We start from the raw sequence: 52053 nt of genomic DNA, 5'->3' as shown, positions 1-52053 counted from the left end.
TATCTGAAATAATAATGAGATAATTATAATAAATATCCTATCTTTTTTCGTTCATGTCCACTACTTTTTGACCCTAATATGTAACTCAAATTGTTTATTGTGTCTGTTCAAGGGAGGTGGTCACGGTGTTGTAGATTTATGCTATAGCGCTTAAAGTCACGATCCAAAAAAATTTTTCTATTGTTGTTTTTGTATTTGTACTGTTTATGTTGACTTAGCTTCCTCGCCCGTTCATATTTGAACTCACTAACATGAAGCATTAATATTTTACTTAGGTTAGTATTCATATTTCCCAAAAAAAAAGACCACTCTCACCCCATTAAGTTGCTACAAACAAAAATGTAAAATTCAAGCGAACATATTATTGCGGTGTTCATATCATGTTTCGAATGTATTATTGTCAGAGCGCTGTATTGCTTCCGTTATGTTATCGCCTTAGTTCAACGGCAGTGGACTTGTAGGGTGTCTCTGATTCTGATATAAGTAAGTTTCTTTTACCTCACATTTTCCGGACTATAACCCCAGTATGAAGTAATTAGTAAGTCAAGTTATTAATCGGTGTTTAAAATTATTTTACTTTCAATGAAAGCTACATTTGCGACACAGACGAATAGATCAATTAAATCTTATTTAAAATAGGCAAGTCCGCGTTTTTCTGTCTCAAGTAGATATTTAATTATTGAATACATGTACCTACGGAGTGAAAGGTAATGGGAATATCTTTTACTGAATTGATATCGTTGCTCGGTATACCAATGATCCAAATTTTGCTAACAAAGATCTTCTATTCTATGTTAACTTTAATATTAATTGAAAGAATATTATTTTGCATTGACGTTAGATTTAAAACATTTCTTTGCAACCATTACAACGACTATTGTTTTTGTTTTAAGCAAATCGGTCAAAATAATTCAAACAAAAGTTCGAAAATCATATTGAGCCTACACACGTGGCGACTTGTAATGAAGCGTTTCTCACGTGTGACGCGATTTATCGGTTGTCGTCGTACGGGAATAGGACTAAATTGCAAATGCCACTGAATGCACGGCTTACTGCAGCGATTCAGACGTTTAGCAAATATTCTCTTGTCGTTTCTTGCTTGATTCAATCTCGATGTTAAATTACAAGGGACCTGAAATTGGAAATAGCATCGTATTTACCAGAGGACTAGCAATTGGAAAATTATTTTACTTACTAACGTGAATAAAGTGACTCACTTTACACAGTGAAATGCATTGTTGGAAAATTAGGAAGACCTACTTTCCCATTCCTGTTTTTTTTGCCAATCTATGCTAGTAACGTTCAGGAGTTCTTCTAGATTCGACGAACGTGCTCACGGGGTTCAGCCTGACTCCTTTTTTTATATTGACCTTGTAGGCAGGTGAGCGTACGGCCCACCTGATGGTGAGTGGTTACTGTCGCCCATAGGCTTCAGAAATACCAGGGGCAGAGCCAAGCTACCATTAAAGCGCTTTTCCTAGCACTAGCCCTAGCAAGGGTAGTGGTTTTGCTGAATCTACCACCGGCTCGGCATCATTGAGAAGATCCGGCGAGAAACTCTGTGGGTTGTGTCTACGAGTTACGAGTTACGAGGCGCTCGCTCCTGGCCTTTTCATTTTTCATTATATTTTTTTTTTTAATTGTATTTTTTTGACTTGTTTTTTCTTTTCTTGTGAATATTTCTATTTATTTAAAAAAAAGAAATATTTGAGAAAAAACAAAAAAAAAAAGCCCGCTGAGTTTGTTTCGCCGGTTCTTCTCTGGACTGTGGCTTTTTTTGGAACCGGTGGTAGAGTTAACATTGTTATTTGTATTTTGACATTCAACAAGTGTGTCATACTGACATCTAAGTTGAAATAAATGATTTTGTATTTGAATTTGAATTTGAGTTAATTTTCACGGTGAACTGATCGACGGATTCGACGAGGACGGTGACTGGTGCTTGGAATTTCTAAGAGCACCGATAGTGGATCGGGAAAATCCGATGAATTCTGTCGACATGGCGTGTCCCCTTAAAAACAGAGTTGCACCATATCACACGCGGAACATATCACATGCATCCTTGTGATGACCATTTCGTTCAGAATTAGGGTGAATTAGGAAGCATTTCCGTTATTCTGGTTACTCTCGTATTAAACATGGACATGTATAACCATGTTCCTTCTTGGAAACCCTGAAGTGATGAAAAGATTTCAAAACTGTCATTAGTGGTATCGCTTCTTGTTAGCCCGCAGGGGTAAATACTACTGCCTACATATGCCGTGAAGCAGTAATGCCTGCCTACCGAATAGTAATGGTTTCAATGGCGGGGCAGCCGTTGTACTGAAAAACTTATACTTGGAGCTCATCCCGATGGTTGGGCTATTTTTGTTGAGGTAAGAGGGCTTTGGTAACCACTAAGACCAGCCGGGCATGCATCAAGAGGAATAAATAAAAAAAAACAGTAAGGGAGCTAGCAGTTACATGAGATAAGGTAGGGTTTTCTCTTTTGCCTTCCATGATGTGATTTCGGACGTTGATAGCCTGATGTTCACTATAGTATACGCGCTGATCAGTAGGATTTGTTAATTTACATTGGTACTTATAGTTCCATAGTCATATGTCCTTCAAATTAGGACACAAAGTGTCAGAAAGAGGCAAATACGTTAAAATACAATCCTAGAAAATAATCGATCTGTGTGTTTAGTGCGAGTTTTTTAACTTTTTTTATTATTTATTGCTTAGACATGTGGACGAGCTCACAGCCCACCTGGTGTTAAGTGGTTACTGGAGCCCATAGACATCTACAACGTAAATGCGCCAAACACCTTGAGATATAATTTCTAAGGTCTCAGTATAGTCACAACGGCTGCCCCACCCTGCAAACCGAAACGCATTACTGCTTCACGGCACGAATAAGCGCGGCGGTGGTACATACCCGTGCTCATATTTGTATGGAATGCCTTTGCCGTTAGGGGCGCTGTTCCAACTGCATATAAAATTGGGTTAACTTTTACGCTATCGAGAACGTTAAAAAACTCGCTGTAAGCATACTGTATTCGTATTGTGCAGGAATCGTGAGAGTATTTATCGAGTTCAGATTCAGCTTTACACTAACATGTCTCAAACGTATTTAATTAATAACCTTAGAATTATAATGCAATAGCACACGACAAACGGCTGACCTCTAACCGCTGCGTTAATTCCGCCATCTCTCAGGCCAAACAATATGATGTACAGCATAAATCGCTTTGTTGTCATACAATTAAAGGCTATGTACATGGATGTAATACATTTAATAGAATTGCTAAAGTAAGCTGGCCGAGAACAATATTCTTATTACTAATTTTGCAATGGCATTAGTGTATAAGCAAACTGGTTTGGACTACCTCAAGCTAAGCAGCTGGATGTTGCCGTTTTGAGATTTTAAGCCTCAGGTCCTTCCTATTTCAAAGCGCAACATATTATTTCTGTACAAATGAAATAGGTATGGCGGCGTTATAAGTAATGTGTGTAAAGAATGTGGCTATACCAAAACTAATCATCATTCTCCTGCCTTTTTCCCAGTCACCTGAGGTCTGCGCAACATGTTTTCTCCTTCCATACTCCTCTATCATATACCATTTCTTCGCTGACTCCCCTCTTACACATATCGTCTTTCACGCAATCCATCCATTTTTCTTAAGTCTAAAAAAAGAAAAAAGAAAAAAAAGTATACCTAGGTATACCAAAATTTCAGATGTATAATAGGAAACTAGCAACTGTTTATAAAGGCTCCGTTAATGGAGGATCCCCTAACGATCCTATAATAGTCTTATCAGATACTATTGTGACAGATATAGGTACTATTGTTTATTTTTTAACCTGTTATCCGACCTGTCATGGTGGATGATAGGTTGAGACACTACTTAAATATTTACTGTATTGCTGCTTAGCGTGACGGACGAGAACATGTAAATGCAACCTCCGATCTTACTTAACTATGTAATATAAACAAACAAATCACCATTAGCTCTCTTAGTATCGAGGAGCGGAATTGTACTGTACCAAAAAAATCACACCTGTTTTTTTAAGTGGGGTGTGGTTTATAGTTTTTTACTGGTGGTAGGACGTCCTGTGAGTCCGCACGGGTAGGTACCACCACCCCACTATTTCTGCCGTGAAGCAGTAATGCGTTTCCGTTGTACCGTTAAAACTGAGACCTTACAACTCATGTCTCTGGGTGGCGGCATTTATTTAGTAGATGTCTATGGGCTGCGGTTACCACTTAACACAAGGTGGACCGTGAGCTCGTCGACCCATCAAGGCTAAAGAAAAAGTATTTTAGTGGTCAGCGTTTTCACATGTCTTTTGTTCTGTCAACGCACGCTTTGCGAGATCGTTTGCTTCAAACGCTGTTTTTATGTTTCGGATAAATATATTGTTACGCCGGTAAGAGTAACGCCATCTATCGCCAAATAGTCGAACGAATATCGAAAGATCTAGTAACACCTAGAACGCGCGAGAAGTACAACGCAATCTATTGTCAGATAGCGGAACCACAATACTACAGATGAGTGGAATGTTCTCGATAATTCTAGGGATGTGGTATCGACTATAAAAGCGTTGCAGGGATGGAACGCAGTCAGTCAGTAATCTGGACTACTCGAAGCGAAACAGCGAACGGATTACATGAAGCGAAGCGGGAGTAGCGAATTGTGAATTTTAAAGTGTTTGTGAAGTGTTTTAAGTGTTGAATACAGTTTTTGGCTGTACTTTGGTGGATTTTTGATTTACCCGCACCCCAGCGCGCAAAAATATTATTATATATATTAGGTCGATGTTGTTATGTTATTGAGCATTGTAACAACACGAGACATGCTCGTAATAATTTAGTAGCCCGTCACCACGGCTTCGGGTTCTCGATTCGAAATGCGTAGATACTTTTTGTTTTAAATGAACGTGTTTGAAGCTGTTATAAATTGGGTCGATGTAGCCTGTAGCATTATTTGGGGCATCATCTCTTTTATAAAGGATTGACGTCGCAGCGAATATGAAACACGTCTTTACTATTTAACTACTTATTTATTATACTCTTTTTAATCTTATAATTACACCACACGCCCCACCAAAATAGAAAAAAAAGATTAGGTACAAAAAAAGTATCAGCGGCTCGGGCGCTACGTATTTAACTGGTTTTAGAGTTACATTGTCCAAAAAATATTTAATTGTCTTTTGAATTGCACAATGCACTCGTTGTTTAAAATTTACTTTCCTTATATGGAGCATTGCGAATGCGCTGGCAGGGTTGCCATATAAAGGACTGACGTCGCAGCGAATATGAAACACGTCTTTACTATTCAAATACTTATTTATTACTCTCTTTAATCTTATTACACCACAACTTTTTACCACTGCCATAACAACGTTTTTCTCACTACCTGGAAACGCTGTGTTCTTTGACAGTGTATTTTCAGAGATCATTCTTTAAACATACCATCGGGCTCTGTATTGAGCTCCTCTAAACGCTGAACTCGAAAAAAACTACAAAATATGGCTCGGGCAGCGATGACGAATTTGCTCATGGTGCGGCGCGTCTCAGATTGAGGAGTCCATCTCCAGTTGGGCTGAATCGAGCAACAGCCTCTAGTGGATACTTAGCTTAATGTGTGTACATAAGTATACGCATGATTTTTTTTGTTCGGTCCACCCACTTAGGCATGCAAAGGGATCGTGTTCCACAAGGACCACAAGACTACAGCTGTAAGCTATAATTTGCCAAAGAGTATGACTCTATGACGGAAAACCACGTAGATCTTCTGACATGACAAGAAACAATAATGACGTCTAATACTTGCAAAGGGAATTTCTTATACAATACCCGTTAGAAAGCACGCAATCTTCGTGGACAAAGGCTTAGAGTCAACCTAAATAAGCTTAGTACGACAATGGGTTGAACATAAGCGACGTAACTGTGTAATTACGTCCCAAAGACGTCAGATAAACCATGCGCACCTGAAAAACGGGGTTAAGTTTCGCGCCGAAAGATTTCTGAGGTTTTAACAAGCTACGTATCACATAAAGGGTCGTTTACGGCTTAACATATTCATGTATTCATCCCTAAGCCTGAGGGTATCCTAACAAAAACTTACAAATTGTTTTCCCTTCGAATAACGTTTGCCCTTTGCCCTTATGTTATGTACCGAATTTTTTCGTCGCTCTCCCCGCTTTAGTCGGTGACCGATGGCGTTCCTTATGCCACTTTTATTGAGTTTGTTTGGCAAAGGGCTTTTATTTAAGGTTATATGTTTTTTGTTTGTTTACGCTCTGAGAAGATTATGTTGCCTGAATGCAAGCTTTGCTAAGCTCATTATCGTTATACATTTGAATATGCAATTTCGAAAAGGGCACATCTCGCATATTTTGTCAAATACGTTTTTTTCATATACATGTAGTTTAGAGGCTTACCTTCACCCATTTTGTAATAATTTCAGTAACTTTCAATTGCTAATTAGCACTAATATATATCTCAAAAGTTAATATTTTAAATTTTACACTGTATCAGAAAATAATCAGTTTTTTTCATTTCCTGAACATTTTACATTTTCAGAGATGTGCCCTTTTCGAAATTGCATATTCATTTGATCAGTCTTTTTTTTTTTTTTCTTATGATTGAAGGATTACTGGTGGCCCGGAGGCCTTTCCTCCAGTTTCACCAGGACAGGTGGGCGAGAAAAGGCTTAGCCAGGAGGGGTGGGATTTGCTAACAGCTACCCGAGCGCCTCCGAAGGAGACCTAACAGCTCAAGAGTAGCTGCTTCGCCAATGAATCTACTACCGGATCGGAATCGCGACCCGCTGAGAAGATCCGGCGAGAAACTCAGCGAGCTGATTTATGGGTTAGGCTGCACGGCGAACTCTTTGTCGAGTTCGACGAGTACGGTTACCGGGGTCCCTAAGCCTGCTCCTAGTGTTAGAGCTGAAGGCGTCTAATGCAAAGCTTATTGGATCTGATGGATCCGTAAGGACATGATCAGTCGTAAACACAACTCTTGCTACTTATAACTATCTATTTATCTATCTTTCAGCCTGCAGAAGACTACGGCTTAGTCATAGGCCTCCCCAAGCCTTGCCACAATGACCAGTCCTGCACCGTGGTTCTTTATAAACAATTACAACATACAGACAAAAGACAACATAAAGACATAATTTTTAATACCATCATAAAGCACGAGCGTAGTTTTAGCGGGAAATTTATCTTGACATAGGATTTTAAAAAAAAAAAGGTTTTAACATTCAAATGCAAATTAGTGTTTCGGAATTACACCTAACACCAACTTGATATGAACGCATCCATTTATTTATCGCTGTAAAGTCCATTCGGTCACGTACCCCGAAATGGGATCACGTACTAAACGCATAATTACAATTGCGAGCGCGACCGATGCAAAAGGAAAAACGAAATTTAAAAAATAAACCGCCATTTTAATTCTTTCTTTTTTTTAAATTTTAGTCTGGCACGTGATCAGATTGTGTTTTGGGATGTTTCAGTTATATATATTTTTTTATATTGCGAGTATGTCGAATTACCCATAACAATTTACAGAAAACCATGTAAACTGATATTTTGAGTCTATTCGGTATCCATATTGTGAAGTCGTCATGCCCAAAGGTTATCACGCCCGCTGCATTCGTATCTAGCGATGCCACTGTGCCGATGTTCAAATCCCGCTGGCAAGTATATTTTTTTCTAATTAAATACGTTGTTAGCAAGTGTTCATGACAGACTTTCACGATGAAGGAATAACATCGTGTAATAAAAATGAAACCCGCAAAATTATAATTTACGTAATTACTGGTGGTGGGTCGTTTTGTGAGTCCGCGCGGGTAGATACCACTCCAACTTTTTCTGCTGTGAAGCAGTAATTTTGGTTTGAAGAGTGGGACAATCGTTGTACTATACTAAGACCTTAAAACTCATGTCTCAAGGTGGGTGGCGGCATTTACGTTGTCAATGTCTATAGGCTCAGGTAACTACTTAACACCAGGTGGGCCGTGAGATCGTTGCCCCATTTAAGCCAAAAAATATGTCTGTGGTTTTAGTTCTGACAGATCCGTTATCTAATTTGCCTAGCATGTCCAGTTAAAAAAATATGTCAGCATTTACAAAATAGCTTCAAAACGTGTCTATAGATTAGTTTCATTTCAGTTTTTTATTTTGTAAAGTCTATTTATAAAATAGTGTTTAAACTTCTTTTGTGTAAATCTATCGGAAATAGAGATTTATCTCTGAACAAGTCCTACTCTGTATACCCTTGAATGACAATAGTGTGCCAATCATAATAATCATAAATGAAATGTGCTTGCATTCACGCTTCCTACTACGTGCATTACAATTGAGCACACAATGAGATATTTATTCATTTTGAACGTTGTATTTAGTAAAATGAATGAGATGACGCTTGAGAGAGGACTACTTTATTGTTTGTTAATTGACTATGGTACACTACTATCCTAGTACATATTTTAATCACTAGATGACGTTAGTATGAATTAAATTATTATTTTGATAATAATAAACATATTTTAACATATTTATTTAATTTAGTTATTTAGTAATAATAAATGCTTAAAGTTTTAATTTTTTACTGGTGGTAGAGCCTCTTGTGAGTCCGCGCGGGTAGGTACCACCACCCTGCCTATTTCTGCCGTGAAGCAGTAATGCGTTTCGGTTTGAAGGGTGGGGCAGCCGTTGTAACTATACTGAGATCTTAGAACTTATATCTCAAGGTGGGTGGCGCATTTACGTTCTAGATGTCCATGGGCTCCAGTAGCCACATAACACCAGGTGGGCTGTGAGCTCGTCCACCCATCTAAGCAATAAAAAAAAAACGTGTAATGATTATTTTAACAGTTGAAATTTCTTTTAATTATTATTTTTAAAACACTCCGTTGTATTGTTCAGTACAACAGCGAGACTGCATTTAAAGTCTATTTTATTGTAATTGTATTATAATCCATGTAATCCATAATTTTAAATAGAAAAAAAAAGCAACACTTTTTTTTTCACTCAACGCCATATTTTTTTACATTCCGATTATTATCTCCGACCATATCGCATCTTTAGAATTGAAGTGGCTTAATTAAAAATCTTAAGAAAAAGAGTTGGTATATACTTTGAACGACTTATAAACATATATAATATATAAGTTTATTTTAATCTAGAAAAGGACAAAGTACACTTTCCGTCACTTTTAAATCAAGAACATACCTTAAACTTTAAGTAATGCCCTTTAAGGCTTAAAGTATTTCAATCGAAATAGAAAAATTACAATTCTTTAATTACATTTTTGGCGCTCACTAAAAAACAAGAAATTCGGATTAAGCCACTTCAATTCTAACGGTGCTGCGATATTATTTTCCAACAGCAAAAGCGCGGAAAAATTCCTATTAACAGATACAATACACTTATTTCCACAAATAGTTTTTTTTTTGTGTCGACGGGAATATGATCTCAGAGCCTAGCTGGTATAAAAATAATATCTAGGTCCATTAATAGCAATAACGTGACGTAAGTATACGTAACCATTGTCAGTTATGTCAATATATTGTAAACAGGACTACGGCACTTGTGAATACAATTCACTTTATGTGTGGATGGACTATATGTGTGGATGAGCTCATGGCCTTGTTTATTGTTACGTTAGATATAACAATGTGATTGCAGCAACTCATTTGGAGACGTGAATGCACACATTAATTTCTCGTCGGATCTTCTCAGCGGGTCGCGATTCCGATCTGGTAATGGATTCATTCGCGAAGCAACTGCTCTTGAGTGGTTAGGTCTCCTTCGGAGGCGCTTAGGGGTTAGCAAATCCCGGCCCTCCTGGCTGAGGTATTGTCCGATACTAGTGCATCAGAAAAATTAACCATTAAGCTAAAGACACTTGAAGTTAGCGTTCACACGAGATCTGCTGTAATGACAATTCGTATGGTCTCTTATCTCTATATATAAAAACGAATTGCTGTTCGTAAGTTTCGCTAAAACTCGAAAACGGCTAGACCGATTTGGCTAATTTTGGTCTTGAATTATTTGTGGAAGTCCAGAGAAGGTTTAAAAGGTAAATAAATATATATATTAAAATGCTCGGAATTAAATAAAAATAACAATTTTGTTTTCCCTTTGATGTGTCCCCCGTCCGACGGATTCCTTTTGTTTGTCGTGTATTTATCGATTGAGGCACTACGAGGTCTGCCGGGTCAGCTAGTTGCGAATAATTTTTTTACAGTCATCTTATAATAATAATAATAATAATAATGTTTTTATTTCAAGTAACCATGACTCATATAAATTGTTAATAAGACTTAGACCTATGTTAGTAGTTATATTTACATCACAATGAATTACTGTGGTAATATCCCATGGGAGATGGCACCACAGCGACCCATGTATATACAGTCCAGCCTGCTTGCGATCATGCTCAGGATACTGTTGGAGCTGGCCCTCACTCTGTTTACCAGAGATGCATAAAGTCTCAACAACTCATTATCAATACAACGTTAGTTTAAGAAACGAAAAGCATTTTCTAGAAAGGAAATTTTAGATTACTTAGATTATTTTAGATTAATCTACATGATTAGAAGTTAGGCTCTTTAATCTTCGGGAACGATTAGACACTGTATATAAATATATTTAAATAGTGCCATTGTAGGCAGGTGAGCATATGACCTGGTGGCAGGAACTCTTGTGAGTCCGCACGGGTAGGTACCACCACCCCGCCTGTTTCTGCCGTGAAGTAGTAATGCGTTTCGGTTTGAAGGGTGGGGCAGTCGTTGTAACTATACTGAGAGCTTATATCTCAAGGTAGGGGGCGCATTTACGTTGTAGATGTCTATGAGCTCCACTAACCACTTAGGACCGGGTGGGCTGTGAGCTCGTCCACCCATCTAAGCAATAAAAAAAGACCAGCTAATGGTAACTAAACACCATCGCTCATGGACGTCATCTCCTAAGACCTCGTTTAAAGAAGGAAATGTCACAGCGCTCGGGAAACAGAAGGGAGGTTATCTATAGGTATAAGGAGAAACACCATATCTCAAAGTACTAAAATAAAAGAGTAATTCTCATTATTTATTTATTTACACATTAATTATTTAGTTTATTTATTTATCACGAGCCTTTCGTCTTACGACGTGCGTGATAACAATCGATGCCTCGAAATTTTACGAAACAAAATGGAAGACACATACGCAAAAAAAAAATATTGGTTGTCTGTAAAGTCGGTTTATGGACGATAGATTTATGTGGTGATAACGTCAATAGCGAATATTCGAGCTGCCAGCTCTGACGTCAAGCGAGAAGAGAGATAAATGTGTCACAAGCCAACTCTTGGGCCGATCGTGCCCCTCTATCGCTTGTTCCGCGCTCTCGCTTGCACGCCCAGGAGGAACGTGATACTTTTTCGTGCGTGCAGCCGGTGTTCGTCGATTTATAGGTTAGTATCGCGTCAAAAAAAAAAATGCGAGTTGACCATGTTTAAAAAATGACGTTAAATAATTTAAAACACGAAAATGAACTGAAATCATTGGTGAAGTTATTCCAACTGCCATGTGTAAATTTTAAATTTTATTTAAAAAAAAAAAAACTCTCGTCAATTTAATTCCCTCTAAATTATATTAACCTAGTAGAGAGTACTTCTTATCAACATATCACTAAAATTGCAACTGTATTTTTGTGTGAACCGTTCTGAAATCAATTTACATTTTTTTTTATTACAGCACAAAAGTCCATTTTGATACAAAGAAACTCAATTGCTCAAAATCTCGATTGCATCGTATAGATGCCATCTCACCTTTTTACGCGTGTTTTGGGACAGAAATAGGTCGGAAACGCGACCCACTGAGAATATCCGATGAGAGACTCAGTGGGCTGTGTCTGTGGGTTAATTTACTCGCCATCCCTTCGTCGCAAGCGACGGTTTCGGCGAGAACGATGACCGGTGCTTGGGGTACCTAAAAGCACCGTTAGTGGATCGAGAGGATCCGAAATGACGTGTTTGGGGTGACGTCGACTGTTTACTATTCGGTCGGCAGGATCCGCAATGTAGTTACCGGCGGCCACGACGAGAGGGTCCTCGTCGAAGCACTGCTCTTGTTAGGGCTAGTGTTAGCAAATTCTCTCAAGTTGAGCCCGTGAGCTCACCTACCCATCCGGGCGTAGCTGGTGCCAGCGAATAGGTAGGGAAAAAGAGAGAGGTCTGCTCAACGCCTGATCATTCATAGACAATATTATTGTGATTAATTATTGTATAACGTTTTCAGAGTACACCATGTATTGTACTAGCAACTGTATTTACATTCGAAGCTACCACGAAATAATGCGAAATAATTACGTTTGTTTTGTTAAATACCAGCTGTTTGTTTCACAATTACTTTTAATTGTCTAACTATTTAAAGAAGAAAAACGATATAAGACTCATTATTTTATCTTATTGATAATTTAAAGGTTACACTAAGATTAGGAATGTATAGTAAAGGCAAGGAGCATAATCTCCTTGTACAAAAAAGCGTTCGTCGAAAAGTGACCGATTTAGGTGGTGCCACCATAGCAACTGGTCAAAGATGGCGCCAAAAATTATTATTAAATTACACTCAGCACACTTCACTCCATTTACAATAGTTACATTCGTACCATTCCATTGCGCTGCAATGCACTATTTTGGTGGGTTTTTAAGTTGTAATTTGCTAGTTGCAGCTCGATACTTCTTAACTTATCCCCCGTATATGGTCACTCTTTTTATTCCTACCCTCCATACAATTAATTATAATTGGTTTGACACATGTTTGACATTCACTTTTCAGTGTTCCTTTAGTATCTATGGCAAGGAGCTATATAAAATATAAGACAACGCAATGGTATTGCTAGCTTATCACAAAAATAACTATTAACTAGTATTTTTTAATATTAAAATTATAATTTATAATCAAAGTCTTGTTTTTGTGTCATTACTCCTTTCGTTTGACGGCTCCTGAGGCTGGCTCTCTTGTTCCTGGGCTTCTTTCAACGAGTCAGGCAGCTTCTGGTTGTTTGTCTCTGGTAACGTGAGGACCAGGAACCCTGATATGGCGGCCATGCTCCCAAACAACAACGTCGGAAGGTATTCGTAGTATCTCGTCTGTGTATCGAAAGCATATTTTAAATGGTATTTTTTTAATATAACTTTTAAAAATATAACTAGACACCTCTTTATTATATTATTGTATGGACGCGTGAATGAGATCACAACGTAAATGCCACCACCCATTTTGAGGCATTAGTCTCAATTGTATAATAATAATATGTTGACTGTCCCACCCTTCGAAGCGGACTTGGTGAGCGCTTCGTGCTACAATTAAACAGGATGGTGGTACCTAACCGAACGAGCCTAAAATACGTTTTACCAACAAGTAAATACCGCTCGAAGATCTCAGAACGCCGATATAACACTGAAAGAGCGCTTCTATCCATTCTCCGATATACACCTTAGTTTTCTTTTACAGTCCTCACGTGAAAACCGAGGACTGATGTAATTCAACACCTATAAGTCACGACCCGATCCCGAGAAGCCCCCCTGGTGGAAGATCTTTCTTTTGTAGACGAAGAAACGAAGGGAAATGTCTTGAAACTTCATGCTAACTCGTTGTTTTTGGCACTCGAACGACTTTTGATATAAAACCTCAGCAGGTGTAGTTGCATTAATGATAAAGCCTAGGCCCGTCCTGGTAGGTACCATCCTGTCTATTTCCACGACGCAGTTGTGTTTGAAGGGTGGGATAGCTATTATACATTACACATACACAATACGAGACCAGGCAGCGGCCCTGCCCTTAACACAGCATACTGGCCCTCCTATAATTACAATTAACAAAATTACATTTGAGATTTCAGTCTCGTGTCTCTAAACGGGTGGTGGAATTGAAGGTATATGTCATCAATGTTTGCGGTCACAATTTTTACGGCAAGCGGACCGTGACAACCATATTAAAATGTTTAATTTGTTTAGCAATAGTCACAGTGGAGGTTGACGATGTATTACATCTTCTTTATCTGAGGATCGCGACCACACGTGACGTTCCTCCACAGTGTTCGGTCATGGGTGGCATGGACCGCATGGTACAGACTACCACCAAGTGCTTCTCTTACTAGATCTGACCATTTGTCTGATATTCTGCCCACAGCGCGCTTGCTCTCCACGCGACCCGTAATGAGCTTTTCTAATTCATGTTTGGGAGACCGCGTGATGTGTCTGAAGAAGCTCATAACACGTTCCCGGCAGATGGCAGAGAGTCTTTCTCGGATGTTTGACTCCCTTAGAACGGACTCGTTAGTTCTCATGGCAGTCCACGGTATTCGTAGCATCCTCCGCCACACCCACATTTCAAAGGCATCGTTTAATACATACATACAATAAACTCACCAATAACGGCGTTTGGGGGGCCACAGTGGAACCGGTCCTTCCAAGCGTTGAGCACATTGCCATCAGCGTGGTTCTGTAGTTGGTCGGGAAGACCTCAGCCGCGAACACGTACAGAGAGTTGTATGCGAGCGTGATGAAGAACTTTCCACCGAGATACAGCAGTATCGACCAGTTACCCGCTGAAAGGATACAAAGACATATGCTATCAATTTGATTGTAAGTTATTTTGTCAAACTATGATTTACATTTGACCAAGGTCACCAAAATCCGTATTGCTCTTTTAGGTTTTTCACTTGGAGGAATAGCAGTGAACCGATAGACCCGACGAATCTGCTCAATTATGGACATAGACTTTTTTATTTTTTTTATTGCTTAGATGGGTGGACGAGCTCACAGCCCACCACAGGTGGTAAGAGGTTACTGGAGCCCATGGACATTTACAACGTAAATGCGCCACCCACCTTGAGATATAAGTTCTAAGATCTCAGTATAGTTACAACGGCTGCCCCACCCTTCAAACCGAAACGCATTACTGCTTCACGGCAGAAATAGGCAGGGCGGTGGTACCTACCCGCGCGGACTCACAAGAGGTCCTACCACCAGTAAAAAAGACTAAAGACTAGGTCATGTTTAATACTAAACCTAACTTCGGTATCTCCACCTTATGTATTAAAGTGGACGGTAACATTTATATAGATATCTGTGGGCTGCACTAGCTACTTATTTAAGAAAAGAGAGGAGAAATAGGTATTAGACTTTGGGAGGAGATGCGAGGGGCATAGTTGTGTGAATTGTTTTATGTATTACTTTTAATTACTACTATTAATGTAGTGTTTCTTCAGGTTTAAATGTCTAAAAACGTCTCAGTAGATAACCATTCTTTTTACTGAGACATCATACACATAGGTCATCTCATCTCGGTTCATATTATTTCATCCTTTTTTTTATTGCTCTTGTAGGCAGACGCGCACACAGCCCACCTGATGGTGAGTGGTTACTGATGGTAGCAATGCTAAGGGCACAGTCAAGCCGCTGCCTACCGTTAAATCCCAATTGACTAAAGTCTCCAATTTATCATTTTCATTATAATATTATGTATTTATTAATTAAAGATTTTTATAAATTCGACACTGGCAACAACGACGTCGCAAGAAGCCAGTTGCCATGTTTAAAAAGAAAAGAACAAAGAACAATTATAAGCCAACATTTTTAAATAGTACTCACAGGGGACAAATCCATAGTTGATAAGAATCAATCCAGTCATCAGAAAAGCAACCGCAATAACTCTTTTCCTTCCGAATCTGTCCAGGAATATCAACTTGCAAACATTTGCGGGAGCTTCGATCACCAGCACAACTATATAATTTAAGTAACTATTCCCCGATAGTTCTATAGCGTTTATAGATAATCCATAATACACTAGAGTAGACGAGGTCCACAGGAAAGAACAAGTGAATAGTCTTTTCCATATGATTTTTGACGAAAGTAGTTGCTTGAAGGTTGACTGATTCCTGGCCATAGATTCGCATTTTCTGTCGTCACGTTGTTTTGTGGCGTGTTTCTCGACTTGCTCGTAATGGTCTTTTGGTACGAAGACTTTGTTAAGCCTCTCCGATTTCGCGAGAACATCCAAGCCTTCATTATATAGTCCTTTACTGAACAACCACCTGAAGCTCTCCGTTAGGGTCCAGATATAAACGAACACTAGGACAGCTGGTGTGTAGATGATGAAGAGGAGGTACCTCCAGTTTTGGAGCCACCACGACAGCAGAGTCACTGCCACTCCCCCGAGGATGAACATGGTGTTAAATAGCAGACTGACGAAGACTCGGCCTTTGGGACCGACCAATTCTAATGCTGTAACAATTCATATTTATATTTACTAGTAGTCGCCTGGTAATCGAAATTCGACTATAATTAATTTAAATTATAAGTTTGAACATTATTAAGGGTCTATTGTCAAAGATTATCATAAATCTCTATATAAACAGATTTCGCCAAGGCTATAGATAAATAATATTGAAGACAAACAATATTAATCTATTCTGAATTTGACCACAGATTTTAACAATAAACAAAAGAGTATACATGCGTGTTGCGTCAAATACATGGTAGTGTGCGTAATGTATTTTTTATTGATTTAATTTATTTTATATGTATAATTGAAAAAAAAAACAGCATTCTGCACTCCATCTTTATATTTTCTATAAGTGAGTCGACTATCGAAAGCCGGCAATCTGACTTTTGGAAAATTATTGGTAAATCAGAAAAACGAATTATTGACTTTGTATTCCATTGGCAGTCACAAAACTCTTCGGAACGACATCTTAGATAAATAACATGTTAACTATTAACCTTTATTTAATGCAGGTTTTGTACCGTATTCTTTGAAGGAGACGATTATATTCAAATCAATCTATATTGACATATCAATAACATTTTTTTGTCCAAATGCACAGATTGCCACCTTTGATAATAGACGACTCAAGTATGGGAAATTTCATACTCCTCCGTCCACGTAAATAAAAAGGAGTACAAATTTTTTCTTCACGTATTAATATATTATAGATTAAATAATGTGTTTTGCAGTAGGTCTATCATTCAAAATAAATAGAAATATCAAGTTGATTGTTTTGCAGAGTGGATAGACCCACGTTTTTTTTGCTTAGATGGGTGGTCGACCTCACAACCCACCTGGTGTTAAGTGGTAACCGGAACCCATAGACATTACAACGTAAACGCGCCACCCACCTTGAGATAGAAGTTCCAAGATCTCAGTATAGTTACAACGGCTGTCCCACCCTTCAGACCGAAACGCATTACTGCTTCACGGCAGACATAGGCAGGGCGCTGGTACCTACTCGTGCGGACTCACAAGAGGTCCTACCACCAATAATTACGCAAATCAAAATTTTTGTGCGTTTCATTTTTATTATTCCTCCACCGTGGTAATTATTCGCTAACATTTTTTAAGAACGTATTTAATAAAATAATTGGTGGTAAAAATTGGGATTCGAACACCGGCTCAATGGCATCGCTTGGTACCAGTGTACCGGACGTCTTATCCTTTAGGCCACAATGACTTCAGAGAGTAACGAATTAGATTAAATGAAACCGTGATGCATGGTTGCTTATCTACAAAAATAGGTAGAATGATCGTTTTCGAAGCTAAAGTCTTTTTTATTTGGTCAAGAACTAATTATTATTATCAGTGCTATTTTAGATGGTTTATGTGGCAGGTAGCCATCATACAACGCAAGATATTTGACAGATACCTGAATATCGCTTACGGCATTTTCAAGATAAGCTCGCATATATACAAGTTCCGAACAACATCATTTGGACTGTCGGTCTACCGAGCAATATCACCCGTCCGGCGTAAGATCTTCCCTTTATCGTACTCCTACAGTTTAAAATGAGTATATCCAAAAAGTAATCATATTTTTTTTTACCGGAAAGAGTAAACTCAACTTTGAGGACATATCAACTGCCTATTTAACCGTAACTGATATACGTGACGATTGCCCAAACACAATGGACGTGTTGTACTTCAAAACACAGATCAAAGTCACCTACCTTTCCGAATCGCAATGACTTGCGAATTCGCTTTTTATTAGCCTCGAACAATACGGGATGGGTGACCAATCGTACAAGTTACCGCCGCTGGAATGATAGAGCAGTGAGCCACGGAAATCGGCAATTAGGGACAGTCAAGCTATTGTTTACGGTAAACCCCCTAAATCTCATTTCAAGCACGTTTCTTATACTTCAAATACACTTCCCCCCGTATTCTAGAACAAAATGGAATCACATTCGATTGTTGATTAAAATCCAATTCGTTAACGGAATTGAATTAACACCATGGAAAACAACGGATGTTTGACTATTATCTTTTTTTATTATTAATTATTAATTTATTAATTTTGCGGGTTTGATTTTTATTACACGATGTTATTCCTTCGCCGTGGAAGTCAATCGTGAACATTTGTCAAGTACGTATTTCATTAGAAAAAATCGTACGCGTCGTGCCCGCGGGATTCGAACACCGGTGCATCGTAAGATACGAATGCACCGGACGTCATATCCTCTAGGCCACGACGACTTCGAAAATCGAAGGGAATAAACACATCCATAATTCCCTAAAATGTGTGTACACTTTCTTAGTTATTTATGTGCGACTCTTATGCAGAATTGTTTCATTGAATTTCTTAGGCTCGATTACTCAAAACCTTAGAGTATAACAAGCACAGCGGCTCTCAATTATTGTGTCGGGACACAATACATAGTTGGTAGTAAATACGATATTCTATATATCTAAGATATCCCGGGTAATTGAGGTATATCAGGTAAATGAACACGCTTAACAGATGAATGATGTATAATATATAAATATAAATACATTTAAGTGTTTATAGGTGTCGCGAATTTGATTGGAGCATGTATTTTCGACCGTCGCCAAGTAAAACAGCTTGAGAGCCACCGAACTAGTAATTAGTAATTACATAAATCGGACAACTCAAGCATTAAGTACTCATGGACATTTCATAAGAAAGTTACTGAAACGGTTTATATAGGAAGTCGGAAAGCAAAAACTATAATTAGTTACAGACGGATAATTGTTGAGGCGCATCGCGAAGGCTGTGTGTTGTCTAAATTTGGTGCCGTTATTATTATTATTTTTATTGATTTGTTTGGTTAGCGTTTATTAGCGGTAATGGTAACTTAAATTAACAAACCTAACTTAAAATCATCGCTCTATTTTTTATTATTATTTATTTACGAGTACTCTGCCACACAGAACGATGTCTCGAATTATAATCTCACTAAAACTCGAGAATGGCTGGACCGATTTGGCTAATTTTGGTCTTGAATTATATATAGAAGTCTAGGGAAGGTTCAAAAGGTAGACAAATATGAAAATACTCGGAATTAATTAAAAATAACAATTTTGTTTTTCCTTTGATGTGTCCCTCGTCGGTCGGATTCCTTTTGTTTGTTTTAAGTTTATTTTATACAAAAGTTTAGGTCTTTTATTTATCGATTGAGGCACTACGAAGTCTGTCGGGTCAGCTAGTATCCAATAAATTTAACAGCTAAGCCTAAAGCTTTAGATGATCTGATTGGAAAAGGAAGACTATACCGTGCTTGAGGTCCTCAACGCGGTGGATAGATTAAATCAACAGGGAGAGATGGATGGATATCGTGAGATGCGTCAGGTATGTCCCTTCTAAGGCTAGATAACAAAGAACTCTGTAAACGTTTGAAGTCGTCGTGTCCTTAAAGAATAAGACGTCCGATACATTTGTATCTAGTGATGCAACTGTTGGAATCTCGCAAGCGGGTACCAAATTTTTCTAATGATATGTTCACGATTGACTTCCACGGTGAAGGAATAACATCATGTAATAAAAATCAAATCCGCAAAATTATAATTTGCATAATTACTGATGGTACGCACGGATAGGTACCACCACCCCGTCTATTTCTGCCGTGAAGCAGTAATGCGTTTCGGTTCGAAGGGTGGGGCATTCACTAATTCGTAATTTAACCTTATTTACCCTAAATAAGGTTAAATTATGTGATTGATATCCTGATACTGTGACTGATATGCAGTGATTTAGGATAAATAAGGTTAAATTACGAATTAGTGAATTCGTGATTTACTAATTTATTGTTTACTGAACCGTGACTTGAACAAAAATAGTAATAAAATTGTGAATCTATTTTGTTTGATATTTGAAGAGTCTAGGATTGATTAATAATCTTAGTTTTTCAATGATATTTCATGTTAAATAAAAAATATCATAGCCACGAGCAAAGGTGTTTGACCTTCATAGTGCCACCGAGAAATTCTTATTGTCAATTTCCTCACGTAATTTTTTGTTCGTTATATCGAACACCGATACTAGATCTATTTATAATTAGTTGCAAAGGAAAAGTCAACGATTTGTGGTGAATGCTTCGTTCGCGGTTTTTTCCGTTCTCCATTTTGATTGGTTTTGAAATTCGAACAAAAAAATTTTATTTAAAAAACCTTTCGTTTGACGCTATCGACGAAAAATAATCAACTAAATTTATTTTCGTCATGTTTCGTGATTCAAAGGAATGTATGGTTGAAGTAGTCATAGAGTAGGTATTCACAAAAATTACTAAGTTCATTAACAATTTTGTTTTGTCGATATTTTTATTCCAATTGCTCTGTTTGAATTGAATGTTTGACATAAGGACTTTTTGGCGGGAATGCGAGGAGCGAAGTTGGTGAATTGTTTTGTTTTGTTAAGCTTAGTGTTTCTTCAGATTTCACAAGTGTAATAACGGTGGTTTATTAACTGTTTAGCATATGTGAAAGTGCACACACGTGGGAAAATGAAACAAAGCCGCTGGACGTTGCTTCTCGGGTTCTTCCAAAAAGTTTACTGAAAAAATCTGACTAAGTTACCGCTATTTTACTGAAATTTTATTTGGATGCATATCTTCTGATTTCGATTAACATATCAATTTAATGAATTTCGTCTCATTTTGCTTCATTGAATATTTTTCAAAGAGCGGATGGGTATTGCGCGAAATCACGATGGTAATATACGAACATAAAAAAATTGGAACCCATTTTAGACTGATGAAACTCGGTGTAAATATATCACGAATGGGTATTTCGTAGGTAAAAAAACATTGTGACTACAGAAGATGATAATTTAATTTAATTAATCCTGAACACTAACACATATTTTATTAAATGTCATTAAGTTTAATTAATATGTTATGTGCGTACTGATTGCTAACTACGCCTGGGCATTGATTATTTCCGTTGAACAAAACCTTCGGAAGTTGTTACTGTGTTGTTTTGGATCAAATAATCGGGTTAGGGTTGCGAGTAATATAATTATTGCATCTATATTTTCGATTCGATTGATCTTAGGTATTAATTACAGCCCTGCCTAATTCTGCCCCGAAATTGTCAGCCGTTTCGGTTAAAACAGTGGTATCAGCTCTTATCTAATAATACTAATATATAAATCTACAGTGGTTTTTACGGATGTTCCGTTATAACTACTGAACCGTGCATCCGACTGACTTGAAACTTGGTATCCATGTAGAAAATACATGTACTTAATGGATAGGCTAATATTTATATGAGTGTTGGACTTCCTACATCAGTTGCGGGGGCGTTAATGATGAGAATCTTTGTGGGGGTGAGAAATAATAATGTTAATTTTAAATGCCAGCGGACGGGGTAGTAGTGTTTTTTTTTGGTCAGGAGGAAATTTCCGGACTTCCGCCCTTCTCTGGGGATACTGGGCGGGGTATGTCAGAGTCGAACTGACTCGAAAACCTCCTGTCGCTCAACAACCAACGTCCAAACCTCGCATGAGACAGAACTTATGAAAAGGCAAAGGGGGGAAAGTGAAGCGTTTAGTGCGGAGCACATCTGCCCCTCGGGACGCCGGACTGGCGGTCGTCGGACGGGTACAGCTAGTATAATATAATTCGCATCTAAAGGAAGATCTTTCGGATTTCGGGTTTACGGGTGGAGGTATTTACGCTATGATAGCTTACTTAGCTAGGCTCTGGTCACCGCTTAACACGAGCTGTTGGTAATAGAAGGTCTAATGAAAAATACGTGAAGAAAAACTTTCTATTCCCTTCCAAAGCACAAGTCTCGCGCGGATGAGTGCGAAAATTGGCATAGTTTAAATAGTGAAAGGTTAGATAAATAACACTGCAGGTATAAATAAATACGTCAAATTAACTAAAGCATCCATTGTTTACGTTTATACACTCCAATAACTAAGAATGTTGAAAAATTGTCAGATTTTAATCACTTTTAAAAATCAATTCTCAAACATCATTGTCTTCTTTAAGCACATATACATTTTATTAACTAAATTTTGATAATAAACCTTCATTAACACGATAATATGAATGTTATAATTTAATGTAATTTCTATCAATCATCAAATTGAAATGATTCTTCAGATCAATACGCATTTTGGCGAAAGTATTACAATGGTAACATTGACCGATTCCTCATAAAAAGCGTCGCCGCGTCGGTGAGATAATTCTTTTTCGTGCTCAAAAATAACTGCCAACCAATCGAAAGCTCCAAATTACTGTATTAATTATAAATCCGAGGTCAGAACTAAATGATATAAGAACGAATATTGTCGGCCCTATCAAAAAATAAGCATTTATAAATGATCTAAGGAGTCGGGCAGCGAAGTTTTCCGTGTACAACGACCTTACGGGTCCACAGCAGATAAAAATGATACATTTATTATAATTATTATGTAGTTTGTTATTATCGATGTTTAATTATTGATTATGATTGTATTAGGGCACAAGGAGGTAGCGTATTTTGGAACCCTCTAAGAATTGGTACCGACATCTTATTTCTGTGACAAAACAATAATATTTTGTGGTACTGTCATCATACAATTCACGAAATTAGTAGAGACGGTTTTTTATTAATTGCAATATTCTCTTTGATACGGAAGTGTGTGGTAGTTTTTGTTTTTTTGTTTTAGTATGTAGTTTTTTAAATCTATTTTTGAAAGTATCAAGTTTTTAGATCAATTTATTCTGTGCTGTAATACATTAGGAACAATTGGAGTTGTTAGCTCGCTCTTTTGCCGAATATTTAGCCCAAATTGTTTTATTTTCTTTATTTTGTCTCTTTGTCCGCCAGTAGCCTCAACGGGTTATTGTGGCTTCATCATAAAAGGCGTGGTAGCTCTCAGCCTTAAATACCTAACCCTAGCCCTAGTAAAAGCGGTGGTTCACTGAATCTACCATCGGATCGGAATCGCGACCCATTGAGAAGAATAGGCGAGAAACTCCTTGAGCTAAGGCACAACAATTCTTGGCTACCTAAACGAGAAGTGGCAGCATTTATTTATACTAGTGGTAGGACCTCTTGTGAGTCCGCACGGGTAGGTACCACCACCCCGCCTATTTCTCCCGTGAAGCAGTAATGCGTTTCGGTTTGAAGGGTGGGGCAGCCGTTGTAACTAAACTTGAGACCTTCGAACTTATATATCAAGGTGGGTGGCGCATTTACGTTGTAGATGTCTATGGGCTCCAGTAACCACTTAACATCAGGTGGCCTGTGAGCTCGTCCACCCATCTAAGCAATAAATACTTACAATCACGCCACGTTAACTAGCCCCGTGCTAAGTTCGTAAAGAACTTGTGTTACAGGTACCAGATAACGGAAATAAATGTAAGATTTTTATTATACACATACATATATTTAATATACATCCGTAACCCTGGAAAAGAGATTTTATATTTATCATATAAAATCTTCCCTTGGCGGGATTCGAACCCGTGACCCCTTTGCGTAGTGACCATGTCACTTACCACTACACCAGACGGCCGTTGAATTTAACGAAAGAAAAACATACTTATTGTTTAGTTAATTAAATTTATAAGTTATTCCGAAACGCAATTGAATGTATCCATAATACTTTGACCGGAACATAATTATTATCGGACTTAGATTTTTTTTTTAATGTTAACGATTGGAATATTTCCAAGATACCGAGTAAGAGATAACGAACAAAAAAAAAACGTTATTCGTTAATTATGTTAGCAAATAAAAAATTAATTATTTAACATGCCCTTTGAACATTGATTCTCATAACAAGTTTGACGTTGGCGGTAGGGCCGATCCACTTAGCATAAATAAATGTCGAATTTTTAGGAATATAACCATGGAATGTTGGTCAAGGATGCTTTAGTGGCATTATAATAAGTAAACGAACATTTTTTATTATTTCCTTAAAGTATTATAATTCATAAATTGTCAATACTCTTAAAAAAATCTTTTTAATAATGTACAAGTATAAATGTTGTGCTGCTTGCCAGTAATAGTATTAGCGTGCTTTATTTTATTTTCTTTGTGGTTTCATTGTAGGCTGCCCACAGTTTGTTAAGCAGAAAAAATAATAATATAAAAAATAATAATATAAAAATCAATGCTAATTTCACAGCAAATTATTTTTACATTATTATTTTTATATGTTTATAGCTTAGTAAAAACGCGCGAGTTAAGACGCTTACGTACAACTTAGCGAGGATTTTTTAACTTCTCGACCGCGTAAAAGTTAACTCAAATTAATGTATGGAGTTGGAATAGCGCCCCTAGCGGTAAAAGAAGGGAAGCTGTTCCAACTCCATACAAAATGTACTAAGCACACAGGTCGATACCTAATCCTTGTAATCACTGGTGGTAGAACCTCTTGTGAGTCCGCGCGAGTAGGTACCACCGCCCTGCCTATTTCTGCCGTGAAGCAGCAATGCGTTTCGGTTTGAAGGGTGGGGCAGCCGTTGTAGCTATACTGAGACCTTAGAACTTATATCTCAAGGTGGGTGACGCATTTACGTTGTAGATGTCTATGGGCTCCACTAACCACTTAACATCAGGTGGGCTGTGAGCTCGTCCAACTATCTAAGCAATAAATAAAAAAAAAACCGTGCTATTCGCTATTCCGACACTCCTCAATTAATACGTATTAATATAGAGCCGATCGATCTATCGACGGTTCGCGTTCTAAATTTTAAAAAACACTTACCGAGAACAAAGCAAGCTGTGTAAGCGCCACCGCCGATCGCCGGCTCTAGGAATTCGAATATAACGAACATGTTGTAATTAACGGACAAGGCTCGTATTATGCCGAACAAGCCGTTCGCGACCGAAGCGAACACGATCGCGGGCCGCCGGCCGTACTTGTCCGATATCAGTCCGGTCAGTGGAATCGATATGAAGAAGCCGGCGTTGTGGACGGTGCCCACCAGTGAGCGCTTCCAATCCTGGCAGGCCAGGTCGAACTGAAAAAGAGGATAATCATTGAATTGAAAATAATAGCAAAACAGCCAGTAGGCCTGAAAGTTACACGAGCGAAATGTGAAATCTTTGTGACTAGTTTTTTTTTCTCTACCTATGCTGATGGTCTAAAGCAGCTTTTCCCAAAGTGGGTGATAATACCCCCTTGTGGGCACTGCAGGCCTAAAGGGCGGCGGTAAGAGACCTAGAAAATGGGGGCGTTGTGTAGAGCCTTGGGAGGCGATTTGTAATTTCATCTGATTGAGCTCTCGCTACAGTGGTTTTTAAGTAGCTGAAAAAATAGGGGGCTAAAAAGTAATTTATTTTCGAAGTGGGCAGTAGACAAAATAAGTTTGGGAGCCCCTGGTCTAGAGAGACCATGTCAGCATCACCAGGCTAGAAGGTGAGCTCACGAGCTCAATCCTGACGATGGGCTAATTTACGCGCCGAGTCCTTCGTCGCAAGCGATGGGTTCGACGAGAACGATGACTGGTATGAGTAGTGAGACAGGTGGGCAGGTGTAAATCGCATTATGTTATGTCGACGCAAGACTCGGATGTGTAAGAAAGTTTTTAAGATTAAAAAGCTATCCCAAGGAAACTTTATTCATTCTTCTCAACGGCTTTAACGACGAACAAAGCCACGCTTGCCATTACTCGTTTATGCATCGTAACTAGAGTGTCCATAATTTTATGTAGAAATTTTCGTAAACTTTGTGATTCGAGAAGTCAAATTTTTGGGCCGACAAGTTCACCGTTTCCGTGACGCATCGATCGATGTGAATCACGCAGATCGATTTTTTTAATGCTAAGATAATAGACCTCATCACCTACCTAGTGTTAAGTGATTATCCGTAGACATCAAAAAGGTAAATGCCGCCACACACCTTCGACATAAGTTCTAAGTCTCAGTTTTTGCAGTACAATAGCTGCCAATACCGTCTTTACCATAAGGGCACACGGGGCCCGTGCCCAGAGCCCCCATTCTCAGGGGCTCCCTAAGGACCGACAATTTCTCTCACACATTTATTCTCAAAACATTTTTGTCGGGCACATTACACTTTTTTCACAAATCAGTAATCTTATCGGAAGGTATTTATAAGGCATATACTACGCCATTATATCGATGACTGCGCCTATTCCTACTGAATAATATTTCCGAACGCATCCTACCTAATTTACTCAGTACACCATCTAGCGATCACGATAACGGTTTCCATTATCGTGATCGTAACCAAAAAACCAGCAGCATTCTAATATCATTAATGACATATTATATCATACCGTATTTGATTACCTATAATAAATGGTCATACTCAGTATTTTTTTAAATTATAATTCGCTTTTTTTACTTTCCAAAAGGGCCTCAAATTCTTGTGTGTTCAAGGGCCCCAGCCTAATTTAAGACGTCCCTGATAGCTGCCCTACCTTTCAAACGAAAACGAATTACTGCGTCGCAGAAATAGGCAGGTTGATGATACCTTTTTTCCTACCCGTGCGAGCACACAGGACACCCTACCACCAGTATCATAGATGCCTCAACTATTAAATTAGTTTAATTAAAAAAGTGACGCGTGGCTGCTTCGCGAGAGGAATGGGTAGAATGATGACGCATACTCGTGCCGGTTTACAATCTGATCGCAACTAATTTATAAGTAAACAATGAAATCGGTTTTGTTCAGACGAGGAAACATGGAAATATGAACGTCGATATGTTTTTTACAGCGAATATAAACCAATGTGTGGCGACAGCGTGACGACCCAATAGAACGCCTTACCACTAAATTATAAAAAAAAATGTCGTCGTAATGTTATGACAGTAAAATTGCGAGATTAAACCGTAATAGTAGTACATATATAGTAAAAAGTATAATGTATTAAAATTGTTGGAACGAAGTTCCTTACAGCAGGCTTGGAGGGGATAGGGATTTTGCTGCGCGACCGAACTGAAAAAAATGTGATAGTAAAACCGTAAGAAAAAATCCGTGGAAAAAATGCGTGGAATAAAACCGTTAAATGAGACGTGCGCAGGCGCGACAATCGTATACACAAGCGAGTAGTGTATAATACCTTTCTCTTTCTCCCTCTTTCTTTTCGTTCTCTCATCCCTTCTCTCTCTATTTTGTAATTATTTCTATTTCTATGTAATTTTATGTTGTCAAACAAAAATAAAGAGATATATTTTGTTATTTTAATTGATAATTTGAATTACGATTTTATTTTTATTTTACGTAATTTATTATTTCCTAAAATACTGAATTTCCTAAATACTTTCCTGTAATTAAATAAAAACTAATCAGCAAAATTTAAGAGAAAAATCAAGAAAATCAACATAAAATTGAGCACGATTTTTTTTTTGCAAATTGTGTCGATTCTACATTAGCCGAAGGAACTTCGTTCCTACCTGGTGTCCCACGACACCGCATTTGTTTATTATATTAATCCCTATAATTCGTGGTCGATTGACAGAGAATCCTCTTGTCAGCTCGTAACTGATTTAAGCTTTTTATGAGCAATATGTTCACGAGCACTAATGTTTCACTTTTTTTCTACCTATTCGCTGATAGCCCATTGGCTTATTCCAACTACGCTCGCACAGGTAGGTGAGCTCACGGACTATACTTGAGATAATTGTCTAACACTAGCCCTAACAAGAACAATGCTTTGCAGATTATTTATTTACCTTTATATTTTTGGTGGTAGGACCCCTTGTGAGTCCGCGCGGGTATGTACCACCACCCTGCCTATTTCTGCCGTGAAGTAGTAATGCGTTTCGGTTTGGAGGGTGGGGCAGCCGTTGTAACTATACTTGATACCTTAGAAATTATATCTCAAGGTGGGTGGCGCATTTACGTTGTAGATGTCTATGGGCTCCAGTAACCACTTAACACCAAGTGGGCGTGAGCTCGTCCACCCATCTAAGCAATAAAAAAAAAGGTTTTTCACCGGATCGGAATCCCGACCCACTGAGAAGATCCAGTTAGAAACTCAGTGAGTTGTGTTTATGGGAGTTTCACATAAAGGCCAGGGGGCATAACGTCTACCAGCGTGGCTGGTTAAAGGCTTCTTCTGCGTCACCACTGATTATTATTTCACTAACATAGAACACGAGAAAAATGTGGATTGCATTAATAAACGGCGTTTCGGAATAATGTGATATTAGTAACGCCGCACACTCTTAATAATCTATTGAAACGGTATTGTATAGGTACCGTGTTAAATCTTGATTTAAATTGATTAAGTATAAAGACTGATTGCGTTGGTACGATTGCTAAAATCAGATCTACCCACATGTTTTTTTGCTGTAAAACTACTACTACTGCTTACTAGTGTACATGTCATTCGTAATGTAAATACAATGCTGGCCTAGTGTACTGAGTATCTCGCCGAATCTTCTCATTGAATCGAGATTCCGATCCGGTGGTAGATTCATCGAAGCAGTGGATTTGCGGTGGCTAGTTGGCAAGTTCGCCAGGCTTAGCCCTGTGAGCTCTCCAGCATGTTAGTTGAACCTAATATAACCTTGAATGGTGGTAGGACCTCTTGTGAGTCCGCGCGGGTGGGTACCACCACTCTGCATATTTCTGCCGTAAAGCAGTAATGCATTTCGGCTTGTAGGGTGGGGCAGCCGTTGTACTGAAAAACTGAGACCTTACAACTCATGCCTCGAGGTAAGTCACCCATCATGATAAGCCTACCTGATGATTACCGTCACTCATAGACGTCAGCAGTGCCAGGAGCACAGCCAAGTCGCTTCCTACGTTTGAATAATCTTCGCAATCCTCTTTTGGAGAAGGACATGTCATAGCGCATTATTTACTAGACGTTATTATACCTTAACTAAAGTCAATCGTGAACATATGTAATTCTCGCACTGTTCAGCGAAACAATATGCTTTAAATTATTTTCTGCACCACAAACGCTGTAAGTACACTAAGCATTACGTTGAACCGGTTACCGTCCTCGTCGAACCCGTCGCTTGCGACGAAGGGCTCGACGAGCGAATTAACCCATAGACCCCGCCTACTAAGTTTCTCGCCGGATCTTCTCAGTGGGTCGTGTATTCGATCCGATAGTAGATTCTGTGAAGCACTGCTCTTGCCAGGGCCAGTAGTTAGCAACACTTCCGGATTGAGCCCCGTGAGCTCAGCTACATGTTAGGGCGAAGCTGAAATAGCCTTTCAAGGCTATCAGCATAGGTAGGAAAAAAAAACGTTTGATGTCTTCAAAATAGTGACATTATAATAATATACATCGGTAGCGCGTGCAAATGAAGCGCTTCTCATATGAAAATTACTCTCACAATGGATATCCGTCATTTAAGCGGCGTAATGACTATGATTAGAGAGTAATTTTTTTTTATTTTTTTTTTAATACAAAATTACTCGACATAATCTATGACAAACGGCCGATGTTATTCTCGATGTTCCGAGATAAAATGTTTCTTGGTCGGTCAATATGTGAATTGAAAATTTCAGTGGTTAATAATAATTCATAGGTACCATATTTTTTCCCTAATTATTCACTGGTAGCTTAAGGGAAAATACCCGCCGGCCGGCCACCAAATCGTTGGTCAGATCAGATAACTACGCTCACTGGAATCACTGTTGCGACCGCCCTGAGAGAAGCCGAAAACCACAGGAAATGGAAGCTGATGGTACAAAGAGCCACGAAGGGCTTTCAGGGACACGACCTTCAGCAATGAAGTATGCGACTAAGAAGAAGAAGCTTAAAGGGCTATTCCAGCTACACCCAGACGGGTAGGTAAGCTCACGGACTCAACTCACTTGAGAGATGTTGCTAACACAAGCCCTAGCAAGAGCAGTGCTTCGCAGGCTCTACCAACCGTTGTAACTATAATGAGACCTTAGAACTTATATCTCAAGGTGGGTGGCGCATTTACATTGTAGATGTCTATGGGCTTCAGTAACCACTTAACACCTGGTGGGCTGTGAGCTCGTCCACCCAACTAAGCAATTAAAAATAAAATAAAATAAAACTCAGTCGGAAATGTACCACCACTGTTTGAATAACGCCATTTGGAGTCGTTTGATCGAAGTCCGAAAATTATAAATCGATACGGAAGATTATGTTTAATTAATTTTTAATTCCATTCCTAGGTCGTAGGTCTGTGAGATAGAGGCATAAACCACCAATAAAAGACTTACATGCGAGGGCTTTGTAGTGCATTCATATTTGTCTACATTATCATTCGTCTGCATTCAAATCAAATCAAAAAAGTTTTATTCAACATAAATGAGAGTACATACTTGTTGAACGTCAAAAGAACTACCGCCAATTCACAAGAATTAGCCTCCGTCCTGAGAAGAGTTGGCAAGAAACTCAGCGGGCATGTCTTTTTTTTTTTTTTTAATATTAGTTTTTTTTTTAATGTTAGATTATTAAATATTCATTTTTACAATAAGTAATTATAACATAACAATTTTACAATATTGAATTGCCCGGAGCGAGCAACTCATTCCCACTTTGTGCAATCTTCTTCTTCATTCAACAGTAAGCAGGTGAAAAAAGAAAAAGGTTGGACGAGATTTACCAGAGAAACTGCGGCTTAAAGCGGTTGTCGAATGAGAAATAAGCAAAAAAAAACACAGCACTTTCACGGTTTCGATTTCTATAAAACTTTCGGAGAATTCCGAGTCTGAGAGAAGTAACCGTTGAAAACAATGTCGGAATCACTATGAATTTACATGAAAGGTTATGGTTTTATACCGATACTATACAAATGGCGCAAATGTTGGCCAGTTACCGAAGCTAATAGAAAATATAACGTGAATCCAGATTTAATCAAAATTATAAGTCATACTTAACTTCAAAATACAATAAACTAAAATATAGGTGGTAGAACCTCTTGTGAGTCCGCACGGGTAGGTACCACCGCCCTGCCTATTTTTGCCGTGAAGCAGTAATTCGTTTTGGTTTGAAGGGTTGGGCAGCCGTTGTAACTATGCTGAGACCTTAGAACTTATATCTCGAGTTAGGTGGGGCATTTACGTTGTAGATGTCTGTGGGCTTCAGTAACCACTTAACACCACGTGGGCTGTGAGCTGGTCCACCCATCTAAGCAATAAAAAAAAAAGCTATAAAATAAATATATTCACCTCTTTAACAATGCTATGTTCTTCCAAATAAACAAACGAATCGCATTCAATTTTCGTTGAAGTGTCGAAGTAGTGAGGCGAACAATGCGTACCGTTTAGGGTACCGTTCTCAAACGGAGCGTACCGGGTACATTTGGCTAGCGTACCGTCCGTTTCGTGCGGTATCGTGTAGTTGTTTTTGTGCGGATCCTCCTCGCATTCTGGAACTGTACATCTGTAAAAAAAAAGATATAACCGTAACTAATAGCTGGGATCGTTTAAAGATCGGCCATTTTCATTTTCCTTATTAACTACTTATATTTATTCAAAAAAAAAGGTAACCAACTTAATGTATCATTTACAGTTTATTTATGTGTAGTAGCCGGTGTATGGCTCCCGAAAAGGAAGACTGGTGGTAGGTTTAATGTCTCTTGATACGATCCTCCTACTTCGCACGTCGACGCGCTCATGACCGAGGTTCATGAACTCCCTGGACAATATTTACACAGACCAGGCTCACCTAACCCACTGCCACACAAACAGCATTAATATACTAGATGGCGGCGTATTTGAACGCTCGCATAAAATTTGGTACACGCCGGCGGGATCCGAACACCGGTGCATCGCTAGATACAAATGCACCGGACGTTTTATCCTTTAAGCCACGGCGACTTCAAACTTTTTATTTATAGTAGAAGAAAAGATACCGTTTCCAGTATCATCTGTGTGTGGGATTCGAACATGGACCTAGTCGCATCAATCGATACGAGCACCCGATTCGAAGTCTTATCTTTAAGGCCACGACGATTCCTATCCGAGCGATAAAACAGCTAATTTAGTTTTCTAAACCTAATTATTGTTTTGTAAATAGAACGTAAACAAATAGATTACTAATAGCTGTGAACTTAGCTCAGTACACTAACCGATAAATACAAAATAGATGCTTCCGAAGTAATTTCATTTGATTATTATGGAGAAAATACGTGGTTCTGTATGACCGCGGCTACTTATCTATACATAATATTATTATGTGAAACAAAAACTTTGTACACCTTTTTACGGAAATCGCGTTCACGGAGGAATATGAAATTTCCCACACTTATAGAGAATATAGAGAAGGAGCCTCACGTCATTACGGATCCTCCTGATCCATTAACGGTGCTTTTAGGCACCACAAGCACCGGTCACCGTCCTCGTCGAACCCGTCGCTTGCGACGAAGGGCTCGAGGAGCGAACTAACCCATAGACACAGCCCACTGAGTTTCTCGCCGGATCTTCTCAGTGGGTCGCGTTTCCGATCCGGTGGTAGATTCTGCGAAGCACTGCTCTTGCTAGGGTCAGTGTTAGCAACTCTCCGGTTGAGCCCCGCGAGTTCACCTACAAACGTTAGGGCGAAGCTGAAATAGCCTCTCAAGGCTATCAGCATAGGTAGGGGAAAAAAAAAGAGAAGGAGTACACAATGCTAATATTTTTTTACAATTATGCATTAATAATACATTAAATCAATAAAACAAACATTACACACACTACCATGTATTTGACACACACCCACGCATTTATACTATTTTGTTTATTGTTTAATTTTCTGTGGTCAAATTCAGAATAGATGAATATTAAGTATTGTTTGTCTTTAATATTATTTGTCTATAGTGTAGTCTTGGCGACATCTGTGATTAAAGAAGTTTAATAGTCTTTGACAATAGAACCATAATAGTGGTCAAACATATAGTTTAAATTAGTAGTAATTATAGTCTAATTTCGACTACTAGGTACCACTAGTACTATAATATAATATGAACCTATTGTTAAAAATATTTTTTAAGGTTAGTTTTATTGGTCTGAAGATAAGGCTGATGTTGGAATTTAATAGGTTTTATTTATATTTATTTATTATATACATTTTGGTTACAAAATTCGTGTCTCTCGTTGCACGTTGCTTTTATCCCATTTTGCATCTAAGTGTTATTTTATGTCGCACATTTAGAATTGTAGTGGCTTAACTATAAAAAAAATTAAGAAAATTAGTTTTTTTCTTTGAATGAAATGAAATGCGTTTATTTCAGGCAACTTAAGCCCATAAAACTTCACATACAATTACATAACATCTAAATCAAAATACAATAAAATTAAAATTACAATTTATCAGAATGACAAAAAACAAAAAATAAATGAAACAATGAAACCGAATAAAAATTATTAAAATTAAAATTGTCAACTACTAATATAAAATTAAAATTAATAAAATAACTAATACAATAAATAATGAAATAATGTTAACTGAGTAACCGCCACCATACCAGTCACTATGTTAGATTAATGAGAGGCAGATGCTTATTACAACAGTTTCTTATACACCTTGATCGTCTTACAAACGTGTATTCTAGCAGTTTATAAAATTGAATTTCCTAAATAAAAAACTTATAATTAAATTTTAGCCTAGAAAAGGACAAAGTACACTTTCCGTCTCTTTTAAATCAAGCGCATACTTTAAACTCTAAGATATGTGCGTAAGATTTAAAGTATTAAAATCGACACTAAAAAATTTACAATTAATTTACAAGAAGATTTTTAGATTAAGCCACTTAAATTCTAAAGATGCGATGTGTAAATACATACTTGTCATACAGATTCAATAACTCATAGAATCAACCGTTCATGCTTAAGGGAAAATAATTATTGAATAGGAATTAACAAAATTATTGCAGCAATACAAGAGCGCTGTGTTAATAGTATTGTACTAATAATAAGATAAGACTATTATAACAATGTGAAGAAAAAAAACGGTATAATAAGAATGTCAACATTGATGGAATGTAGATTCTTCATACAGTTACGGAATCACATATTTATATAATAAAAATATGTTTACAGTAATCTGTGTAAGAATTCTTTGCATTTATGATGTCTATAATAACGTAGGGTGGATTGTTAGTGCGCATGGAATTGTGTCGATTATTTTTAACGGGAAAGTAGGACTGTAGGACATATTCTGAACTGGTGGTAGGACGTCTTATGAGTCCGTACGGGTAGGTACCAATACCCTGCCTATTTCTGCCGTGAAACAGTAATGCGTTTCGCTTAGAAGGGTGGGGCAGCCGCTGTGTTGTAAAAACTGAGACCTTAGAACTCATATTTCAAGGTGAGTGGCAGCATTTGCGTTGTAGATGTCTGTGGGCTCCGGTAACCACTTAACACCAAGCGAGCCGTGTGTTTGTCCACCTATCTAAGTAAAAAGAAAAACCGCTCGAAGGAACAGGTACTGCGGCGAAAGCAATTCGTTCTGTCGGTTTTGAAACGTTATCTTTAAAAACAATTGAGCGAAACGAGCCATCTGAAATCTATAAATCTATATATATAAAAATGAATTCCTGTTCGTTAGTCTCGCTAAAACTCAAGAACAGCTGGACCGATTTGGCTAATTTTGGTCTTGAATTATTTGTGGAAGTTCAGGGAAGGTTTAAAAGGTAGATAAATATGAAAATTCCTTTCGTTTGTTTTAAGTTTATTTTATACAAAAGTTTAGGTCTTTTATTTATCGATTGAGGCACTACGAAGTCTGCCGGGTCAGCTAGTACTCATTAAAATAGCTATACTATGTCTAGGTTCGTGAGTGATAGTGAAATAAGTATCTACTATATGTATTCCAAAGTATCGTTCGATTAAGCGTATTAGGTCATTTTCTCAAAGGTGTCCAAAAGGCCAGCGCTATTTATGTTTTTTTAGAACATTGGCCCGCGTAATCTATGATTCTATGCCAATTAATGTCAAAATGATAAACTTTGTCACAAAATTAGAGTGCCTATATAAACATATTTTTAAATAAGGAATATAATTGAAATTGAATATGCGATAAAATTATACATTTTGAAACAACCGAGACAGCAATATCTGCCCCCGCACAGATGTTGAAGGTAGAGGGAGATAGCATTACAAATTTTGCCGCTAATTTTGTTGACGTATTACTCAACAAAATGAAATATTATTCAAATTTCATAAAATGAAACTAATATTCGTGGAAAATTTATTCCGTCTAGTTTGTAATTGAAGGATTCGAACATTTTATCAAATCACTTTACCGAACACCAACACGTGTATTAATGGAAAGAAAATGGATTTCCTTTAAATTAGGTTTATCCGCGCTTACGCTCTTTAAATGGTAGATAGAATTAATGTGGATTACCAATAAAAATATGGGGGAATCGAAATATCACTAAAGCCACTAAAATCAGACTTGTAAGAGCGCTGGTCTTCCCCATTTTTCTTTATGCTGCTGAGACTTGGACATTCAGAGAAAGTGAGAAAAAGAGGATAGATGCTCTCGAAATGTGGTGCTGGAGAAGAATGCTGTAAATATCGTGGACAGAGTTCAGAACGAATCAGACAATTCTACAGGAACTCGGCATCAAGCAGCGACTATCCTCCGTCGTTCAGGGTCGCATTCTCTTTTTCTTCGGGCATGTGTCGCGGCGGGGTGACGACTCAGTTGAGCGCCTTGTGGTGCAGGGCATGATAGAGGATACAAGACCGCGCGGTAGATCACCGTTACGAGGGACCGACCAAATAAAGGCAGCTCTAAACGGTCCCGTTAACGAGTGCACAAGAAGGGCCGCGGTATGCGAGGAATGGCGACGTCTGGTGAAGCGCACCACCAACCGAAGTGATGAACACGACCACTCTGCCAAGAGTGCATACGACTGAGAAGAAGAAGAAGACCAATAAAAAAGCGGTGACACAGATAAAAATATGTGAAGTTTTAAGTTTAATTTCTATTTAGAATTGTGAATTGAGTTACTATTAAAAATATACTTTAAATGTCGTTTCTTTGTTTTCACAGGTTAGTGTAGTAGACTAGTGGTGGTAAGAAATTAATATTTTTTTTGTATTTTACACATATTGACGGACTATTTGTAATTACAACGAAAATTACAACTTTTATATAAGCTTAAACACAATCAACCATTAGTTGATTTCGTATTGATTATTCATTTATCATCATTCGATCATTAATAAACTATTAAGATGGAAATTTATTTTTTAAACTAGGTGTCATTTCTGTGAATTCCATGTTGGTCACTACTGTATACACAGCGTCGATAAGAGTGGTTTTTCCCGTACCTATTCGCTGGTGGCCTAAGGGAATATTCTAGCTATGCGCAGACGGGTAGGAGAGCTCACGGGCTCAATCTCAGAGAATTTGTTAACCCTAGTCCTAGCAAGAGCAGTGCTTCGCTGAATCATCATCACCCTGTATCAGTCCACTGTTGGACATAGGCCTCTCCATTTGCCCGCCAGAGAGCACGATCCGCGATTTCTCTCGTCCAGTTCCTGCCAGCCACCCCACCGACCGCCACAGATCATCACCCCACCGAGCCTGAGGGCGTCCTGCACTGCGTTTGCCAATTCGCGGTCTCCACTCACGATCGCGTTTGAATCAAGCACCGGACCGAAATCGCGATCCATTGAGAAGATCCGGCGAGAAACTCAGTGGCCTTTAGATTAGTGTAAGGGCAAGTTATTGTATGAATTAAACCATATTATTATGCAGCATAAATGAATGTACACTTCGGCGTGAATGAAATTGTTCTAATATAGTCATTTTAATATTCGGTCCGGTTATAATTTGATAGGTTAGTTTTAAATGATAGTTTTATATGGTGGAGGGGGAAGAGGTCGACCGAAGAAGACATGGATGGAGTGTGTGAATGACGATATGAGAGAGAGAGGAGTGAGTGTTGAGATGACGGCTGATAGAAGAGAATGGAAGAGAAAAATTTGCTGTGCCGACATCACCTCGTAGGATAAGGCGGAATTGCTCACGGCCCACCTGGTGTTGAGTTTACCGGAGCCCATAGACATCTACAACGTAAATGCCGCCACTCACGTCGAGAAATGAGTTCTAAGTCTCCGTTTTTACAGTACAACCGCTGCCCGAGTCTTCAAACCGAAACGCATTGCTGTTTCACGACAGAAAAAGGCAGGGCGGTGGTACCTACTCGTGTGGGTCACTTATTCGATGTTTAATATTGAACGTAATACAAATTAAAGTAACCCACAGCTATAGGTTTTCCATCTCGAAGCATCCCATTCAAAAATTAAGACACCACTACAAAAATATTTTTCTCCTACCTACGCCGAAAGTTCGGTTTTCCTCCCGCTGTACAGGGAAGAAAGTGTAACTTTTCCTCCCGCTGTACAGGGAAGAAAGTCTAACTTTTCCTCCCTGGGTACTGACAAGTGCGCATGCGCGTTAGTGTCTACGTCTGCTCTCACGCACCTCAAAATTCTCCGCCATGGTTGTGCTAGGGTAATTTGCAATATTGTGTTTAGTGTAAAAGTGAAATAAACAAAAGCCAATAAAATTTAATAGTGAAGTATTAAACAAAGATGAGTTCATCAGACAGTTCTTATTCAATTAGTAGTAGTTTATTTAAAAATTAAACAACAGTTAAATTGTTTTTTTATGAGTAAGGGGGGGCTGCGCCCCTGGACCCCGGCTCGGTACTCCACGAACTTTCGGCCTGGTGGAAGAAAAAGTGAATGTACACCGCGGGAAAAAAGTAGGACATCTCATCCCGCGTGTTTGCCATTTTACACGCGGGAGGAAATGTCCTACTTTTCTCCCTTGGCGCACAATGTACTATAATTAGAAGAGCTTATCTTTTATCAGTGATCGATTTTAAATCAACCCGATCGATCCGAATCCAAATTCCGAATTCAGTATTCCCAGATACGATTGTTTCGTATTACCAAAACGAACATTGTAAATCGACAAGCTCGTCGAATTTCTTCGATTTGATAAGATTAACGTTTTGTTTGACATTTAATGACATTAGAACGAATACGTTTTATGTGTCTAATAATAGTTTATGTTCAATTGTTCATCAAAAATATTTTTCCTTCATTCAATTCTCAGCTAGCAAGAGCTGGATGAGAGAAGCCTTTGCTGGAAGTAGGACCTCTTGTGAGTTCACACGGATAGGTGACACAACCCTGCCTATTTCTGTCGCGAAGCAGTATTGCGTTTCGGTTTGAAGGGTGGGGCAGTCGTTGTAACTATACTGAGACCTTACAACTTATATCTCAAGGTGGGTGGCGCATTTACGTTGTAAATGTCTATAGGCTCCGGTGACCACTTAACACCAAGTGGGCTGTGAGCTTGTCCACCCAACGCTAACCCTTAAGTACTTACTACGCCAGTACATGTACTAAAATCGGAACGACACAGAGAAGATCAGCATGGCCCCTACGCAAGGATGATATAGTTACAACGGCTACTCGTGCGGACTCACGAGAGGTCCTACCAGCAGTATAAGGTAAGACTGCTGCGACAGAAATAGGTATAGGAAGTATGTATCCAGGGAATGCTTGGATGTGAGTCTCTAACAGTAATACCAATAGGATATCATTGAACAGATTGCATATGTAATGTGTCATTTCTGTTTTAGCGTGTAACAAACACGTCTCTATTCCATAAAGCGAATTTCGTATTTAACGTACCTACGTTTTAGTTTTCCTGAGCTTGCGCAGTTTTTTCATGTTGCGTAATTAAATGTTTTAGTTTTCCTGAGCTTCCGCAGTTTTTTCTTTTTGCGTAATTATTAATTTTATAATAGTGTGCAGCACTATTTCTGTTATATTATGAAAACATAGATAACATGCTCATTTAATTGGGTTCAGCGTTGTTAGTTTCGAAAACACGTGATAGCATGACGCTAATAAGGCACGTTCTAATCTAATCGTAAATTAGAAATTTCTTTTTCTTTTTTTTTTTTACTTAAAAACTTTTCTCTCGAAGTGAATGTTTATGATAAGTTGTATTGTACGGCTTTGCCCCCCTAGACCATATCGATTCTAATTTATGTGAGGTGTATTAGGACGCATATCAATTCGTAAAAAAAAAAAAAAAGTGAAAACTATTGTGGAAAGTATATGTGTAAATTAATATTTAACTAAATTATTTTCGTATTAAAAAATTGAAAAAAAAAAACTAAAATTTTAATTTTAGATAGAATAATTAATAGAACAAAAGTATCTAAATATAAAATTCATGTTATTTATTCGGGTTTTTCGGGTCATCTACAAGTCTTAATCATACAAATTTCATAATTTCTCACCTGTATTTGAGGTCCATAGCTTCGAAATTATAGACAGACGAATACATTCCGGCGAGGAAAACCGGGAACAATATCAACGTGTAATTCCAAATATTGAATCTACCGAACGGTCCTAAAATACTCAAAATATCGTCAACGGTCACTGAGTTATTCTGCTTTTTCTCCGGATCCATTCTGAACATAACCCACACACGAAATTTCTTATTAAAAAAAAAAACTTTCAAACTATGCGTAGAATAAAAATAAAAGTTAAATATATGTGTTTTTTTTTCAAGTTCTTAAATATTTTAATTCTATTATTTTATTCTTTTGTATTACAGAGTTGTGTATATGAGCGCGCGCGCGACACCGGTCCCTCGACCGATACTACGCGAACGCTCAACAGCTCACAGTTTTTATTGTCGAAGTTAAAATCATTGCTCGAATGAACTTAATGATAACGTAACTATAGTTTGTTCGTTGCTAGCCGCAAGTTTGTTTTACAGTCCTATATAATAGGTTGGGGGAGAAGTCTTTTCGCATTATAGTATACTAGATGATGACCGAGCTTTGCTCGTTTTTTTTTTTTGATAACGCCATCTTGTTGTGGCCTTAAAGCGGTTAGTTGCCCTCAATTAAGAAAAATAGTATTATTATTCGCCAATAGATGTCGGGAAGAGTTGATTATTGAAAACACGAATAAAACAACATTTTCTGAAAATAAATCGTAGCTAGATCGATTTATCGCCCTCGAAATCCCCTGTATACTAAATTTTATGAAAATCGTTGGAGCCGTTTCCGAGATTCAGATTATATATATTTACATAAGAATTGCTCGTTTAAAGGTATAAGATACTTGTAATAAAATCTCTTTGGCTATACTATTTGTAAGGGGTGTGGTTTTTCATCATGATATTCACTCTATTATATTACACTATTCACTCAGCAAAAACGATATTCACACTATTCACTCAGCAAAAATTAAGAGAGCTTGGCTGGGAGGCGTTAATGCATCCGCCGTATAGTCCTGACATTGCACCTTCAGATTTCCACCTGTTTCGGTCTCTTCAGAATTCTTTAGACAGTGTCCGGTTAACATCACGAGAGGACTGCCAAAACTAATTGTCCCGGTATTTTGATCAGAAGCCCCAAAGTTTCTATAGCAATGGGATCATGTCCCTAACAACAAGATGACAAAAAGTTATCGAACAAAATGGTACCTACACACTTTAGTTAAATGTAAATAAACTATATTAAAAAACGTTTTGAATTTTCTTCAAAAATGCGAAGAGATTTTTTTCCCCAACCTATTATATCGGAAATAGTTTGACCGCAACGCGCATAACTATAATCTGAATTGTACGTTTGACAAGAGGTTCTATTTTATTGTTATTGAGTTTACGTAGGTCGACGGATGTAAGAAGCCACGCAGGACTTCAATCATTTTGACGTGTAACCGTATCTTCATACGAAAAACTTCCACGAATGAATTTCACGTGGCTTAAAAAAATATGACACGAAAAAGTAAGCAGTAATTGCGTACGGAATTGAAGAATGACTTAGTACTCATGACACCGTTTACGTTGTCAATGTCTTTGGGCTCCGGTGAACAGTTAACAGAAGAGAATGGAGTGCGTTCGAAGAGACCCACACTCAGCATTGGGTGGACACGGGTTGAAGAAGATACCAATTAACGCTATAATCCCGTCTACGTAATAAATAAAAACGGGGTATTGTGAGCATATCCGTGTAAGCCTGCTTATTGCCATCGAAATACGGCAGATGAAAGTCTTTAAGATCGCTCATGGATCTTCATTACCACCGTTGAAAACTATCCGCAAACCTTGATTAAAAAGGGCTTGGTATAGCTTTCACTAAGCACAGTGAAGAGGAGTGTACCATCGTGACACGTGACAAAAATCATATCTCAAAAGACACTGAACGGGTATAGAGGTTTCACGTAGCGATTCCCATACCCACAGCCCACTGAGTTTCTCACTGGATCTTCTCAGTGGGTCGCGTTTCCGATCCGGTGGTAGATTCTGCGAAGCACTGCTCTTGCTAGATCCAATGTTAGCAACACTTCCGGTTTGAGCCCCGTGAGCTCACCTACATGTTAGGGTGAAGCTGAAATAGCCTCTCAAGGCTATCAGTATAGTTAGGAAAAAAAAATAGCGATGATCTGGGCTCCTATGACGGGTGGTTCGATGGTGATCGTGAAAACCAGATTTATTTATTTATTTATTTATTTATTTATTTATTTATTTAATTAGTCTACTTACAAATTAACAGTATAAACCAAAACATTTGTAAGGTATTAATAATTAGCTTAAGTAATTCCTGACAACAAAAATAAATCGCTGGAAACCATCATGGAATATATCCATTTCCGGAGCATAAGCTAGCAAGCCATTGAGTAGCGAGACAGCACGATGCGTCGGGGAGTTAGCGGTGTGCTGCGTACGCGCGTGCGTAGTACTAAGAAGCGGCCGCTGGCGACGCACCCTTCCACACATACATCCGCGCATGTAGCCATCAGGCACATATAACGACACTGATTCCAGTGCAGTGGAGTTATCAATTTTGTTATGCAATAGCTGATAATAATGCACCATAAGAGTCATCTTCCGTCTGAGCTCAAGAGTATCTAATCCGACCATACCAGTCACATAAAGTGATGGATACAAGAACGGATAGTATCCATACATTTTCTTGAATAGGAACCTGCAAAATTTTTTATGTAGTTTTTCCAGCATTAGCTTTTGAACTGCTTCGCGAGGATCCCACACGAGTGCGTTATATTCAAGACTACTTCGCAAATAGGCATCGTACAGCATAACAATCACACGATGGCCTACAAAGTCGTGCGTCTGACGAATTATGAACCCGAGCAGACCACTACCCCTTTTACATATATTTTGTATGTGATCTTTAAACGTTAGCTTGGAATCGAAAATAACTCCCAGGTCACGTATAACTGCCACATGATTCAAAATGACTCCAGATAAATGGTATGGAAACAACACGGGCGACCGTGACCGGCTGTAAGCAACGATGGTAAGGTAAGCAAAGATGATGGGAACATCTCGAATAATCCTTTAGTGTAGACCTAGAGGCTTCCAATTGTTGACGAGATATACATCTCCCCATCTCTATTAACAATCTTCGTCTAACGCAGACAGGCGGGGAGCAAAGTGACGGCTTGGACTCAGAACGAATGTCTCCGCGTCTCCTTATCCCTATTGGGAGGTCAGACCAGCGCTAATAAAAATAGAGCTAAATAGCTGAATAGCTAGGAGTGAACGTCTCATTTAACATTAGTATATTATCTATAGCCTAACCCAGAGCTATGCAGTAACAATTATAATCTTCATAATAGGCCTTGTTGCACAAGAGCTCTTTAACAAGTTCGTTAAATCTATAGCAGGTAGTATTTATTGAAAGTAGCGTGAGATCTGGTTGAAAATATACTCTTTTTGTTTTTATTTTTATTGCCTAGATGGGTGGACGAGCTCACAGCCCACCTGGTGTTAAGTGGTTACCGGAGTCGATAGACATCTACAACGAAAATGCTCCACCCACCTTGAGATACAAGTTCTAAGGTCTCAGCAAAGTTACAACGGCTGCCCCACCCTTCAAACCGAAACGCATTGCTGCTTCACGGCAGAAATAGGCAGGGTGGTGGTAACTACCCGTGCGGACTCACAAGAGGTCCTACCATCAGTAAAAATGAACTCGAAGAAAATGGAAATATACTAATACTATATTGGAAATACTCGGTCGATGGTAGAGCGTCTTGTGAGTCCGCACGTAACCACCAACCACCCTGCATATTTCTAACTGAAACTATCTTTGTCTAACTGAGACTTATTTGTCATATCTCAAGGTGGATGGTTGCATTTACTTTGTTAATGTCAATGGACTTCGGTAACCACTCCACATCAGGTGGTCCGTGAACTCATTCAACCGCCTAAGCAATAAAAAAGCCTTACTAAAGAGTTACTGATATTTTTATTCCGAGAGGTTGGCACCGTAATCCTTAGAAATCGAAAACTCATCAGAACTCATATTAAACAAAATGTGAAAAATTGTAAGAATGTTCCATCATGGTCGATGCAGGAATCTGTGTACCCATCGCGACTATCGAACCCTGGTCTTCGTCCGGCATCAGTACATAGAATATCAAAACGGAATACCGAATTTAAAAATACGATAAAACCGTAATATTCTATCAGCTATTTCTCATCTAATGTCATGTAATCAGGGATCGAATTCTCCGTTGTCCTAACAATAACGAAATCAGTACAGTGTCCAAATACACAAGTCGCGTGCAAACCGCCAGCTGATAGTACAACGAACAATAGAACATTTGTACATACACTGCACAATATATCAATTGGATACGAATCAAAACTGAGGACTTCGAGGTCAGAGGAATCCGATGCCAAGTTTATCCGATTAGATTCGATCAGATCCCGGTCAATACTACAAACCCGGTTAATACTCGACAAGCTTGGAGCCCCCCTGGTATTAAATGGTTACCGAAGTCCATAGATATCAATAACGTAAATTCTATCAGCCACCTTGAGACAAGTGCAATGACGCCCCTTTTTAAGCGGAACGTATTACTGCGTCACGGCAGAAGTAGGCAGGGTTGTCGCACCTATACCTACGGGCTCATAAGACGTCCTATCACCAGTAAGCTTGCAACAGTTACAGCCTGGTCACGGAGACGTCCCGTAGGCAGAAAGACCACTGGAAATCGTGATAATGTTGTGGCAGAAATGAGGAAAATTTCATCATGTACTTTTAAGGTTTGTTGCACTCAATTTAAAAACCAAATACACGTATTTAACAAGTGTACCCACATTTGTTGCACTCAAATTAAATACCAATGCGTATTTAACAAGTGACAAACAAACCTACACGAATTTGAATAAAGCATTATGATATGACTCAAGCATTTCAGCAAATCCCAAATCGATGTTGCATTAGCAATTAGCGTTGCCCTGAATAAACCTAACCTTGGGTAATTTGAAGGCTAAAAGTCCTAATTTTACTTACGATTTATTAGTTTCTTTTCTTTTTTTTGTTAGTTTATTTTGCGTATTAGCAAGCGGGTAAGGATCATGACACCGCACCGTAAATAATGAATCCCATTTGGTAATACGAGATCATCTTTGTCACCGTTCTCGTCGAACCCGTCGAATGCGATGAACAGTTCGACGAGCAACTTAACTCACAGTCACGACCTACTGAGTCTCTCGCCGGCTCTTCCCAGTGGGTCGCGATTCCGATTCGGCAGTAGATTTGAGTAGCATTTGAGATTTGAGATTAAAGTAGAGATTGCAGTAGCATTACTCCCAAAAAATCTCATAAATATAAAAGACATGACCGCTGAGTTTCTTGTGTGTATTGTTCTCAGAATTGTTTCACTACTTGGAACCGGAGGTATCATTTTGTTTTGACTAACAACATGAATGTTGAATGATATCTAAATGGAAATAAATTATTTTGAAAACGAATGAGTATAATTCAATATCGAGTCAAGCGTGCAAATTTGAAAATTAAATCTGGGTAAGTCTAAGTAAGCGATCGTGGAAGTTAAAGTACACTCCCAGTACCTCGGGGGACCTCGTAGGAGGTTCAGCCCCCGGCTCGAAAAAAAAGGCCATTCCAATATGAAAGTCGCTAACCACTTTGAGATATTAAGTCCAAGTCTCAATTAAATTGTGCAAACATTGTCCCAGGATTAAAACTTGTTATGAGGTAAACGATGAATAAAATTAGATTATTTTCACCCAAACAAATTCAACTCGACTGTATCACTGCAGGGTACATCCGGTACTTTATTAATTTAGTTATTCAATAAAGCTATATCTCATTGTAAACAACTTTATCGTTTACCAACTTTCGAAGCCAACGGCAGTGGAATAATATAGAATATGCGATTACTCCACTGTAAATATTACGGCTTAGATTACATAGAGAGTGCGCGACAGAGATAGCGATCTACTAAGCCGAAATTAGCCGACTGTCTCTTTCCTGAGGTCGATGTGCAATGTTTATAGCTGGGGACTGTAGTTCGGAAAGTAAGCACGTTTTAGGGAATAGGGATATAGTAGCGGTATAGTATTAGGGATATGTAGGGATATAATAGGGATAATAGGGATTAAGCCACTTCTATTCTAAAGTGGGATATATATAAACATATAAGAGAGAATGTATGTATGTTCACCTAAAACCCGAAAACCGTTAGCCCATTGATATGAAACTTTGCACACATATAAATGGCGACATGACTACTCCGAAGAACCTAGTTACGTTAATACCGGATAGGTGACGCTGGTGACAGTGATCTTTATCTTTTGAACGATAGGTCGAATTGATATGAAATCTTTATATTTAATTAAGGGAATATATACATGTGTATGTGTGTTCACATTCCGTTATCTTAGTTAGTTAGCTTTCTAAATCGTCTTTTGGTATTTATGTTTTAATTTAATAATTGCTTTTTGTTACGGGCGAAACCGCGGGAGCAGCTAACAAATTTGAACTTGATTTTTTTAGTAGTCAGTCAGCACATGTTGGTATTACTAACTATTCTATTTCTATCTCTGAACTGTTATTATCGCTCGATTGAAGGAAATGACATCCGTATTGTTCTAATGAAATTTTAAATGATAAAACTTCAATTTCGTCTTGCAATCTCTTTAATACGTGAAGGAAAAATTTTGTATCCCTTTTTACGAAAATTGCATGGACGGAGGAGTATGAGGTTTCCCACACTTATAGAGAACTAGCGACCCGCCCTCGCTTCGCTTCGGAAACATTAAAACACACATGAAACCAAAAAAATAAAATAAAATAAAATGAAAAAAAAGTAGCCTATGTTCATCAGGGACAATGTCGGCTTCTAATGGAAAAAGAATTTTTCAAATCGGTCCAGTAGTTTCGGAGCCTACTCGAAACAAACAAACAAACAAACAAATCTTTCCTCTTTATAATATTAGTATAGATATAGAGAAGGAGTGCAGAATGTTATTATATTTTTAAATTATGCCTAAAAATACATTAAATCAATAAAAAAAAACATTACACACACTACCATGTATTTGACGCACACACGCACGCATACTATTTATTTATTGTCAACATTTTGTTCTTAACGTCTGTGGTCAAATTGAGAATAGATTAAATATTGTATGTCTTTATTAATATTTTTCTATAGTGTAGTCTTGGTGAAATTTGTGATTATAGAAGTATAATAGTTTTTGAAAATAGAATCATATAACAAACTTACAATTTCAATTAATTATAGTCGAATTTCGACTACTGCGGGACCACTAGTAGTAATAAAAATGTCAATAGTTATAACGGCTGTCTAACTTTCAGTTTCAATGGATACAGAACATGTCTTTTGCGTATCGGTTTTATTTAAAGAAAAACAAAGTCAAGTTTTATTCCGTTGACGTGAACCTGTATTCCATATTGCACTTCTGAGTCATAGTGATGTTATTAAATTTCTACTATCGACAGTAGATGTAGGTAGCGTCTTGGCTCTGCCCTTGGCATTGCTGAAGTCCATGGGCGACGGTAACCACTCACCATCAGGTGGGCCGTATGCTCGTCTGCCTACAAGGGCAATAAAAAAAGTAACAATTCGTCTTATTGGTTTCTGACAAGAGTCTTCAAGGCCATTAACCGAGCATTATTACTGGTGGTAGGACCTCTTTTGAGTCCGCACGGGTAGGTGCCACTACCCTGCCTATTTCCGCCGTGAAGCAGTAATGCGTTTCGGTTTGAAGGGCGGGGCAGCCGTTGTAACTATACTGAGACCTTAGAACTTATATCTCAAGGTGGGTGGCGACATGAATGTTGTTAATGTCTATGGGCTCCGATAACCACTTAACACCAGGTGGGCTGTGAGCTCGTCCACCCATCTAAGCAATAAAAAAAAAACATGTTTATGACTACATGTTACTTGAGCTACTAAGTGGTAATTCAGCGCAACTTCCTCAACAAGTGAAGGCTGTAATCGTATTTTTTGCTCCGAAGAGACTATAGGAGCCTCGATCGTGTTTAATCTGACGAAATGCTACTCGCGCACTAAGCAATGACTGTATTATGGTAACAAAGATTTATTTAACAGTAATAAGCCACAAATGCGGTGGACCGACCAAATTAGAACTACAGTGGGAGGTCACCTAAATGAGTGCAGTAGAATGGCCTCGAGCAGGGAGAGATGGTAGGACATCGTGAGACGCATCAAGTCTGTCCCCTCCAACACTACATGACGATCACAACCACTCTGTCAAGAGTGACACGATTGAAAAGAGGAAGAATAAGCCTCAGAGCTGATTCAGGAAAAGGTGCCAGCCATATATAATGCGGTGGTTGTATTAATTACAGTATAAACTAGCTGTCTTACCCTCCAGACCAGACAGGATAGGCTTGCGGTAGATTGGTGCAGATTGAATATATCTGTAAAATGATAGGAATCAGGAGAAGACAGGAGGAAAACTGTGATGGAGTAGAAAATACTGCTTGAGAATGCTGCTTTAAGTTTTTTTTCTTTCTTACCTAAGATGATGGTCTTGAAAGACCATTTCAGCGTAGCCTTAACAAGTAAATGAGCTCACGGGGCTCAAACCTGACGTCGGGATTGCTTTAAGATTGTTGCTTCGAGAATATAGTTTATAGTGTCTTGATATTTTTAATGCAAAAGGATTTTGTACTGTCTTATGCCGCGTTGAAACGAACTGACGTGATCTATTGAAAATATATAGTTTATCTGCAAAATCTCCAAAGAGTCTCCATTTGAAACTGCATACATTAGATTATCACCTTCATTACAATCACCTTGGTAATGCAATTCTCACGCTATTACATTTTTCGTTTCTACGAACTCTGTTTTTTAACTTGAGCTGAGCCACAAAGTCTTCTGTGTAAATGTAACTAGTTAAATAGATAAAACTTTATCGATAATAAATTTTACAACTCGTGTCGCCTCACTATTATTTCCAGATCACGAGAATGGGAGCTCTTTGTGGGATTGAAACTTTTTGACTCTGAGGGATTGTTATCCGCAAAGTAGCCTAGAATGTATGCGTTTCCTCGCACCTTTTAGAATTGAAAATATATAAGGATTCACTTCGGATATTTGTATTTTCAGAAGACATGTGAATATTAAAAATGACATTTTCTTCGTTTTTTGCGGGACATAGACGAGTATATTATACGAATTAGCCCACTAACTAAATGACTACCCAGCCATCGTGCTCAACGCCTGATTCCCGGTCGAGACAAACCCTACAAGGTATGGGGTTATCTCTGTCGATCCATGGCATCCATTGGTTATACTTTTTTATGCCTATGTAGTCTAATTACTATCTTTGAATCTAATTACCGTCATAAGTAAAGTGGGGCGGCCATATATGCCATCGTACTGACAATCGGAGGGGCACATAAGTACTGGAGTGAAGACCTCGTACTGGACTCGTACCTCGTGAGCGTGTGTGTATGTATATACATGTATATATACACACAAGGTATTTTAGTATTTAGGCATTTATTCAGTTGTAATTTTTTTCTGTATGCACCTGTTTTGAATTGCAATCCCGATTGTAATGTTAAATATTTAAGCTTATAATTTCTATGGTTGTAATTTGTTTTGTGCATCAATATGAATAATTAAAAAAAAAGAATGGGGTGTATTCGAAGAGACCTACGCTCCGCATTGGGGCTACAGCTACAGGGTTGAAGAAGTCAGAGAAGATACCGTCATAACATAACTATTAATTAAAGTACCGTCACACAGAGCTCTCTGTCCATTTCGGGACACGCTATGTTAATTCTAGAAGAGCTACTGCATATATTAGTTCTTGATTAGAAGGTCATGTCCCTGAAACTTGACCGTGGCCTGTCTCGTGAGCTGTTTCCATCTCGTCCGGTCCTCAGCTTCTCGAATGGCGGTTGCGACTGGCAACCCAGTTAGAGCGGTTACTTGATCATATCAACGGCTAGGTAATCGGCCGCGGGGTCTCTTTCCTTCTACTTTGCCCGTCACAATCACTTTGTCCAAGTTATCCTGGATCAGCTACGCATCCGAGTCAGGCTCTCAACAATCTGTTACCAGAGGATCCTCAGCTACTTCGGTCATATTGCCCGCCGACAGTCAGTCAGATATATTAAGCACATCTTAAATTATTTCGACCCAAAGATATTGGTACATGTATATTTATACTCACTTACCGAACAGCAAAGGATTCTGTACAGAACCCGCGAAGGTGCTTGTGAGTGGCAACTTCTAAACTAACATTCATTCGACAAACTGACCATTACAATCTTGTAATAGCCTATTCGTTTAAAAGCTTCTCATTCGTTATTACTTAAACGCAAACACATCTCCTAGATTCGTACAAAGCTCTCGGCCGAATCAAATCATTCGGATGATTCTTAGTTCAGAGACCACTTTGCGAAATTACAGCTAATCGGACTTTTTGAATGAAGGTTTTATGTGAAAACTTCAAATTTTCTACGAAAATCAAAGCTATTATTTTTTTTATTTTTTTTTTATGTATGAAGGATTACTGGTGGCCCGAAGGTCTTTCCAGTTTCATCAGGACAGGTGGGTGAGCAAATGCTCAGCCAGGAGAGGTGGGATTTGCTAAAAACTACCCGAGCGCCTCCGGAGGAGACCTAACAACTCATGAACAATTGTTTCGCGAATGAATCTACTACCGGATCGGAATCGCGACCCGCTGAGAAGATCCGGCGAGAAACTCAGCGGGCTGATGCATGGGTTAGGTTGCACGTCGACCTCTTTGTCGAGTTCGACAAGTACGGTTACCGGGGTTCCTAAGCCTGCTTCTAGTGTTAGAGCTGAAGGCGTCTAATGCAAAGGACCTGATGGATCCGTAAGGACGTGGCGAGAAAGCTAGTGGGCTGTGTCTTTAGATTACCTCGCTCATCAAACTCTTCATCGTTATCGACGGCAAGGTTATACGTGCACTTTTTCAATAAGATCTTAGAAAACCTTCAAGGAATGTTTATGCTATAAACGGTATTAGAAAGTAATAGGTTTTTAAGTAGACGGAACTGTGACGGAACGGAACTTGCTAGGGCTAGTGTTAGCAAACTCTCTCAGATGGAGCCCGTGAGCTCACCTACCCGTACGGACGTAGCTGGAATAGCCTCTTGGGCTACCAGTGAATAGGTAGGAAATAAATAATTATAGTTTATCTTGGAAGTACTGCTCATTGTTTCAGGCATTTAGTACAATTTAAAATATTATAACGAATTGTTTAAATGTTTTCTTCGAGATTTAAAATTTTAATCTTTTACATTCACCGATTCTAAGATTATTATTTTTTTGGTCATGAGGAAATCGCCGGACTCCCACTCTCCACTGGGGATGGCGGGCGGGGTATGTCGGAGTAGAACCGACTAAAACCTCCTGTCGCTCAACAACCCACGTCCGAGTCTCGCATGAGACAGAACTCATGAAAAGGCAAAGGAGGGAGAGTGAAGCGTTTAGTGCGGAGCACATTTCTCCCATCACCCTCCTCCACCGGTTTTATGATGCCCTTGTTGAGTATTCTCTTCAACTAGGAATCGAATCCGAATCGAGTCACGAATCATTGAGGCAATCCTAAACGTATTATAATTCCTAGACACTGGACCGTAATAATCTCGGTCGTGCGACAGAGACGTGTATAAAGCTTCGATTATCTCTTTCTAAGCTTCGACGTGTAATATTTACTGCCTAGCTATATTTAGCTTTAGTCTCTCTTCTAAGTTTGTACGAAGCAAATCTGTTTCTAATATCATTAGATAACAATTTGTTACTGTGTTGCCATCCGCCTATAGATATAAAATGTTCTGGATATGTTGAATTTTTTTTCCTACCTTAACTGATGTCGGCGTAACCTAACAAGTAGGTGAGCCCACGGGGCTCAAAACTGGCGACGTTGCTAACATTAATCCTAGCCAGAGCTTCGCAGAATCTACCACCGGATCGGAAACGCGACCCATTGAGAAGATCCGGCGGAGAATTCTGCTGTGTCTATGGGTTAATTTACTGGCCGAGCCCTTCGTCGCAAGCGACGGGTTCGACGAGCACGATGACCGCTGCTTGAGGTACCTAAAAGCACCGTTAGTGGATCGGGAGGATCCGAAATGACGTGTTTGGGGCGACGACGACTGCTTTCCATTCTGTCCGCAGGATCGGGAATGTAGTTACCGGCAGCCACGACAAGAGGGTTTCGTGTCGTGCCGCCTTCTCAAAGTGGCGCACTTAAAGTTACTTACTGATGGAGTCAAGCTCTCTTTCCGTCCGAAGTTTCGCTGGCGTGCACTACATTTTTTTTTTACTTATGAGTCAGTAGCATCGAGTGGCTATTTAGGTTTCGCCATGGGCGATTTCAGGGGGCTCGGCCTGAAATGATTTTGTAATAAATTTTTTCTCGACTTGACATGCGGTAAGTATATGGGCGTAAGAAAACAGTTGTGTTGATTTAACAACGAAAAAATTCAATTATATATTTAGTTTATACACAAAACCTCCCTGTTTATGGCTCTTTCTATCAGTGAAAGCTATATCAAAATTGGTTGCGCGATTTAGTTA

At 38.6% G+C, this 52053-nt stretch overlaps 1 protein-coding gene and 1 pseudogene across 1 annotated transcript; one reads left to right on the top strand and one right to left on the bottom strand.

Annotated features, from left to right (window-relative positions):
- Nucleotides 1-11087: 11087 nt before the first annotated feature.
- LOC114240925 (organic cation transporter protein) lies at nt 11088-39826 on the bottom strand. Its single transcript, XM_028171607.2, has 6 exons — nt 39447-39826; nt 31354-31567; nt 24985-25240; nt 15638-16270; nt 14414-14592; nt 11088-13132 (listed from the first exon to the last, which is right to left on the bottom strand). The coding sequence occupies exons 1-6, from the start codon at nt 39626-39628 to the stop codon at nt 12941-12943; spliced, it is 1656 nt and encodes a 551-aa protein (XP_028027408.1). The 5' UTR covers nt 39629-39826; the 3' UTR covers nt 11088-12940.
- On the top strand, nt 38514-38597 carry LOC114240991 (U6 spliceosomal RNA; annotated as a pseudogene).
- Nucleotides 39827-52053: the final 12227 nt, after the last annotated feature.

Source organism: Bombyx mandarina, chromosome 21, assembly GCF_030267445.1.
Source record: "Bombyx mandarina strain Sakado chromosome 21, ASM3026744v2".
Classification (NCBI taxonomy): domain Eukaryota; kingdom Metazoa; phylum Arthropoda; class Insecta; order Lepidoptera; family Bombycidae; genus Bombyx; species Bombyx mandarina.
Note: the sequence above shows the minus strand (reverse complement) of the source record. Positions and strands in the feature narration are given on the sequence as shown.

Excerpts from the sequence above, each read along its gene's own strand:
- LOC114240925 (XM_028171607.2), bottom strand. The coding sequence starts at position 39,628 with ATGTTCAGAATGGATCCGGAGAAAAAGCAGAATAACTCAGTGACCGTT. Across the intron at positions 31,568-39,446 it reads GCTATGGACCTCAAATACAG|ATGTACAGTTCCAGAATGCG; the intron begins GTGAGAAATTAT and ends TTTTTTTTACAG. Across the intron at positions 14,593-15,637 it reads CAACTATGGATTTGTCCCCT|CGGGTAACTGGTCGATACTG; the intron begins GTGAGTACTATT and ends GTATCCTTTCAG.